Here is a 72,089-nt window from a genome sequence, read left to right as displayed (position 1 = left end):
AATTTATTACTAATATTGTTTGTATATGTTCTCTAATAAATATGTTCTTATTTTTATTAAATTGTCTTTGTGTACTTCAAGAATGTGGCCCAAAGTGCTACAAATTCTTCTATGGGGGATCCATTGATTTTAAATGCTTTAGTTGAAATGTTAAAAAATGGACAAGGGAAATAAATAATGATGATGGTGTAGGAGGTAAGCTTGAAAAAAAAAATTATTATATCAATTTTCAAATGTTACTTTTTATATAACATTATTTTACATTTGTGGATGCAGGCTATTTCAAAAGTTATTCCAACCCTTATTACATCAATTAGTACATCTAGTACTATACTAGTGGTAAAATATGATCAATATTATTATGTGTTTAATGACCACATTTTAGTTTATCTAGCTACTATTTTTTGTGCTTTTTTATATACAAGAAATTTAGAAACTAACTCAATTGAGCATGTATTTTGCTGGTATGTAGGATTCAACTATGGCCACCAATACATCTATGCAAGGAATTAAAGGACACCTTCATGATACAATGAATGCAACCAAAGCTCAGGTGTCAAGGATCAGATCTCATAAATTAGGATCTGGAGGATATAATAGCATTTGTGCTAGCATGGTAAGTGAATATTTAATCTATTATATTCACTATCTCAGTAATAATTTTTTAAGTTAATTCTATTGTGTTAGTCATTGCACCTTATAAGTTTGTTTCTCTTTATTAATATAGGTTCACCATTTTGAAAAGGAAGCAGTAGATGAGGACTTGAAGTATGCTCTCCTACATGGTTCACAAGGCCTTCGATAATATATGATTGATCGAGGGGACAAATTAATCAATAGTGATCAATTTGATGTATGTAATTAATATATTTTATGACATGGATTAATTTAACTAGATAAATTATGTTTTAATAGTTAAAATGTGTTGTGTATAGGAAGCCCAAAAGCCAAACTCATCAACTAAAGCATATGGTAGTGAGCATGAAGATGAGATGCATTCACACAATGTAATAAATGTTCCTGAAACTTAGAAGCCAACTATCATTGAATCTCAACAAATAGGATAGAAGAATAATGATGAAGATGTTCAATGCAATGAGCAATCTAAAATGACAATTTGTCTTGTGCATTGTAGAAAGAGAAAAAAAAGGAAACAAATGGATACACATATTTTGTAGAAGATAACATAAAAATAGATTAAATTTTATATGACTTTTCCTTTTAGTTATAAAAATAATGCATGCGTTATTTCCAGGCTTTGTTTCTGCTAGTATTATTTGTGCACATTGTGCTGCAGTTTGTTCTTGGATTTGAAAAAATATTAATAAATATCATCTAGTAGGTAATAATGCCTTTGCACTCTTTTCATATAACATATCTAATTTGATTATTTTATACACACATCTTCATTAAATTTTTGAGGTTAACACATAAGATCAAGAGATCAAGGTGATATTGTTATTCTTTTCTACTATACTTTTGGGTTATTATGTAGTGTTGGGTACCACTTGTAGTTTTCAGTATGGGAGGTAAGTTGAAAAGACTTGTAATTTTATTTGGCTTTGACACATTTTTATTTTTATTTATAGAACATTTGGTTTAGCTCTCAAATGACATTGTGTTGACTAATATATTTTGTATAATTTCATATTTTTATTGTGTTGATTGCACATTCATAGGAAACTTGAAATTCTACCTATACGAGGCACTAGATTGTATCCATTATTTACCTCTCTAGTTGAAAACACTTTCATACTTCAAAATTTTAGATAATATTTTGGAGATACTCAGACATGGCTAAGTGCTGTAGAGACTAACCAAGATATTAGTTGTGTGACAACCAATTAGAACAATGGCCCAACCCAAAGAGAAACAATATGTGGTAAAAACTCAATGGAGCTTTTGTTAGAGGCCAAGAATTAACTCATGCCATATATAAGCCCCATGCCTATCCACTAGCACATGGTTGGTTAGCCTCCTGTAAGTGTTTTATCAAGGTTCGGCAGTCCAATGTCACCAGAAAATGATTCCACAGACATGTCTTCTCAAGGGAGGTTGACAACTAAAGAATTTCTCTTATGAGAGAGTTGACCAATGTATCTGACTCAAATTTCTCTTAGTTAAGTTTTGACAAAATTATGAGACTTAAATCCATGATGGAGCTCAAGAAAGCACCAAAGGTAACTCTCTCAATATATATTTTCTTTATGTTTTAGGAATAGTATTTTTATTCAAATTCTGTTATTCTTTTGATCTTAAAATCTTTAACTCTCCTAATATATTTTCTTCTTATTTTAGGAATAGTATTTTTATTTAAATTATGTACTATTTTTTAATCCTTTTTCTATTTTGATCTTAAAATTTATGACATTTTGATTTGATTTAATGCTTTCATGCCAGCTTTCGGCTTCCTTGGATCTTTGTGTCCAAGGCTAAGGGAGTTGCAGAAACATATTTTCTCAAATAGAATTTTATGTGCTTGAAGACTGCCTGCAAAGTAGTAGGAAATGCGTGATATCAAAAGCTATAATTTTGATTGTACTTATTTTTTGAATCTAATTGCATAGTGCAGGTTGGTATGACTAAAACAGATGTTGCAATCGAGATGCTCACTAATATTAATCTAGATGTTTCACTTGAGGTAAGCTTCTATCAAGAATGGTGATTTAAGACCAATGTATAACATGTAAGTTTTCTTTTGTACATAGATAATTGTATCATCCAAGAATTTCATCGAAGAATTATTTATGATGAATGACTATGCAGTTATGACCATCCCTTCTTTCTACTACCAAATAGTTATTCAACAAAATGCCTCACCTCCCCAGATTTGATAGGCATCTTGGATGTCTTAGGCACAGAGACATGATTTTCCCAACATGCTATTCCTAAACTCCCCAACCCAAATGTGTAAGTTTCCTTGGGGGTAGCCTTTGTATCTTGGGATGTAAAAATGTCCCAAGATGTCAAGCAATATCACCATTGTTTTTCTTTTGTAGATGTCCTAATGATATCCTCATATAGAATTTTAGAAAGAGAAAGTTATATTATTCTTGAATTTGTGTGTTTTGTAACTATCTTGAAATTTGTATATAAAAAATATATAAATATTTGTATAATAAATTTTCCTCATCTCTTATTCATAAATTGGATTGAAGTAGTTGCATAGACATGCACCAAGGAGTCTTTATGTGACTAGTAAACACATGTTCCCCATTCCAAGCCGAAAGTCACAATTTTCCTGCATTGCACACAATAGTCTCCTCCAATCATTAATTGTAGCATCCCCATACCTAGACTTACAAGTCAACTGAGTCTCCAAAGTGTCCTAGCCAAATATAGGAGTCTCCATAGTACGCAAACACAATTTTTGGCATAGAGAAACTACATATTCTATGGAGTCATCAGCTAGGTGAGACTTGTCACCCACAAACTTAAAAAATGCAAGGACCAAGGTAAACTTGTATTACTCACATCAACATCTACATTTGTAGACTTAACTCCAAGGGCTGATTCACCAAGTGTATGCTTCATAACACCCTCTGGTTCCATGTAGTGAAAGTCCTGGTATGTCACCACTAGAAATGACACCAAATCCTTATAAAGCAAGTCATATGATCCCACAAAGAATGCTTAAGAAAACCTCAACCCTAATTGCATTACTAATTTGGCCAACAACTTGTGAGTGCTAGCAAGGTAAAAGATAATACTACTATTGTAATATGGCTACTCTAAATGTAGGTATAGGACAACTGTCATAAATTAGAGTAGTAGATATGTTGTTATTCTTATAATGCTCTCCTCAAGAAAATTGTCTTCAATAAAATCATGTGCTCTTGCAAGTGCAGCTCCAAAGGGTGGCATCTCTACTGTGTTTTCATGTAAATGGAAAGGTATGAGACTGTTGTAGTCAACCCATAAATTTAGAGAAGATCGCACCCTTTCTTTTGTTTCCTTGGTGATCCTCAATATCTTATGTGTTTTTCATTCCCATCCAACTCTAGGGTGTAATATGAGTATAACAGCTGCTCCAATTTAGTCTCCAAAAATTAGCAATAGTGTGGAGAATTGCAATGCACGAAGCTACCTTTGAAGTAGCTGGAAAAAACTTGATTTTGCTAGGGCTTCCTAAATCTCCTATCTCCACACTCTCCCACAATAAATTGGTGATTGAATCACCTTCCAATCAGCATCATAAACTGATCCAAAACATAAAATGTATATCCTATGTGGTCATATCATCCACTGCTACACTTGGCTCTTAACTTCATCATATTTTCCACTGTTCTGGACTATGACTGCCTCCACTCCTCACAACTCTACATATGCTTAGTTAATAACATATAATACATGTTAGAAAATAACCTTCCATGAACATTAGGCCTTTATATTCATGGAAGGGTCCCCGTTACTTTAAAAACCCAACTGCAACAATATAAAAAAATAATTAAAGAAAGGTTACAACAACCAATTGGTGCAACAACAACTTATTAGCAATATGAAACCTATCCACAAACACATGAATGATGAAGAAAACCTTGTCAAAGCATTTGGAGAACAACCCAGTTGATATGATAACCAAACAATGAAATTCGATTTACAAAAAGAAGATGTGTGTATTTGTTGTTTTCTTCACCAGTCTATACACCTGATTCTCTACTCTTCATAATAAAGACTCTTTCAAATTTATGACACTCCCTAAAATAACTCATTCAACCAACTTCATCATTGAGTTGAACAATTGAGTTTAAAACTATAATAACTACACTTCCCTCTCATTCTTAAACTAGTTGTTTACATATTCAAATATTTGAATTTTAAAAAACCTATAAAAGGCTTTATTTAAATATAAAACTCATCTCTTAAACACTTAAACTCCCACACTAGTCTATTGTAGATTTCTTAATTTAAGACTCTAAACTCAATTTATTGAATTTTGCTAAACCCACTAATTGGATTTCTTATCATTATTAAATTCTCTAAACTCCAAATATTCCTATTTAACCAAGGACTCTATTGGTCCCCCTTACAAAGAAAAATTTGATCCATTTAGGACTTTTAACCATTTCTAGGAATCCAAAGCCATTATAGGCTTTAGTACTTCCCAATTGATTTGAAAACCCTTTTTATGTATTTCATCCCTCTAATTTGCTTTGGATGACTTTGATGCCTTCTTTATCTCTGACTTTGAACCGAATAGTTGAGGTACTCCTGCACTACATAATCATCAGGGAAAAATTATTTCATTATCTCTATCATCATCCTCTTCGAAGTAGATATGGTTTTCTTCTCCTCTTCCATCCTTTTATTCATTGTTTGATCTCAAATGGATGAACTTTGACTTCTATTTACTACAAATCTTCTTGTGAGATGATGGGTAAAATGCAAATGGGTTATGTGAATTAGGTAGCATATTTAAATTAATAAAGACCCCAAAAAACCATTTGAAATAGTTATATTTTATTTTCAATTCATCAACTATGATGTATATGAGTTATTTATGAAGTTTTTTGAAGTCATAGTTAAGTACATTGCTATTGGGAATGATTCTGAAAGCTTATTTTTATGGACAGGAAATCTGCACTTTCCAATTACAAATTTTGAAAGAACTGTATAAGGTTTTCTCAAGTTGTATTTGTTGTCTTGTAGTTGGTGATCATATATTTTCATAATAGATCTATATTTGTTGACTTTGTTTCTTAATTTGAGTTTTGTTATTCTTCTTGGTTCTAATTCTCATAATCTTACTTCCTAATGTTTAGTATTTATGATAATACTTTATTTTCTATCATCAAATACTAATTGAGTATAATTTGTGCATTACTTCCAAGGGTATTTTTAAATTTGTATGATGTCTTAGTCAGAAAATCCATGTGTATTTGGCTTATAGGGAGAAGCAATATCAGGTGATGATGGGTGAGTGCATTGGTCTTTGAATATCAACATAGAAACTGGCTGCTTGTCTGCAAGAAATGATATGGTGTTATTGTTCAATTCTCAATTATAGCAATGCTTTTTACTATTTTAGAGTTTTCCATAGTTTTGGTTCAAAACATGGAATTCTAGATATATGATCCTTCTATATAGGTGTCTGCTCATTTCCAGCTCTCACAGTGCTACCCCTATGCCAAATTTGTAAATTCCAATAAATGAATGGGGATGTTGCAATGTATGCATATTTAGCTATGATTTCTAAAGGTGAGTAATCTTTATCTAATATATTGTACTCCTAACTACATGTCCTACCTAGATACCTTTGTGGCTAAGAACATGATAAGTGTTTGACATTAATCTCATTCCTAACTTTAATCTCTATTATCTCAAATATATATCAATGAAACATACAAGATTATAATATCTTGTTTGACAACATACCATATCACAAGTCTTGAAGGTGATATGTAACATAAAATTGTGAATTATTCAATGTTGAAGTTGACATAAATATAAATATTGGGCATAGTATAAATATAAATTGTTGAATCGTTCTCTAGATTTTTAAATATATTGAATGGTGCTCTCTCAGTCCATTTAACTATTTGTTGGTGACTAGGATCAATTTCGTTGATACCTATTTATGTTCAATCTATTGATTTACTAAGTTAGATTGTTTTCTTACTCTTTTCCTTGCTCAGATATGACTTTTGCATGCTTTCATACTATATATCCTTATTTTTTATTGTTTATGAATTATGTATGTAGTGTATTCTTGTAAATTCCTCTTGCAAGTAGTATATATCTGACTACAGAGAATTCCTTTGGTCTACAGAAAATGCAATAATATTTAACAAATTAATTCTCTTGTTTCAGCTTGAAAATTTCCCCTTCTAGATCCTTGATGGACATTGATTAAACTGAGATTTGTTCATTCATATTGCTTGTTTTTTAGGAGGGAAGTCTTTCCCCCTAGAAATTCTATTTTTCTACTTGCATCTCTAAGCCTCTCAGTTCTAGCTTGTATTTTTGCTTTTAATATATTTGGTTGTTCCTAGGACTGGCTTAAAGCCTCTTAGCAGCTTTTCAAGGCTCTATTTACCCTTTTGTTGTGGTTCACTTCATACATTGGCTTGCTATAAATTGAATATTTTAGACTGTATAGTTCAAAAGTTTCACACACTTACTCAACTTTCATTCTATCCAAACCAATATCTTCCATTGCCATGTACAAGTACATATTTAAAATTTAAACTTGAGAAGATAAATTTGATAAACTCCTCAATTATAGATGATGCTTCAATCTAAAATATTATAATTTCAAGAAATCTCTTACCTCATAATTTCAACTTCTACCACTCCTACAAAATAATCTAAAGTATCTTGTTATTCATAAATCATTTTATATTGTGCATGGCTTTGTAAATTATTAGTATGATATTTCTGTGAAAGTCAATGGATTGGAAAGTAAGAATGTCATCAACCTTTGTAAGCATCCCTAAAAACCTCAACTTCTATGGCATGTACTAATTGAAGTTCATAGAGATTAATTACAAAATAAATTACCTATTCAAGAAAGACGTATGTCTTTTATGTATAATGTTTCTATAATTATGTACTAACATTCACTTCAGATTTGAAAACTGTAAGTTCTACCAAATCTAATTATTGTCTTGGAATTGCTATTGTTTTGGCAAGAAATAAAACAAGAAGAAGAAGATGAGGCCCTTTATCAAGTCTTCATTTCTCTGGGTTAGAATCTTGAATAATCTACTTGATCTTTATGATAATGTTTCAATAGTCCCCCTTTTCTTTGAATCTCTCTATTAGCATTGCTCAAGAAAATGTTGGCATAGACACAAAATTAGATTTAATTATTTTTAATATGTCTGCAGAATATTGTGCTAATATTTCTGCTTGATAAAGAGCAAGAAATCTACCTAGTGTAAAGTCAAAGAAATGAGTCTAAATATTTTTGACTCGAGTAGCACTTGAGAAATAAATATGGTAAAGGTCAAGAGTTACTCTTAATACAATATTTTCTATTTTAAGTTTTATTCTTTCTTTTCTATCATCCATTGCCATATAAAAAGTAGTTTTTTTTAGAGTTAACTTTTAATTTAATCCCTCCTCTCTCAATTCTTCCTCTCCATTTCACAGTATGAAATAATTGAAATGCAACAAGGGAGAAGGGTTAGATCTAAGTGAATGTTGCATCAAATTTTCCCTAAGTTGCATCAACAATTCTACTTGAAAATCTTCAAGAGAATTTTAAATTTGCACCATTGCAAATAGGTAATAAATTTCTCATTTTGATTAGGGTCTTGGATTTATTTGTGGCTTTGTGTTCTTGGAATATTTCCATAGCTAGGGCTCCATCTCCTTGATTGAAATGAGGGTTATGAAACTATTTTTCCATTCTCAAGTTCTTCATTTTGAAATGTGGGTTTCAAATCTCAATCATAGCATCAGTCAACAACTTCATGTGAGTTTTATGTTTCTAGAATATCTCTATAAACACTTATCCATGCATGTTACATTGATATCATTGATGTCCTCCTTGATTGACTCATATTGGTTTCCTTGAATTTTTTACTTGTTATTATAGTCATGACCCCTATTTCAATTTTTAGCCACTTTACTATCTTCTACATTCATATATCTTCCACTCTGTATTACACAGCTTCTCAATTTTGCTTCTATGTGCTGCAGTAAGTGCTTGAAATATATGACAATATCATTTTGTCTATCCAAATTTGTAATGCTCTATTTTCAAACTTGTTCCTATTATACTTTTTACGGCTATTGTTGTCAATAGCATCAGAGTAACTATCCTTCTGATTGACAACATATGACTATGTATAGGTTTATTTCATCCCTAGCACAATTCCCTTTCTCATTGTCTTCCTTTTTTCAGATTGAAATGGATGATTCCTATTCATCAAACTTCACAGTATTTTTCTAATACTGGGACACCTCTGTTTCTTAACATTGAGTGTGCCATGGATCTCTTGATGCAACTAATGTCACATTTACCTCATTAATCTTAAAATATTTGATCAACATTTTTTGCCCCTACACTTTTTAATAATAGTAGCTTGATTCTTATCATTGATTGTCTTCTAGAAGACATTATGTACCACATGACATAATTGATATGTATTCTATTACTTAGTAAATGATCATGCATCTCTATTTTTAAGAAATCCACAACAACATGCCTCATTGATTGCTTTGGCCATTATTTTCACATATTATCTTTTCTTAGTGTTGATGGTTATATAATTCTTTTCTCATAGTACATGACTATATATGTATTTGAATTTCATGTTCAGTGTCATTATTTGGTGATGGTTCCACAATCACAACATCTTTTGTAGAATATCATTGATAGTCATATGCATAACTATACTCTATATATTATGAACTAACCTTGATGCCTTGTTACCATAATGATGAGCTCTTCTTCATTGTTTTATAGTTTCAAAGTCCACTATTTTGGTGAACTATGCTATGTCATCTTTGTGGCCTTGTAACCCTAGTATAGTAGCATGCCTTGTATGCTTCTTTCATAATCTATCTTGAACATATTCATATCACTGACAATGTTAGATCTTCTCTGACGCATTTGAACTAGCATTTTGATCATCTTTGAACACCTTCTTTTATATTTTCTCATATATCTTTATGGTTGAAACCCTACATAATCATCAAGAGAATTGCAAAGTCCACTATTTTGATGAACTATACTTTGTCACCTTTGTGGCCTTGTACCCCCTTGTATAATAGCATACATTTTCTTGTATGCTCCTTTCATAATCTATCTTCGACACATTCATATCACTAATAATGTTATATCTTCTCTAAAGCATGTATGCTAGCATTTCAATCATCTTTGAACACTTTGTTAATATTTTCTTAGATGTCTATATGGATGAAACCATGTAGAATCATCAAGAGAGTTAACATGCATCACTTATTGCTTGTCCTATTTATGACATTTTTTTCTCCACCTCTTACAATTTCTCTATGCATATGGTCTTGACATAATGTTCTAATTCTTTGCCATCCTAGTTGTCTCATAGCATAATAATTTTTCTGTAGCATCCTTAACACTCTTTGATGTTTGTAATGATTTGCTCTTGAATTAGCACTTTCAGATTATGACCACAAGGTATTAACTTGTAAGTGGCTATTGATAGAACTACCCTAAATGAGTGAAGCAATCAATAACATTGATTCTAAAAGGATTATATTACCCATTTCAGCCATGAATGTGCTCTAAACATGATATAGACATTGTGCTCTAAACTAGTAAAGAAATAAAATGTCATTAATCCACTAATTTACTAAAATCAATATTTTCTTTATTAAATTTTCTTTTTCCTTGTTTTGAATGAAGTTTCAAGTACAACCACAAGAGCTTTAAACCCCTTTTTCATATTGACCAAGTTAAAATAACAACATTCTTTTGGGAGACAAGCTTGAAAACTACATACTTTAAGCAATTCAAACTTCTTGGTGTTATTTCCTCCTATCAACATACTTTTGGTAACAAGCTTGAAAATTACATGTACTTTAATCAGTTCAAACTTCTTGGTGTTCTTTCCTCCATCATTTATGTCTAAAAGATAAGAGTTACAATTGCTTTCAATTACTTTAGATAACATCTATAAACTTTATAAAAAGACCTAATAGTTGTTATAAGAAAGCCTATTTTTACCACCCACAAAAGAAAATAGGTAATAGATTCATGCATACTTCAATTTGAGTGATATCTATGATTCACAACATTTTGTGCAAATTTTCTTTGTTGGTGAATTTTGCATATATGAGCATCATCATTTTATTAGTTCTCTTATATCCTTACATAAATTCTTTTCTCTTTCAGGCTACTAGAAAACCTTGAAGAATATGAGATGCTTCTTGTTTGGCTAAATGTTTCTGTCCTCTAGCTACAAAAGACACCAAGAAAATGAGATGCTTCTTGTTTGTTTCAAAACCATTTTTGGGCAATTGCACCCAGATGTGGGCATTCTAGATGTGGCATGTTGAAAGCATTGCAACTCTTCATAAGAATATATATTTAAATCAAAGATCTTTTGTACTACACCGTGTAGTATGCAAGTGTTAGGATCAGTTTAAGTACTTCATTATGAGGTTATACAATATTAAAAAATCAATGTTATTATTTAGTGCTGGCTATGCCATTTCCATGGTATACTTTATTGGTTGTAGTGGAGGAAATCCCACATAATTTTGTAAGAAACAAAGTATTGGAAATAAAATAATTAATATATTTTTTTGGGCCAAGTTTGTTGGTTATGCTACTTTATTGAGTGTTTTGTAAGAAACAAAATATTGCAAATAATTATAGTGAATATATTGTATTGTTGTGTTCACACATTAGATGTTAAAAATCATAAGAAAATAATAATATTAAATTAAATTTATTTTTTATTTTTTTAATAACATTGAAATAGATAGACAACAGTTGAATAATAGTTGAATTCAAACATGTATTGTCTCAATAGTTGGGATTAAAGAATATTGTCTCCAAAGAGACAAAAGTGAAATTGTCTCTAAAGAGACAAAATGACTTTTGTTTCATATTGTCTTATAGAGACAATATTTTAAGACATTTTTAAAGACACTCGATTAAAGATGATATTTGAAATGATAAACAACTTTTTTATTGTCTCAAATTAAGACAACTGATTAAGGATTTGTCTCAAAAAATGTCTTTAAACCCCTCTCCATGTAGATATTGGAACAGAACTAATCGTCTCCCACATCTCTGCTCATCATGTCTTCCGTGGGCTTTCCTCAATCTTTTCAAGCATTGGATATAATTAGAGGCGGTGCTTATGCTCCAGCAACTGCTACACTCTGTTCACTCATACTTTTCTTGTGGGTTTTGCAAAAATTTACCCTGAAAAGGAAAAGTGAATCAGGAAAGAGATTGCCCCCTAGTGGACCGTTTGCATGGCCCATTATTGGAAATCTGAACCAGCTGAGAAAGCTTCCTCATCGTGATCTTCACGAACTTGGAAAGAAATACGGGCCCATCATAATGTTGAAATTCGGCTCTGTTCCCGCTATTGTTGTCTCTTCTTCTGCCGCGGCAAAAGAGTTCTTGAAAACGTATGATCATGTTTTTGCAAGCCGACCTCGTTCTGCTGCAGGAAAACACCTGACTTATAACTACAATGATATGATCATGTTTTTGCAAGCCGGCCTCTTACTGCTGCAGGAAAACACCTCACTTATAATTACAAGGACATGGTATTGGCTCCTTACGGGCCTTATTGGAGGCACGTGAGGAAGCTGTGCGTGGTAGAATTACTGAGTGCGAAGAGGATTGAGTCATTCAGTTGTATTAGAGAGGAAGTTATGCTTTCAGCCGTTCGTTCAGTGTGGGAGATGTCTGAGCGGGGGAAGAAGGCAGTTAATCTCAGCAACCTATTTGCATCGTTTACGCAGGAAGTGATGTGGCGGATCCTTTCTGGTACTAAACTTTCTTCAAGTGGAGAAGAGATAAAGAAGCTTGCAGTAGAGGCGGCAGTTGCAGCAGGAGCTGTGAATATCGGGGACTTCATTCCATATTTAGACTGGATAGATTTGCAAGGCATCAACCAGCGGCTGATAAAGGTACACAATTCGATAGCCCCATTGATAAGAAAGATAATAGAGGAGCGCCAGCAGAGCAGAGTGAAGTTGAGGAAAGAGGGGGATGGGGAGAAAAACATGGGTGGTACTAAAGGCATCATTGACGTGCTCTTGGAAATGGATAGTCTCGATGGAAGATCGATCACACAACAAAACATTGAAGCCATTGTTTTTGTATGTATCTGTTGCAATCCCAAATACTCTCTTTTCAATTAGTTTGTTGGTAAATCTGAGTTTTTTATTTGATCTAACAAGGATGCATGATGTTTGCAGGATATGTTCATGGCTGGAGTTGAAACGACGTCTACAACACTAGAATGGCCAATGAGCGAGATTCTTAGAAACCCTAATGTGCCCAAGAAAATGCAAGATGAGATTGATTCAGTTGTGGGCAGAGAGGGAAATGTATGTGAGAATGATATAGGAAGGATGGACTATGTTCAGTGTGTGGCGAAGGAGACGTTGAGGGTCCGTTTGGCTTTGGGAATATAAAAATGGGAATAGGAATATCTATTCTGGAATACTTATTTTCGAATCGAAAATGGGGTTACGTATTCTTATTCTTGTTTGGTTTACCCAGAGTTTGATGTAGAATACACGGACTCAAAATTTATGTTTTCTAAAATTTTTTTTAAAATGGAATAGGAATACGTATTCCCATTCCACCTATTTAGGTGGAATAGAAAATCCTCATTTTTGGGCCAAAATTGGAATACGTATTCCAATTTTATTCCAATTCTGATTTGGTGCATCCAAACAGAGAATTCAAAATTTTAAGAATATACATATGCCTATTCCACTTGTATCCCTGTTTCCAAATGGGCCCTGAGATTATATCCGGCATTACCATTGCTCATTCCACATGAATCAATACAAGATTGTATAGTTGGTGGGTACTTCATTCCCAAGAAAAGCAGGCTTATTGTGAATGCTTGGTCCATTAGAAGAGACCCATCAATGTGGAAAGATCCTCTGGAATTCAAGCTAGAGAGATTTATGGGCCACAATGTTGATGTTGTGATGAGAAAGAGTATTTTTATATGATTTTGTTTGGGGTGGGAAAGAGAGGATGTCCAAGGGTAGCCATGGTTGATGTAAGTGTGAAACTTGTTTTGGCTCAATTGGTTCATTGCCTTGACTGGAGAATGGAAGGAGAAGGCGGCCTGGATATCAGTGAAGTCTCTAGAATTACCACACCAAGGAGTGTTCATCTTCTCACTCGTCCTGCCTTGAGGCTATCGACCTGCCCTTAGAATCTTAGTCAAAAGCCTAACTAGATAATTCATATTAGAGTACTACTTATGAAACTTTGTTAGTTATTTCAAGTTTTTGATATTTGTATTGTATTTCTTATTGGTATAATATAATGATTAAGCTATAATGTTGTTATTCTTTCTATTAGGATTCAAACATGTTAATGTGTTCTTGTGTTCTTGTTGATTATTTATTTTAGATATAGAGTCTAGTGTGGTATGTGATGGAAGTTGTTCCATAGAATAGAATTGGTCAAGGCAAGGTTATCTCTAGCCAATTAATCGTAATGACATGCTTTTAAAATCAATAGTCAAGAAGACTAGGTACAGACAATTCTTAGTCATCTATACTTTATATTATTCAATACTAAAATGGACTTATGAAATATTAGACCATTAAAAGAGTCTTCATATAAGTTTTTCCACCTAGATATTAGAGATTTCTTATGTTTCTAGATATTAGACCATTAAGAATCCCAACTAATCCTTTATTGACATGTTTTTAAAGTTAATAAAATAAAACAATATTCTTAGTCATCTATATTTTAATTATCCAATATAGCAATAGACTTATGAAATATTTTAAAGCCAATAATCAAGATGATTGTAGTTTTTCTCGAAAACAAAATATCATTCTTAGTCATCTATACTTTTACTGCAATGGACTTATGAAATATTTTTAAGTCAACAATCAAGATAAGTGTATTTTTTCTCCAAAACAAAACACCATTCTCAATCATCTACATTTTTTATTATCCAATACAATAATAGACTTGTAATATATTACACCATTTGAAATTCTAAGCATGTGCAATCGTTTTATAAAGCCAAAGTTTTGTCAATGAAAGCTCCTTTTTTTTCATGTTGTGGCTGCGAAGATCTATCATATATGCACTCTAAACTTTGTATTAGTGCTCACCAGATATTAAGTGGAATTTTTTAATTTTCATTTACCTCATGCATGTGTCAGTTTGGTGCAACCATAAGTAAACCCATTGCATTGTATCCATACATGGTCACAATAAAATCTCGTCACTACAGTAAAACACTTCACTTATCTTGCAAAGACACTTTCAAAATGTGCAAGCATTGGAATGAACTTTAATGCTTCATTCAAGTGCATGTAAATTAATTGTTTTATTTTATTTATTGCATCCATAATTGATTATTTTATGTGTATTTCATCTTTAAAGCCTATGCTATTTTATGAATCTCTCGCCTCTGTTGTTGTATATACACCAAAGTGATTCTATTACTAGTGGAGATGTTGTGTGGAATGTTCCCAAATGTTATTTGGTGGACAATAGTTTGTTCGTTCATTTATCCACAAGATGAGCTTGTTAATCCGCAATGTAAACTACTAGGAAGAACTCCTTATGGGATGATAGAAGGTGAGCCTCATTCAAACTTGATCAATCATTTCCTTTTCTTTTAACCCCATTGCTAATCATTGTAATAATAGCTATTAAAAATGTAATAAAAAATAGTGAGATTGTTTAGGTTGGGTTTGTCTAAAGACATCTAAATCTCCCTAAAATCAATTGTTTGCAATAATTTAAATGTTGAATTTACTATTTCCATATAATGTATTAAATTCAATACTTCATTTAGAAAGTATAAATATAAGTTATATAATATTTAATATATTAAAATTGCATACTTATCAAATACTTTATCTTGAACATATAAAGCTATTAAATGTTGATATTTAAGAATAAGTAAGGTACTAATACACACTACATATTAGTTATCACATGTCATATTAAATATAAATATTGTTGTGTGGGGAAGAGGCAAGGGAAGAGGGGAGAGAGGGGGAGAGATAAAATGGGATGGAGATGAGAGAGAAATATAAGGGGGTGGTCAAATACAAAGGAGAGATATAGGGATAGAAAGAGAAAGAGGAAGGAGAGAGAGGGGGTATGAAGATGGAGGTTGAGAGCAAGAGGATAAAGAGAGGTGAATGAGAGAAATGGAGAGAGGGAGATGAAAGATTTGGATATATAGACAATAGAAAATGCAAGAGGGAGAGATATAAAGATAAATACAAAGGAAAAAATTTATATACAAAGGAGGGAATATATAGGAAGAGAGATTTCAAAGAAGATGCGTACAGAGCGAGAGATGGGAAGGGATAGGGATATAAAGAGGGAGAGTTGTAAAGGGAAGAGCGAGCTCAAGAAAGTAATGAGAAAGAGAGAGGTATGGAGATAGAGATTGAGAAGAAGAGGGATATGGAGAGGTGACAAAGAGATAGATAGAGAGAGGGGACATGGAGGATATAAATATATAAAGAAGATAGAATGAGAAAGGGAGATAAATAAGACAAAGATAAGGGAAAAAAGTGATAAATATAGAGAGATGGAGAGGGGGTATATATAGAGAGATAGAGAGGGATGGATAGATAATGCAATAGAGATAAAGGGAGAGTTGGGGAAAGAAATATTGAGATGTAAAGATTTAAAGGTATAAGAAGGGGGTGTTGGAGATTGATGGATAGAGATAGAGAGAGGCACGTTTGTCTAGATATGGAGGATGAAGATAGATAGAGAGATGTAAAGATAAAATGAGATCTAGGAATATAAATAGGGAGGTAGAGAGAGGGGGGTGGGGGTATCTACAAAAAGGTATAGATGGCAAGGTAGATAAATTGAGAGATAAGGAAATATATAGAAGATGAGAGGGAACAGAAGACAAAAAGACAAATAGTGAGTTCACATTCCATTCATCTTCAACATACACATTGCATACTAAGAATTTGATTTGTTCATTTTTTGTTTTTTAACTTTACACATCGCAACCTAAATCATCTACATTATTTTTTTCCCACTAGTTTATTCCTTTACTACCACTTCCATTTTCTTGATCACAAACAAAAAGTATGTTGTACTTTTACTCTATATTTTCAAAGGTTATGCTTATTTTATTTTCACTAGCTATGCATGAATATAATTGTCCTTTTATTTGGTTCGTTAAATTAACCATGGCTTTTTGTCTCCTCCTAGTTTATTTTGCTCCTTGGTGATGTAGGTTAAGGAGTCGTGTCCCTTTTGCTAAAGAAATGGAGCTAACCTAAATTGATCAAGTTTAGTTTGATAACTAGGATTTTGAGAATTTCTTCATCGGATTTTTTTTGGGGGAAAGTACTCCCAAATTTATTTCTTTGTCCAAGCCCTACCTAAAGCTCACTATCAATGAGGTTATATCAAAAAATATATATTGTGATCTTAGGCACTTGATAAAATATAAAAGAGCAAATTTTAGGATATATATAATATAGGCAAGAGCCTACAACATAATGGTAAATTGGTAGGTTATGAGCCTCTCATCTTTGAAGCCATGGGTTTGAATCTATTTGAGCACTTAATAAATAATGATAACAAATAATCACAACACATAATAATTAATTCAATAAATGTCCTTATTTAAACCTATATTATTTTTTCATCAATTTTATATTCCAAATAGTTAGAATTTATCATGATAGTTGCAGGGTTTTCAATGGTAAAAAATACTTGGCAATATTACACATTCCACCAATGTAGCAAATTCAAACTCATACTTTGTCTTGTACTAGCAAAAATAATTTAAATGTGTCCATAGCTATATTCCAATTGCATTGAATAATGAATGCTCCTCTCTTAAAGTGTCAAGAGATTGATAATTGAATAAATATGCAAAGCTATCAATTTATGTGCATTCCATGTTAGCATTAACAAAAGCATCATGTTGATCTTTTCATCCTATTCATGTACTCTAATAATTGGTTTTATATTTTCTCATCATGTTCTAAAATAAAATCACTTTTTTACTTATATCATAGGACTAAGTAGATAAATGGATTAAAAAGAAAAAGTAGTCAATGAGTTGTGTTGATTGGAAAAAATAGAATGTAATATACAATTATTCTTATATGCTATATTTAATATAGTATAAGTTTTCAGATCTTTTGTTTCCATAACTATCTAAAAGATTAAGGATTGACCAATGGATTGACTAATGTACTCAGTTATGACTAATTTTTTATTAATGTCAAGGCGAAGAAGGAATGATGATCGATATGGAACCATGATTGGTGACGCACATTGAGCATATATGTGCAAATATCGTTCACAAGGGTGGTTGGAGAAAGGAGAATGGAAATCCAAATAGAGAAAATGATAAAAAAAACTTCCACTTAGACAAAGTTATGCTAAGTGAACAAGAACATGAAGAGAGATGCCAAGTAGGTAGGTGAGATTGTGTGATTGGTAGTCATGCAGAGTGGATAGGTTGACTCACTGAGAGGAAGCTAACACCAAGATACCCATGATTACAATGTCACAAAGAAGGTATACTACACTTATCATTGTATTTAATGGTGATGGTATTATCACGTTGAGGAATAGTCGAAAGAATTCAAATTTGAATTATTTTCAACAATGCAAGCTAGCGTCATCACATAATACATGTAAATTCTATTTGTAGATGCTATGACTAACAAGAAGGGTGCATGACAACTTTTTAAAATGACAAGATAGGAATAGGCTTGAGAATTTAATTTTTAAATTAATGGATTAGGGTTTCAAAGAAGAGCAAGAAAATACAATAAAAGAGAATAATGTTAGATTATAGAGTGAATAGCTAGAGAGCTAAAAAGATTATCTAAGTGTAATCTTAGAGTGAGAAGTGTGACATTGACAAGTTATGAATTGTGTAAAGAAGTTAGCATGTTGAGGAGAAGCCAATGTTCCTGAACAACACAAGTGAGGAAGTGTGCAAAAGCTAGTAGTGACAACCATGTAAGAAATTATGCTCGAGTTGTAGAGCTAAGGAAGAGTAGAGAAAAGTTTAAAATAGTTCTAATGCACGTGAAAGATATCTATATTCAAGCTAAGTTTAGTAATATTTTGATTAGATCATCCCCTCTATTATTTTCTAATCACTACAATAGGAAATCATAACGAGGGCAGACCCTAATAGGATCTTTTTATTAAATCCACTAATAGGGTGACACATTAGTTTGTGTTATGAATTCCATTGACTAGGATTCTCTTAACTAAGAAATAAATTGATAGGTCTTCTCAAAATACCTTAACCAAGTGGCACCTAATAGTCTCTTTCTAATCTTTTGGAAAAGATAAGTTCTTGATTGGGTGTGCTTGAAGAGAGTGCAAGATTTGAGAGGATCGACTCACACACCATGGATTTTACCCTAGCAAGGTTTCTATAAGACAAATATTATCTTATGTGATGTTATGATTTTCTTCATTTATTTTTTCTTAACCTTTATTGGTTAAGTTGTAGATAGCATTAACTTGTACATTGATGTAAAGATAGGCAAGTGAGAAAATTTGAAAATATCTACAATATATTTATTCACACCCCCAGCCCCCACTTCTTAGTATACTTACCTATGTGTGGAACAACAATTGGTATCAGAATATAGGTGTATGCCAAAAATGTGACACACTTCTCTAAGACATTCAATATATGAGAGATCTCATTGATTAGGAACCTTGAATGGTGACTTAGTGCTTCTTATCTATGACGTGCAAGAATATAAATAGTATGAATAGGGATCTCAAATGAAACTCAATGGGAGGCCCTTGAGAGGTGCACCATAGAATGGAAGATTCAAAGTTAGGAACAAGAATGCTAGTATCCAGGAGTCAAGAGAGTAAACCAATGAAATGAAGCTAGATGAGTATGCAAGCTACTATATAATGAAAATGCAATAAATAGAAATAAATTTAACAAGAACAAGCTTACTTTCCTCCTATTTAGACTAGGTGATGTAAGCTAATACAAAAGAAAACTAATCTATTATGCAAGATTTAAGCTATCATGAAAGTAAACTACTATGCAAGTATGTTTAATGTCCCCACTATTAGGGTTAGTTTGGGACAAGAAATTCCTATAAAATAAATGTGTAATCATAGTAATAATAAACATAAGGATATGTGCAGGATCATGGTCAACCAAACTATGGCCTTAAGTAGCAATGAAAAACTAGCAAATCAAGGTTATGTCAACTTGACACACAATTTTAAAGTGGTTTTGGACTTTATATCAAAAATTTGTAAGAAAATAATCTATAGAAAATTGAATGTAGTTTCTAAACTACTAGGCCTTATCTAGAAAAAAAATATTTGATTGGTCAAAAGTTTGGATTTTAATGCAGTACTATGAAAATTTCAAGGCGAAAATAAAAAGTAGGTGTATCTCTAACCACCTTAATCAAAATCAAATGATAATATTTTTTTAATATAATTATAGATATAAAAAGTAAACTCATGCCCAAATGTGATGCATATTTTTGAGAATTTTTATTCCAAATAAATAATTAAATATTAATTTTCTACTAAAACATTTTTAAAAAAAAACTCGTGTGTTTGACCACCTTAACTAATTGAAAACATAGGAAGTGTCTTGTCTTGTGGGTTCTGGATTCCTGCCAAAATCCATCTGTATGGGGTTTCAGGTCCTCTCAAAACTTGTTTTCCTAATCAAAAACTAATTAAAAACATAAAATGTGATACAGCTTTTAGATTTAAAAAATGTTATACCATTTGAAAGTTATAGCTTTTTTTCAATCAGTATGTCAATCAGCACTTTACAATCATCTTCATTAAAAATTAACTAATAAATACTTATCAAACTCAAAATTTGATAGCAATTATATCGATGGAATCTTGAGAGTGTTATAAAAAAACCCTTTTCGTTTCATTCAATTTCAATAAAAATAGCATTGTCAGATGGCTACCCCAAGTCTGAGTGTTAGTGAAACCCGAAACCCTTCTCAAACACATTTTTTGGGTTGACCAAATAGGCTTGGTAAATACCAAGCCTACTCGAATACTCAAAGTCAAATTGGGTATCCAATTTGAAATTAGATACCCGATATGAAATCGGGTATCCGATTACTGTGAATTTTCAATTGGGAATTTTGGAGGGAAATTTGAGAGGAAAGTTTTAGAGGGAAACTTTAAAGGGTTTTAGAGGAAATTTTATTTTCAGGAAGTGTAGGCATTAATATTATTATTACATATGATTATGATTATTATTATTAACTATTATTATTATATATGATTATAAATATTATTATATATAGTAATATGTATGATTATTATTATTAAATATAATATAATTATAAATATTATTATTATTATAACTAAATATAATATAGTAATATATATGATAAATATTATTATTAAATATGTATATAGTAATATTATATGATTATTAATATATATATAATAATATATATGGTTATTATTATTATTAAATATATAATCTAATAATATATATGATTATTATTTTATATAATCTAATAATATATTATTATTATATTATAATATACAGTATTATATTATTATTAAATATAATATTATCATAAAATGCAACGAAAGGGGTCATAGGTTAACCTATGACCCCTCTCGACGCATTTCATCACAACATATGTTCCTAGGGCCCCTAGTGACCCCTTTCAATGCATTCCTAATGGGTCCCTAGGGGTCATAGGGCCCCTAGGGACATATGTTGTCATGAAATGCATTGACAGCAATCATAGGTTAACCTATGACACCTCTTAACACATTGGAACAAACCAAATGGGTCCCTAGGGACATATGTTGTCATTAAATGCATTGAGAGGGATCATAAGTTAACCTATGACCCCTCTTGACGCATTGGAACCAACCAAATCCATCCTTAAGGGCCCTAGGACCCCTAAGGATATACGTTGCCATGAAATACATCGATAGGGGTCATAGGTTAACCTATGACCCCTCTCAACGCATTGGAACCAACCAAATGCATCCCTAGGGAGCATACATTTTCATGAAATACGTTGATAGCAGTCATAGGTTAACCTATGATCCCTCTCGATGCATTACAACCAACCAAATGTGTCCCTAGGGGTCTTAAGGCCCCTAGGGACATACGTTGTCATGAAAATGCATCGATATGGGTCATAGGTTAACCTATGACCCCTCTCGATGCATTGGAACCAACCAAATGTGTCCCTAGGGCCCCTAGGGACATATGTTGTCATTAAATGCATCAAGAGGGGTCATAGATTAACCTATGACCCCTCTCGATGCATTGGAACCAACTAAATATGTCCCTATGGGTCTTAGGGCCCCTAGGGACATACATTTTCATAAAATGCATCGATAGGGGTCATAGGTTAACCTATGACCCCTCTCGATGCATTTGAACTACCCAAATGTGTCCTTAAGGGGCTTAGGACCCCTAGGAACATACGTTGTCATGAAATACGTCAAAAGGGCTCATAGGTTAACCTATGACCCCTCTCAATGTATTAGAATCAACCAAATGTGTGCCTAGGGGTCTTAGGGCCCCTAGGGACATATGTTGTCATGAAATGCATCAATAGTGGTCATAGGTTAACATATGACCGTTGTTGATGCATTAGAACCAACCAAATGCATCCTTAGTGGTCCTAGGGTCCCTAGGGACATATGTTGTCATGAAATGCACCTATGACCCCTCTCAACACATTGGAACCAACCAAATACATCCCTAGGGGCCCCAAGACCTCTTGGGACATACATTATCATAAAATGCATTGATAGGCATCATAAGTTAACCTATAACCCCTCTTGATGCATTGGAACCAACCAAATGCATCTCTAGGGGCCCTAGGACCCCTAAGGACATACGTTGTCATGAAATGCATTGAGATGGGTCATAGGTTAACCTATGACCCCTCTCAATGCATTTGAACCAACCAAATGTGTCCCTAGGGGTCCCAGGGCCACTAGGGACATATGTGTTTATGAAATGTGTTGATAGGGGTCATAGGTTAACCTATCTCCCCTCTAGATGCATTTGAACCAACCAAATGCATCCCTAGGGGTCCTAGGACCCCTAGGGACATACATTGTCATCAAATGCACTGATAGGGATCATAGGTTAATTTATGACCCCTCTCAAAGCATTGGAACCAACCAAATGCATCCCTAGGGGTCCTAGGGACCCTAGGGACATATGTTGTCATGAAATGCATCGATATGGGTCATAGGTTAACCTATGACCCCTCTCGATGCATTGGAACCAACCAAATATGCTCCTAGGGGTCCTAGAGCCCCTAGCAACATATGTTGTCATAAAATGCATCGATAGGGGTCATAGGTTAACATATGACCCTTCTTGATGCATTGGAACCAACCAAATGCATCCCTAGGGGCCCTGGTAGGACCCCTAGGGACATACGTTGTCATGAAATGCATCGAGAGGGGTCATAGGTTAACCTATAACCCTTCTTGAACCATAGGAACCAACCAGATGTGTCCCTAAGGGTCCTAGAGTCCCTAGGGACATACGTTGTCATGAAATACATTGATAAGGATCATAGGTTAACCTATGACCCCTCTTGATGCATTAGAACCAACCAAATGCATCCCTAGGGGCCCTAGGACCCCTAGGGACATATGTTGTCATGAAATATGTTGACAAGGGTGATAGGTTAACTTATGACCCCTCTCGATGCATTAGAACCAACCAAATGCATCCCGAGGGGCCCTAGGGCCCCTAAGAACATACATTGTCATCAAATGTGTCGATTGGGGTCATAGGTTAGCCTATGACCCCTCTCGACGCATTGGAACCAAAAAAATGCGTCCCTAGGGGGCCTAGGACCCCTAGGGACATACATTGTCATGAAAACTCTCAATGCATTAGAACCAACTAAATATTTCCCTAGAGGCCCTAGGACTCCTAGGGACATACGTTGCCATGAAATGCATCTAAAGGGGTCATAGGTTAACCTCTGACCCCTCTCGACACATTAGAACCAACCAAATGCATCCCTTGGGATTCTAGGGCCCCTAGAGACATACGTTGTCATGAAATGCATCAATAGGGGTCATCGATTAATCTATGACTCCTCTCGACGCATTGGAACCATCCAAATACATCCCTAGGGGTCCTAGGGCATATGTTGTCATCAAATGCATCGACAGGGGTCATAGGTTAACCTATGACCTCTCTCAATGCATTGGAACCAACCAAATGCATCCCTAGGGGCCCTAGGACCCCTAGGGACATACATTGTCATTAAATGTGTCGATAGGGGTCATAGGTTAACCTATGACCCCTCTCAACGCATTCAAACCAACCAAACATGTCCCTAGGGGCCCTAGGACCCCTAGGGACATACATTGTTATGAAATGTGTGGATAGGGATCATAGGTTAACCTATGACCCCTCTCGATGCATTGGAACCAACCAAACGCATCCCTAGGGGCCCTAGGACCCCTAGGTATAGATGTTGTCATGAAATGGACTCACTGAAACCAACCAAATGCATCCCTATACGTTGTCATGAAATGCATCGATAGGGGTCATAGGTTAACCTATGACCCCTCTCGATGCATTAGAACCAACCAAATGCATCTCTAGGGATCCTAGGGCCCCTAGCGACATACATTGTCATGAAATGCATTGATAGGGGTCATGTACCTATGACCCCTACTAACACATTTCATCACAACATATGTCACATTTGGTTGGTTCCAATGCGTCGAGAGGGGTCATAGGTTAACCTATGACCCCTCGTGATGCATTGGACCAACCAAATGCATCCTAGGGCCACTAGGGTCTTGATGCATTTCATGAATGACCCCTCTCGATGCATTGGAACCAACCAAATGTGTCCCTAGGGGCCCTAGGACCCCTACGGACATACGTTGTCATGAAATGCATCGCCTCTCGATTCATTCAAACCAACCAAATGCATCTCTAGGTGTCCTAGGGCCCCTAGGGACATACGTTATCATGAAATGTGTCGATAGGGGTCATAGGCTAACCTATGACCCCTCTCGATGCATTGGAACCAATCAAATGCGTCCCTAGGGGCCCTTGGACATCTAGGGACATACGTTGTCATGAAATGTGTTGATAGGAATCATAGGTTAACCTATGACTCCTCTCGATGCATTGGAACAACCAAATGCATCCCTAGGGGCCCTAGGGCCCCTAGGAACATACATTGTCATGAAATGTGTCAATAGGGGTCATAGGTTAACCTATGACCCCTCTCGAGGCATTAGAACCAACCAAATGTGTCCTTAGGGGTCCTATGGCCCCTAGGGACATACATTGTCATGAAATGTGTCGATAGCCTATGAACCCTCTCAACACATTGGAACCAACCAAATGTGTCCCTAGGGGCCCTAGGAACCCTAGGGACATACGTTATCTTGAAATGCATTGAGAGGGGTCATAGGTTAACCTATGACCCCTCTCAACACATTCGAACCAAGGCCAAATGAAATAACTAAGAGCATGCCATCATCAACCTGTCTTAGCTCCTCCTCAGTCATCAGCTATACATGAATGAAGGTCACATACATGTATAAGTCAATATGGCTTAAAAATTAAAATTACTCTATTATAAAGATTAACTTTAAATTGCATATGTTGTAACAAAAAAACGTATACACATACTGACATAGAAGGAGTCCATGCCTTTGCATGCCCCTCCTCTCTCGCATCAAGGTCTGTAGCCTCTACACATGCATTTGGTGCATCCTTGTCAAATACAAATTGATACTCAGAATGATCACCTTTGGGACCCAGACAAATATTCTTACATGTTATGCAAGTATTGGGCACACAATCATGTGATGAGCTCACTAATGACGAACTCGCACCAACATCATCAACATGGGGAGGTAGCACTGACCTAGCTTGGGATATCAATAGGTTGCTCAATCTGTGGATGGCTCTAATAGTCTAAGAGCTAGCCTCTGCAATGATATCAGGATGTTGCACTTGAGGGGGGGAGATATCAGTACGGGGGACAAAAGTTCTAGCTTTCTTCTGCTAGGAAGACAGTTTATCCTAAGGAGCTCCTAATCCTACACCCATGTTGGGCTTCATGCTCCAATAGTTCACCTTGAGGCCCAACACAAATTCTACATACAATTTTATAAGGAAATAAAGTGGCATCTCTAAATTGCTATGTGGAGGGATCTCAAAACCATCCACCAATGATCCCAAAAGTTCACATGTAGGCATCATTTGTGCACCATTTAGTCAATAGTTTGGGCTTTTTGCAGTCGACTGGTAAACTGGTTTTTGAGTTCACAAAAAGGGCAACCAAATCATCTTTACTTATATTGAGGGTCGCAACCTCATCATAGTCCAACCCATCATCAAAAATCTCATGCATTTCGTCACACCAACGAAGAGCAACATTTTGTTCCTCGGTAAGTGTTTCAATGTTATCCACTATGGTGTTTAACGTGGATAACATATGAGCCAATGTGGATACAGTATTATATGTTGTTCACAAAGTCCTCAATTCAATGAGATTTTCAAATATCAAATCCTCAATTTGAGGAGGGTTTTGAGGGGGTAAAGGATCATTTGGTGGACGATTTTGAGGGGGCACTGGAGTTTTTGGTGAGGGGTTACGGGGAACAGTATTCTTTGCCTCGGTATCATCATTTTGGTCAGCCATACCTATTAATTTGCAAAACATAATTTATAATAAAAAAAACCTAAATTTTAACAATTTCTATCAAAAAAACCTAAATTTTAACAAATTCAATTAAAACTACCAAATTTATAATAAAATTATAATAAAATTGATTGAAAACATTAAAAAAAACCCTAAAGTCACTTACCTTATCGTGAATCCATTTTACAATCGGATATCTAAGCTAAAAATGTGAACACACTGTCAATACAACAACCCTCAGGTTTTGATTTTTTTTAAATAACAGCACACTTATTGGATATTTGATTTGATATCCGATACCCGATATTATCAGATATCCATTTTTATATTGGATATCCGATAATATCATGTATCCGATATCAAATCGGATACCTGATTAGGCTTGGGACCTACTTTTTTACCTTTGGTATCAAGATGGGTGGAAAAAAGTTAAAGTGGATTTTGAAACATTTTTAGACGTTTTCAAATACTATTTTTTTCACATCACCACTTTTTGGCACCCCATGATCTTGCACATACCCATAACTACACTATTCTACCCTCTATCTTAAACCCCAACCTTAAAGGCATCTCCAAACTGGGTTTCCTAACCCTTAGTTACTTCACCATCTTCAATGAAGTGCAACCCTTGAGATTCTTCTTGGATGGAACATCCTCTATCCAAAGCCAATCACATATGCATATGTTGACATTATCATAATATTCTGGCATGTTGAGGTTATCTAAACTAATCCTAGTCATGGTGGTCAGATGGAGACCTTAACATCTCACATACCCCATGATAGGGACATCTCACATACCCCATGATAGGGATCCCCTCAATCTACATGGTGTCAATCCCATGAATTGACACAAAATAATTCATTATAAAGCACTCATCATGTAAAGAATTATATTTACCTTGTCTCATAAAATAAATTATTATTATTCATTATAAATATAACTTTCCTCATTTGAATATGTGTAACAATAATACATTTATATTTAATTAACAATAATATTTACAAAAATAATAACATGTAATACCTTTATATATCATAATATTTTTAATATTAAATAGCATTAATACTAAATAATATTTGCATACCTTACCTTATCATATAACTCCCCTTATGTGGCTCCCTTTTTAGCTCTTCTTTTATTAAAAATTATTTGCCTTATGACTTGGCATTTTCCTTTACAAAGTAGAGAGATGCATCCATAAATGAGAATAATATTTGATTCTTAAATTGTTGTTTTTTTCTCCCTTTTTTAATATAATAATTTTCCTTTAGTTGTGAATGATTATGTGTACTTGTTCTGATGACCGAATGGTCTTTTTATTACTTGTCAATAGGCAAATACTATTGCAATCAATATTGTTTAACTAGTTATTAGTTAAATCTAGTTGAACCAAATATAAAGAAGGATTTTTCATTTGTTTAAACTACATCTTATTTTAATAAAGTCTACATAGATAATATTTAATTTTTAAAATTTTAAAATCATTTTTCTAACTGTTCATTGGATAATACATTTGGGGTCTTATACATGCTTTTCTCACATGATTCCTATAAAATAGGATAATAGATGCATGTGCCCCTTATTCTATGCTTTATGATATTTAATTGTGATACATTTTACTTCATTTAGAAATACAAAGTGATATTCATGTTTATTTTTCAAAAGAATTCTAATAGTTTAATATTGATATTAATTTTATATTTTTATTTAATAGTATATGATACATAATACATAAGTTAAATATAGGGCATTGTAGGATATATTATAATGCAAAATATTTATTCTATAATATTTATAATTATAATTAATATTATTATACAATATATAAATAACATTTCAATTAAGTTTAGTTCGTAATTGAAATAACTATTTTTAATCATTATAATTATAATTGTTATTACAATTAAACTTGGTCATATATGATGTTACTATTTGAATCAAATTTATTAGTGAAAATAAGCAAGAGTCTTTGGTCTAAGAGGTCTTCAGTTCAAGTCTACTCCAACATAATAAATAATAACAATAAATGATCACAGCAAATAATAATAATTAACCTTGACTATCCTATGCTATCCCTATAAAAAATCAGTGAAAATATATCTAATAGTAATAACAAATTTAATGAAATGAGAACTATTACTATAAAATTAATTATTATACTATAAAAAATGAAATAAATTATTAAAAATTATTACTGTACCTCTAACAAGGCAAGTATTGTGGCACTTGTTTAATTACCTTATGACTTTTTCCCAAGATGAGATACAAATGCATTCTTACATCTTGAATTCATAATGATTAGTCATGATGGTAAAAGGAACATGCATTTTGCTACAAACTACTTCTATACCGATTTCCCTTGAACTGTGTATAACTAAACATAATAGGGATCCATTTGAAATTATGGTGTAGGAATCAAAAAATAGTAGCAATAAGACATATATGGGATTTTTTATAATAGATTAATTTTTAAAGAAGAGTAGATGAAATTGTATTTTATTGAGGCTGAGTTGTTGTCTTGATATATATGTTAATCAACATTGGTTAATATTTTTAAAAAATTATTCATAATTAATTATTATTTAGGGAATTAATTTTATACTAATATTTAAAGTGATTATAGTGTCTTAAACTATATTCATTTATATCTTTCATATATATCTTTCTCATAATCAAGTGGGTATGTATATCTTGTATTTTGATAAATGTATTACTTATTTATTTATTATCTACCATAAGTGATGATAATATATGAATAAGTACTATATAAGAATATTTACTATTATATTTATATCTTATGTTAAGTTATATTTGAACTTCATTATTAAATTTTGTCTTAAAAGGTTCCACTCGATAAGATGAGGATAGAGTCAACACCTTCCGACAAAGGGACATGACAAAGTACAAACTAAATGAGAATGCAACAAGAGTGCTTAAGTGCTCCAATAGCTCTAGAATGAACCTTGCAACTTAACAATAGCACACGAGTCTAAGGTATCTAAGATGAGATAATAAGGAGAGAGCCTCCTTTTAAAGGGCACTGGACAATAGGAGATTAAGAGACAAAATAGATACAACAAAGATATATTCTCATTTTGACTTTGGTGCAAAAGATTTTAAAGAGGCAAAATCAAGGGATGCGGTTCAGAGTAAAAAGATATGTGGAGAATAATAAGAGGCCAAAAAGAGATTCCACTCGCCTTGGATAGTGTACATTCAATGTGTAGACAAAAAAGTATTTTCTTTTATTTTTAAATTAGGAAATTTATATTTTATGTGCACACATAGAATAAGGGGTATTTATTTAATTAAAAGGGAGCATGTTCTTCTAATTAAATAAAAACTTAGGATAAGGTGGTCAAACCATAGATTATAATTGAATAATGATAAAATAATAATTTTATCAAAGATTAATGATTGCAAAATTTAGCAAAATAGATTAAGCATGAGATTTGGTCTAGAATAGATATTAAAAATACTAAAAGGGGGTCTTATTACTAGACATTTTTTATTGATTGTATTTTTCCCTCTTTGACTAATGTGTGAATGATTGTGGAACACATTAAGTCAAAGAATGATATATAATTGATTGAGATAAAATAATACACCTTAATTAGATTTAAATGATATTATCTAATGATTAGAATATTTGAATATATCAACTACATATAACGAAAATTATCTATTATATAAACTCTTATAATATCTTGTACTAATTTATAATTCTCATATATATACTTCTGACATTCTAAAACCAAATTGCATTGCATATAAGTGACCTTGAAAGTAAGGAGTTTATAAATTCTAAAAAGAAACCCATTGACGTGAAAATTAAAGAAAGAAAGGTATTCATATAAAAATAAATTAAAATGAAGTAAAAGTGAGGGCGGCCTTTATTGGGTGGAACCCAATAACCATTCAACAATAATAATGTAATATTAAAATGGGGTCACAATCATTATTTAAAGGAGGTTGAATACCATTGGACCATCCAAGCAAGACATATCAATAGATAAATGTCAAACGTCTCTTAATAGGCTCGACCCAAAGAAAAGAAAATATAAAATGAAAACTAGATATAAGCAGTCCTACCACATAAGAATAAAATATAAAATGAAAATTGGATATACTAGAAGCATGGGAACCAAAAGGGCAAAAGAATTATAAAATCACTTAACTCACCCTATCATACCATTGAAAATTTTAAATCAGAACAAATGGCATTGCATGGGATAACATCTTCATATTATGTGCCGACTTATACATAGTGACGTCAACCTTTTTCTTGGAAAGGAAGGAAGAGATTTAGAAGAAGATTAGTAATGTAGAGGAACTACATTAATAAGAAATCTTTCCCAACTCATTGAGTCGAGTGGATCAAGTAAAGGTAAGGAAGGTATGATATTAATGATTTTTTTAATTATGAATATATTTTTATTTTTATTATGAAAATATTTTTTATGGATAATTTATGTTAATAAATTTATATGAAAGTATATATATGTTGATATGGAGCACTAAGAAAATGATATATATGATTTAATATGGTTAATTGTTAAGATCAAGAGAGTCCCTTAGCGAAGAGAGTGATCTTACTATGGTTAATAACCAAAGATCAAGAGAGTAGCTTATAGTTACACTAGTTGTGATTTGATCCAGCAGCGATAGGGGTGAGAAAGATGGTGAGCGGGAGCGGTGAGAGTTTGGGTGGGAATCGAAATTTGAATTCCTCTGTACCTGGTGAGCAGTCTGGGGATTCCCCTATCAAGTCTGGGGATGTTGAATCTGGGGATGCTGATGATGGCAGGTTCTTGGCGCATTCGGGAGGGGGGCCCAAGCAGAATAAAAAATGGTCAAGTTTGTTTGGGATTCGACCTACTGGAAAGTCTGCTTTCCTGCCGGTCAAAGACATCTCTACGAAGGACAAAGGTGAGTTCTCTATCGAAATTCATGATCAGATCATTGATAGAAATATCTCTTGTATGGACTCTACCTTGGTGGGGCGCTTCATTGGAGCGACACCCAATATTGAAGATGTGCAAGCTTTTGTGCAGAGAAATTGGTGTTTGAAGGGTCAAGTGGACATCTCTGCAATGGGCAAAGGTTGTCTCTCCTTTTTTTCTTCTTGTGATGAGGATAAGCACGATATCCTTTGTAGCAGCCTGAGGGTTATGGGGAAGCATACCTTGCTATTACAGAAATGGGCCCCCAATCTTTACTCTCTAGATGATTCAGCTATTCAAGCCCTTGTCTAGGTGAAACTACATGGTCTCCCTCTTGAGTTCTAGGTGGAAGATGTATTCAAGGGCATCGCCAATACTTTTGGGGAACTCCTCTCTTTAGATCCGGTGACTGTTTCAAGGAGGAGACTGAACTATGCCAGATTTTGTGTTGGGGTATCCCATGGTGTGGATCTTCCTGAATCTATTTCTCTGAAATCTAAACCTAGTGTTTGGGATCAAAGGATTGAGTATGACTCTATCCCTTTTTCTTGCTTCCATTGCAAGAAAGCAGGTCACTGGGTTAAGAAATGTCCCTCTCTAAAAGGAAAAGCTAAGAAAAGTGCTAAGAAGAATAAGAAATTTGGGGTAAAGAAAGATCTATCAAATGGGGTGGAGGTGGCAATTGAGGTGTCTGCTCCTCCAAAGGATCAATCTAAGTATCCTGATGAAAGCAGTATTCCTATGCAGGGAGCGATTGTTTCCCCCCACCAAGATCTTAACTCAATGAAGATAGATCCATTAAAGAGTGTTGGGGTGGATGCAAACTTGTCTGCTCCCCCAAAGGATCTTTCTATATGCTCTGTTGTGGTGAGCAGCGATCCTGTGGTGACGAAGGTGAATAATGTGATTATCTCTACCCAGGCACCTCTAGAGAATCCTAAGAATGTTTGCTTGCAGAGGAATCAGGAAGCCTTGGGGATTCTTTCAAAGGAAGATCAGGCTTCTATTGAAGATGGATCTCAAAAGGAGATAGATCTACTAGCCTGGGATCCTGGGTTGAAGGATGGTATCTTTGTCAGTGGAGTTGTCGAGGAAATCCTTACTGCTTCTCATATTGAGGAAGTAGTTTGGGAAGAGGATATTTCTAAGGCTAATTGGACAGTAGTAGGGAAACATTCTAGGGGTAGGAAGAAAAATAATGAAAAAGATGAGGACTCTGCCCTGGTGAAAAACAACAAGAAGGGATCCAAAGTTGATTCAAAATCGACTAAGGGTAAGTTTGGTTCTTCGTCTAAGAATGGTGGAGCTACTCTTAAGAATGTTGAAGCTGGGTCTTCTCCATCTTCAGTTGGAAGACCCTCAAATTTGCACAAAAGAACAGTTGAGGCTAACAGGAGCATTGTTGATGGCAGTCAGAGAACTATCCTTGAATTTAAAAATTTTGTTAAATTATGAAGATCATTTCATGGAATATTCAAGGCTTAAATAACCCTCACAAACATGACATTTTAAAAAGTATGATTAAGGATAATAGGCCTGATATTTTTGTTATTCAAGAAACTAAGATGCTCAAGGACAAGGTGGAATGCCTATCTATTTTTAAGGGAGGAAAGATTTTTGGAAGTGATTCTAATGGAGCTTCAAGTGGTTTGGTGGTTTTTATGGATTAATAAATGGATTCAAGGGGAACTCATTTATCAGAGCAAAAATATGATGAATGTGCATTTTGTTAATTCAAAAGACAATTTTAGTTGGTTCCTTACTAATGTTTATGCCCCCAACACCAAATGGGGGAGGAAGGCTCTGTGGGAAGAAATTTCTAATCAGAGAAAGCTTTTTGTTGAGGATAAGTGGTTGGTGATAGGGGACTTTAATACCCCCTTGAAGGAATCTAAAAAATGGGGAGGCAATCAGACCAATCTGGATAATAGATTAGATGTTATGAACTTTATTGACCTTCATCTGCTCCGTGATCTTGATTTACATGGGATTGAGTACACATGGATGAATAGAAGAGCTGGTAAGGATTTAATTCAGGTTAGGTTGGATCGTGCTCTTATCAGTAATGAGTAGATTTTGAATTATAAATGCTCACTCAATGCTCAGGTTCAGGTGGGTTCTGATCACTACCCTATCTTCTTTGTTGCTAACAAAATTAACTTGCATAAGGATTTTCCCTTCAGATTTGAAAAAAATTGGACTCTTCATCCTAATTTGGAGAGCCTTATTAAGGACTGGTGGAACATCAATGTTGAGGGTACAGCTATGTTTAGAGTGGCTGCTAAATAGAAAAATGTCAAGAAGAATATTAAAATCTGGAATAAAACTATCTTTGGTGATGTTTTTGAGAATAAAAAGAAGATTGTGGAGGAGCTTAAAGACATTCAAGATAGGATTCAGGCTGATGGATATGAGATGGTTTCTAGGGAAGAGGAGAGTAATACACTGGTTGAACTTCACGATCTTATTTCTAAGGAGGAAATGTTTTGGAGACAGTGCTCCCGAAAGGTCTTTCTTAAAGGAGACAGGAATACCAAGTTCTTTCATATGACTACCTTGAAGCATAGGATGGTTAATAGAATTTTCAAGCTTAAAAAGGATGAAGGTTTGACTGATAATGAAGAGATCATTAAAAGGAATGTTGTGGAGTTCTTTGGTAGCTTGTTGCAATGTGACCTAGATTTGAATTTACACAAGCAGCAAATGTTCCTAGAGAGTATTCCTTCTTGCATCTCTGAGGCACAGAACTCATCCCTTACTTCCATTCCTTCTTTGGATGAGATTTCTAAGGTTGTTTTTTCTTTCGAGGGCGATAAGGCCCCTGGTCCTTATGGGTTTCCTCTTTTGTTCTTTCATAAATATTGGCGCATCATTGGGGTTGATGTTAGTAATGGTGTCAAGGAGTTTTTTGGTTCTAGAAACCTGCTCAGAGAGTTAAATGGGACCTTTATTGCCCTTATCCCTAAGAAGCCAAGTGTTGATAGTATGGATCAGTTTAGGCCTATCAATTTGTGCAATTCTTTCTATAAGATTATTTCTAAGGTTCTTACTCTTAGAATTCTCTCCATTCTTCCATCTATCATTTCTAGACAGCAAAATGGTTTTGTTCTGGGCAGAAAAATCTTGGACTCCATCATCTTTGTTCATGAAAACATTCATTCTCTAGTGGTGTCTAAGAAGGAAGGGTTTCTACTAAGCTTGATCTCTCTAAATCTTATGATAGAGTTGACTGGAACTTCCTTCTTAGGGGGTTGGAAGCTTTTGGCTGTAACAAGAGATTCAAGGATCTTATCTTTATGTTAATCTCTTTGGCTTCTTTTTCAGTGGTTGTTAATGGTTCCCCTTCCTCCTTCTTTAAGGCTTCAAGGGGCCTTAGATAGGGAGACCCGATTTCTCCTATTCTTTTTATTATCTTGGCTGAATGCCTAGGAAGATTTGTGAATAATATGGTGCTGAAAGGAGATTTTGTGGGCCTCAGCCCTTCTTCCTCGACTCTCATGTATTTGCACCAACAATTTGTGGATGACTCTATCATCATGGGGGAGGCCTCAGTGAGAAATGCTAGGAACGCCAAGAAGGCTTTGACTAATTATGGGGATGCCACTGGTCAAACCATTAATTGGAGTAAAAGTGTGATTTATTTTATCAATTTTAGTGAGGCTAAACAATTAAAGATTAAAAGGATTATTGGTTGTGAGAGTGGCTCCTTGCTAGGAACTTATTTGGGGTTACCTTTGGGATTATCCCCTCCTAACAGCTTTTGGAATTCTCTAATTCATAAAATACACTTGAAACTTTTTGGTTGGAAGGGATCTCTCCTAAGTTAGGTTGGGAAGGTTATTATTTTGAAATCTATCCTTCAAAGTGTCCTGCTCTATGCTTTGAGTATCTTTAAAATCCTGAGAAAGTATGCACTTGGTATTAAGAAAATACAGAAGAGTTTCTTGTGCACTGGTATGGAGACTAAAAAGATACTTCCTCTTATTGCATGGGAGAATGTTTGTATTCCCAGGGGGAAGTGTGGGCTTGGGCTATGAAGGATTTCTACTATTGAATGAACTCTTACTGGCTAAACTTCTTTGGAGATGGCACAAGGAAGAGGGGGGATGGAGGGATGTCTGGACTGATAAATATAATAGGGATCACTTTGACTTTCAACATTTTCTTTTCTCTAATGTTGATCAAGGGGGTTCTCAAATTTGGAAGAATGCTCCGAAATTTAAATATATTTTAAGGAGAGGAGTAAAATGGAAGGCAGGAAATGGATTGAAAGTCCTTTTTTGGGAAGATATATATTTTTTCGATCACCCCCTTTGTGAAGACCCAAGGTGGAATGGGTACATGGAGCAGTGCAAGAATCAGTTTGGTACTCTGGTCAAAGATTACTGGAAGGATGATTTGTGGGTGAATCTTCTTAGGGTGGATCTAAATTTGGCGAAGCTTGCTAAATGCTTGAATTCTTTCTATCTGAACCATGAAGAGGATGTTCTAATTTGGAAAGCCGATCCTAGTGGTATATACTCTATTGCTTCAGCCTTTGCGAATTCTTTTGATGATCATGATGTACCTTGCTAGGCTATCGCATGGGCGAAAGGTATGACTCCTGAAGTTAATATCATCTTTTGGATTCTTTTACAAAATAAAATATTAACTCTTGACAATCTTAAGAAGAGAGGGTTCTTAATTGTTAATCAATGTGTTCTTTGCAAGAATGACAGGGAATCGGTGGATCATATTATGCTTCATTGTTCCTTTACTAAGAAGGTTTGGGATAAAATTTGGAGTTTAACGAACATGGATTGGGTCCCTCATGCTACCATCCAGTTGTTCTTTTCCTGTTGGAAAGCTCCCTCTAAGAATTCTTTGATTATTAAATTGTGAGATTTTATTCTTCCTTATCTATTCTAGGGCATTTGGAAGGATCGTAATGACAGGATCTTTAGAGGGGTGGAATCCAATCCAATTCATGTTTTCTATAAAATCAAGGTCCTTTTGCAGGAAAATATCAAAATTTGTGGTATTGGATAGCACCCTTGTAATGAGTGGGATGTTGGGGTGATTAATAATTGGAATATCAGGAGTTTGAATTTGAACACAAAGGATTCTAACCCAAGGGATAATGCAAGATGGGATTGTCCTTCAAAAAATTGGTTTAAGATTAACTTTGATGGGACCTCCAAAGGGAACTTGGGCACTACTGGATGTGGAGTGGTGATTATAAATTTTAATGGCGACTTTTTTGGTGGTATGGCCATACCATTAGGGTGTCAAACCAATCACGTTGATGAAGCCTCTGCTGCTTTTCATGGTCTTATTTATGCCAAAAGTTTGAATTTGAAGAATATTTGGATTTAAGGTGATTCCCTCAATATCATTCATTGCCTAAGTAAAATCAACCCACCTTCCTAGACTATCAGCAATATTATTTCTAAGGCTGTTAATATTATTAATTTGTTCCAAAATTGCATAATATCCCATAACTATAGGGAATCCAATGGTTTAGCCGATCGGGCTTCGAATGTGGCTTGTTGTAATGATCAAAAGATCATATGGAAGTCATTTAATACTTTACCTCCTAAGGGTCGTGATCATGTTAAGCATGACAAATGGAAATCTCAACAAAAATCCTTTAATAATGATGCTATCAGTGAATTATGATTTTAACTCCTTTGGAGTGAGGCAGGCTATAATTTTTAGGAATGTGGGCAATTCACATGGATTTTGGTTGTTTCTTCTTCTCCTCTCTTTGGTAGTGGTTTTCGCAAAGTGATCGAGGGTTTTTAGACCAAGCAAACTAGTGTATCAGACACAGAGATTATGGGAGGAAAGAGGAAATGGGTGGAACCGCCTAGTTGTGCGGAGTGGAAGAACAAACCAGAGGTGTGGGACATTCTCAGGTGCGAAAATTTCATTGGTTATATGGAGAGACTCAAAGGAAATAACCCTGCAATTACAAACTATTTTGTTAAATCATGGAAGGACGGCTCAGTGTTGATCGAGAACTAGAGGATGGATGTCACAAAAGAGATCATTGCGGAGGCTACTGGATTGGATTTGGACGGGATCAATTTTTATAGGGAGAGGAAGATCTTGGATAAGGCGATTGATGACTTTGTTGAGATAGATCAGGAGAGAAATCGTCTAGTTAAGATAGGTAACTCGTATTTTAACCTGGCCTCTATTTCTTGTCCTTGGTGTTTTGTGTTCTTTGTAATTATGGAATACTTGACTCTGGATGGAAGATATACAAAATTGTATGGCTACCACTTTGTGCTGGAAAATCATTTTTGGCATGATATTAGGGTTAATTTTCCTTCCTATCTTTTGCAATCTCTTACCAGTTCAACCCAGGCCATCCAACGAGACCTAACTGGCGAACATGTTTGTCATGAAGGTCCCATGGTCTTGATTATGAATATCCTAAAATCCAAAAAAAATTTGAAACCCAAAACCTTGAAAGGGGTTGATCAGGATACTGAAGGGAGTATTTCGGATAAGGGTTATGACTCTGAGATGCAAGATGAGGTTGAAGGGGGTCTAGTTAGCTCAAAAAAAGGCTCAGGTGGTAGTACTAAAAAGAAGAAAAAGAATGTTGAGAAGGAAGATTCTAATCAGGACTGGGAAAGTGATTTTGTCAAGGAAATTGTCAAAGAGCATATCAAAAAAAGGGGTGGTAGCAAAGGAAAGGGTAAGGGTTGTCAAGATGAACGGGTCTCTCCTCAGTCTGATGATGAGCCCCTGGCTCAAAATTTGAAGAGGAAAAGAAATTCCTTGCAGCAATAGAAGAATAAATATGGTACTAAGAAGAGTGAGGATTCTAATTATGAAGATGATGGTGAATAGGGGTCTAAGTCTGATTTGGGTGATGATGCCAAAGGAGGGCTAGGGTCTTCTAAGGGACTTTTCAACAACCTTGGCTCTATTCAGAAGGAGATTGGTATCCTCAAGCATAAAATGTTGCTACTGAACAAGGAAATGGGTCAATTGAGCAAAATGGCTAGAGGGGAAAGAACATTAGGACAGCACATTGATAGGCTTTTGGAGGTCATAGGGAATGCTGAAGAAGTGAAAAACCTAATGCACAAGATCCCTATGATGGAAGTTAAGCAAAGGATCATGGATAAGGATATCAGTAGCATTTAGGGAAAGGTGTCCAAACTTGAAACCAGGATGGGTAACATGGATAAACAACTTAAACAATTGGTGGATAATGTTACTATTTTCTTGAAGAAGAATGAGGCAAATAAGGGCTAGGATTCCCCTCCTGGGGTTGATTCTCAAGGACCAAGAAAATGTACCTGGGCCCATTCGAAGAAGATTGAGGAAACTAGTAAGAAAGATGAGGTGAAGGCTGCTACTGAAACCATGCATAATATGGTGGACTAGGTTGTGAACCTAATAAATACTCCTTAGTTGGTCAGTTGTTGTTCCTTTGCTAGACTTTTGATGTCTTTTCTAGCTCTATTTTGTGTGACCTCTTGTTTTTTTTTGAGGTATGTTTCATGTTGGTTTTTGTTTATTTTCTTTGTAGTTCTTCTCTCATTCTTTTCTCAAGAACTCTACTGATGTAGAGGTTTCAGGTCCTTTAACACATGTTTTTACTTAATCAAAACCAAAGATCAAGAGAAAACATATAAGGAAAGAGAGTTTTTATTATGGAACTTATAAGGCTGGAATATTCTATTGAAGGTAACATCTGCATATGTGATAAGGGCCCTAGATAGAGATTTCTCTTCCATGAAGGACCTTAAAGGGAGCACTTCATAGAAGACATGAAAGTAATTGAGGACCTAAAAATGTTCATTAGGGTTATCAATCTTGATATGGACATGTCTTTAAGGTTAGGGTTATGATAGATGATAGAATAATACAATTAGGTTTATTATTATTTAAATTCTAACATTTTTTATGCAGGTATTACTTGTCCCTAACTAACCCTAGTAGTGGGGACATTACACTTGTTGGTATGGTTCAGTGCGGTGGTAGTTATGTTTAGTTGCAAGTTTTGGTGTAACAGTTTGCTATTGTTTTGTGTTTTGGGAGTTTTGGTTGGTTGCGGCTTGGTCCATTTGTTATGCCTTTTTTTGTGGTGGATGGATTTTTCTTTACTCCTATCCTAGTTATAAGTTTTAGTTTTTTTTAAGCTTGGTTGTTGTTGTCTCATTCTAGTTTGAGTTTGGTCTAGTAGGTGCCACTTCTTGTGACCTTATTTTTATTGTCTAAGGACTTGGTGTTTCTTTTTCTATGATGGGTATGGGCCTTTCTCACTTCACTTAATCATAATATTTCGCCATCATTTAATATCTCATTCTTGATCATTTTGTTGGCCCTAATGGCATGTATATAAAATTGTCAAGTACATATTTTCTTTAAATTACGATCAACCAAGAATGTTGTGTCATGGGATAGACAACCATTGAAATAGTTAATAGTTTTTTGTTCATTTTTAATTTCATTTAAAATGGTTGTAATTCACCCTCAAACCAACAAAAAATTGAGTGAGAAATCACATGAATTCTAAGATTTAGAGTGTTTAGTACTATTCATTGCTATGGACATAAGAGTAAGAGTCACTCCTCTCCCATTTTAGCGTTGGCTGACAATTGTGCTTCTTTTGGTAAGGTTATCCTTTGCAATCATGTAGAATCTTTGCATCTACAAGTAGTTGCATTGGAATGAGGTTTATATCTTAAAATTTTGCAAGAGAAATGGTGGTTAGGATTGTAAACTGTATCCATCATTTAATACATTTTTAGTTCCCCTGTGATGATTGTTGGTGATGCCAAGTAAAAGCAACTTTAGACAAAAGACAAGACATTTCATGATTACAGGTTTTGTTAGTATTCGAAGTGTAGTGTTACCTTAAAATTTCTCAACCATATCTTTATTGACATGTGCCATTTAAATAGGGTCATATATTTTAACTTCTTAACTAATATTGTTTGTATGTCCCTATTGAGTAAAAATTATAAACAATGTCTTCAAATTTCAGCGCATTATAAAAGGACTTCATTCAATGGTGAACTCTCATACTATGAATTAGAAAATATTTTTTTAAATAATGTCTTCATAATTAAATATTCATTACAAAATTTCTTTAAAACTCAACTAAATTGCTTTGAATGGATTTTTTCATCTATTAATTATACTTATTAATTTTGACCAATCCTAAAATATAGTCATAATCAATAGTAATCAAAGGAATGTCATCAATTTTTTTCATCTTCATCTCCATCAATTGTAATAGTAAAAATAAGTGGTATTAAATTCTACGCACCTAAATGTCCACTTTCCTAAAATTGATGCATTCTAAATATGTTTCAGCAATGCAATGAGAACAAAAATATGAGTAACCCAAGTACACAAATTTGATTACAATAACTTTTACTCACAATTGAGTGCAAATTGTTGGCATTATGATTATTTTTGTCATTATTGACAACACTTACTCAATTCTGTATGCTTATCGAGCATCAAGTGGTTACCTTGTAAACTTAGCAGTTTAGCAGTTTACACCGAGCAGACAGTGGCTACTGAGAAAATATAGAATGTGAAGTCTAGCAGTGTCTACCGAGCTTCTCAGTATCTACCATGCTTCATAGTGTCTACCGAGCAGATAGTTTGTGTCATGAAGATTCAGTGCAAACTGAGCAATGAAAGATTCAGTGTTTACCGAGTGAAGCAAGGTAAACTCAGTGTATAGTATCTACTGAGTGACACTACATCTACCAAGTCACTAGTGGTTACTAAGTTCAAAACTACATCGAGTGATTAGTATGGTCTAAGCCTTCACTTCTACCGAGTGCATGAAAATGTCGAGTAGTGTAGTGGATGTCGAGCATCAGAAGGTCACTGAGTCAGTTCAGTGAACTCGAGTTATTTACTATTGAGCCGACTCTATAATGTATTTGTTTACTTGTATTTTGGCTAACCTTGTAATTTTGTAACTTTGAAAGGTATATATGTAAGATGTATTGTAAGATATCAAATATGTATGTGTGAATGAATGTATGATGCATGGAATGAGAAGGAATTGTGAACTAATGTGAAGTATATGCGAAAGATCATCAGCAGCAGTTTAAGGTACATAGCAAGGTCAATTCAAAGACTGAAAAGTTATATCCATCACATGAGGTGATCAGTGCATAAGGGATCTTATCAGCAATTAGTTGCAAGCAGATCCACTGCTTCATCCTAATAGTTGAATCATATTTTTCAAATCCTCTAACAAGGTAGACTTAACAGTCTTTGTATAAATATCCTAACAAAGTGCATACTTCATTGTATGTTTGCAAACCCTCTAACAAGGTGGACCTAGGAATCCTTTGTGCTCCTAACAGGGCAGATCACCAGAAGTGGTCAATGTAAGCCTTAATAGGACAACTTTATACTATAGTATTGAAGTTTTGTGGGTATCATCCACACCCCAATTTTACTTTCTATTTGGAAGGTTTCTAGGTCACCAAAACATTGTGTTCACTTGTGTAATGATTGTTTTATGTTTCAAAATTTATGCATGCAATAGCATAGATGGATGTATGGTAAATTAATAAAAAGTTTTAAGGTTACTAATTCACCCCTCCCCTCTTAGTAACCTGTCATATCCAAAATATTTCCAACACAAATATTGTGTCTTCTCTATCCTTCTGCAACCATGTATAGTTTTTCTATCCACACATGAACACATATATTTAGCATAAAAATGGGACAAATTACAAATTTCATTTTTAGAATTCGAAAATAGGATGTGTAAAATTTAAACAAGAATATGTATACATAAAATTTAAACACATACTTTCCTTCTATCTCCCAAAAGTTTCTATGTAGAATTGTGATGTAGGAGCATCCTAAACTTTCTCACAGTCCTGCATGTTGGAGGAATTCTAGTTTGTAGTTTTGGAGTTTGGCAGATACTAGTGGTAGACATGATCTAGGAACTCAGCATGGTCTAGGAACTCAGCATAGTCTAGAACTTGACATGGTCTCTAGAATTCAGCATGGTCTAGGAACTCGGTATGGTCTATGGAACTCAGCATGATCTCTAGAACTTGGCATGGTCTCTGGAGCTTAGCAATGCTTGGGGAATTTACTAGTGCTCAGCTTGGTTTTACTGACACTCGGTTTGCTCTTGGTTTATGTGGGTGCTCAGTTATCTATGAGCTAACTTTTGGCATTAATTTCTGTATGGGTATTTAAGTTTGTGTTGTAGCCGACTTGTGGCTCGACCAATATCTAATGTAAGGGATTTAATTTAGTATGTAATGAGTTGGGTTGACTTGTGGCTTAGTTGGGTATAAGAAGGGATCTTGTAGAGTATTTTTCCAATATGATGATGATTCATTCCATCTTGGAGAAGGTGATAAGGAGTAGATGCAAATTTTGAAGAGCTAGGGTTGTAGCTTGAGAACCAGAGGATTTCTTGGTGGACCTAACGGAACAAGTGTAGATTCTTTTTGGTGTTCTTATCTAGTTGTGGATCTGAACTAGCTAGAATTGGTGTGTGGTAATTGGATCTTGTGGGATCTTGCAAAATTGGTATTGTAATTTTTGTTTGTATTTGGCCCTAACTCGAAAGGCCTTACAACCTAGCATATTGCATGTAATCAATTATTTATGAATAAAGAGTTATGATTTGGTATTAGATCTTGTCTCGTTATTTATTTATTATTGTGTTTTCACTGTGTGATTATTTACTAGGGGTTTGGACATCTCCTTTGAGGATTATCCTGCTTTGCACTACATTAGGTGGTATCAAAGTGAAGGTTTTTCCTATGTGTATTGACAGATCACCGAAGTTGAGGTAGTTGGCATCAAGATCTTGGGTTGGAGAAAGTTGATCTTGTGTTGCCGATTGATCTTCTGGATTTGTGGATCAATTGCTTAGGGTTTACAAAAAAATTATAAGATTCCTCCAAGAAGATTAGACCCTAGGAAAATTAATGATCTTAGTAATGTTGTGGAAGAAAGGATCTCAGAAAAGAATAGAGTAGAGTTCAAATCTAAGATTACATTAATGAAGAGTAACATGATTGTTGAAATAATAAGTGCTTTAGGTGGTGTACCTAGGCATGTGGGTACTAAAGGTAGTTATGAGGAGATTATTGAAGACTTTGAAGTTACTGGATCTAGTGGTGAGGATAGAACTGATTGTGTGGCGAGACCTATTGGAATTAGGGCTAATTAGTTTACTCGGCCTAGATCTCAATTGAAGCTAAAGCATAAGGTGGAGGTTTTTAATTTGTAAGGTACTTTGACTCTTGAAGACCTGATTGATTGGATTGGTGAGTTGGAAGACTACTTTGACCTTGAGGATATTGAGGATCCACTCAGAGTTAGGTTGGCACAAACTAAGTTAAAAGGACATGTTGCTCTTTGGTGGAAAGAACTACAAAGAGATAGAGAGGAGGAAGGTGAAATGAAGATCTCTAGATAAATATTGATGGTGATTAAGTTGAAGGCTAAGTTCATTCCTATTGATTATGAACTTGAGTTGTTTAAAAGATTGCAAAATCTAAAGCAAAAAGATATGTCTGTGAAGGATTACGTTGAAGAATTCTACAAGTTGACTATTTGGTCTGGTCATAGAGAATTGTCAAAGGAAAAGATAGCTTGGTACACTAATGGTTTGTGATTCAATATTCAGGATGAGGTTGGTATGTTGAATATTTCTTTAGTTGAGGATGCTTATCAGTATGCTCTGAAGGCAAAAGATACTTGTTGAAAAGGAAAATTCAAGGTAATGCTAGAGGGAAGGAGAAGTAGGATAGCTCGGCACAAGTTAAACCAAGTGTAGAAGGTGAACCAAAACATGTTGATCAAAAGAAAAGGATAGGTAGAGGTGTGTTCAGAGGTAATTATTTCGAGTGTGGTAAAGAAGGACATAGATTTTTTGAATGTCTGATTGATGGGACAATTATTGTTGTGAATGAGGCTAGTACAAGACAATCAGCCTAAGTAAGGAGAGAGTTTGTTGGCTCAACGAGTACTGGTTGGTCAAATGACATTGGATTCTTGTCAGAGGGCTAGTTTTTTAGGACTTGTTGTGAGTTTGGTGGTAATGCCTGCAAGGTGATTGTGGATGGTGGTAGTACTGATAACCTTGTTGTTGAGGATATGGTTCCAAAACTTGGTTTAAAGAGACTAAGACATCCTTATTCTTATAAGATTAGCTGGTTGCAAGGTGAATGATCAAAATTGAATCAACATGTTATATTAAATCATATATTTTAATTAATTATTGTCTTTAATCAATTCTAATGACTTTTCAATTTGAAATTGTCCATTCAATTTCTAATGAAGATGTAGATAAAATGGCCTTTCAACTTCCATGAAGATGTATAAAGAGGCTCAAGTTGAATTCCAAAAGGCAGAATGATATGTAGAGACAGTTGATTTTCTGAGGTTGCCAAATTGTATCAATACAAAGTTCATGGGCAGACATCTCAACCACAAGATTGCCCAACTCCTATAGAGTTCATAGGCATACATCTCATTTATAGGATAGCCCAAATTTTATGAGCTCGGACACACAACTCCTCCATGAGTTTGTCCAAACTTGATTGATTTGCAAGCATACATCTCACTTATGTGATTGTCCATAATTGTATGAAATTTGAGTTTATGAATAAATTGGTTTCTTGGTATTGTTTATTATGTGTTCACAACACCATTATTTCTTCTTTTGGTATTGTCCTCTAAATTGGTAAAATGATTCAGATCAGTGGTATCAGAGCCAGGTTCAGGTTCCTCTTCTAGCTATATAGTTTTCAAATCCAATTTCCTCCTCCATCCCATAGGCTTCTTTGTGTATGGTCATAAAAAATTTCTAAAAGTATCAATATCGCTATCAATTCCAAAAGCATGGTGAACTATATTAGAGGTCACCTTTAGAAGAGTGCATATCCCTACAACAAGATCAATGATAGTGTCTCTAGGTCTAGTAAATTATGAAGAAAGGAATTGCCAAATACTAGCATCCCTTGTTGCTCCACCTCTTCATGACATTTGGTCTTCCTTTAAAACCAAATCATGGTGATCCACTTTCTCCTGAATTACATTTCTAGTTATTGCATCTAGTAGAAGATGAGGTGGTTAGAGATCATGGTGAAGCTTCTCTATTAATGAAAGCCCTTTGTGTTGGTTTCCTTCTCCACCAGCCTGTCATGCTACTCTACTACAATTCATTATTCATTTTTTCCTTTTCCTCTTTCCACAATTCTATATCCAAGATAGGATGATGCTTTCACTTCATATCCATCTTGCACTCAATGTTCAAAGTTTTCCTTTTGTTGTTCTCTTCAAGAACATATATTAAATTGATCTCAATTTCCAAGTTGGTAGGCACTCTAGAGGAAGAGTCAATAATAGGCACTTGTAGATTTGAAGCATCACTTGAAGGTAGAGGAAAATGTTGGGATTCACTATTCCCATTTCCATGTAATTGGGATTCACAATACATCAAGCTTAGATCAAAATTGGTGGCTAGAAATAGGGTCAATATAATACTTATCCCTTGTCCCTATTGTTGAGCTAGTTTCATGGCATTTCATTTCTATTGTCCATCCTTTTGGAAGACAATTAGGAGAATTAACTATAGTTGCATCAACCACTGTGTTTTATTGACCTTTGAGGGTCTTTATTAATTTAAATTTGAGGATAGATTTTGAATCCTTTCTAGGAACTAGATTCAGAGCCTTCTCTTCATGTGGACATCATTACTTCATTTGGAAGATGATGGGGCAATGGGGCCTATTGCCTCATAAGGAAGGAGAAATGATCAAAATTGAATTAGAATATTATATTAAATCATATATTTTAATTAATTTTTGTCTTTAATTAATTATAATGACTTTTCAATTTGAAATTGTCCATTCAATTTCTAATGAAGATGCAAATAAAGTGACCTTTCAACTTCCATGAAGATGTATAAAGAGGCTCAAGTCAAATTCAACAAGGCAGAATGATATGTAGAGACAACTCATTTGTTGACGTTTCCAATTTGTATCAATATAGAGTTCATGGGCAAACATCTCAACCATGGGATTGCCCAACTCCTTTAGAGTTCATGGGCATACATCTCATTCATGGGATAGCCCAACTTTTATGAGCTTGGACACACAACTCCTCCACAAGTTTGTCCAAACTTGATTGATTTGTAGGCATGCATCTCACTGATGAGATTGCCACAATTGTATGAAATTTTATTTTATGAATAAATTGGTTTCTTGATACTTTTTATTATGTGTTCACAATACCAATATTTCTTCCTTTGGTATTGTCCTCTGAATTGAAAAAATGATTCAGATTAGTGAACATGCTTTGCAAGTAAGACAACAATTCCTTGTTGATTTCTAGATTGGGCAGTATAAGGATCAAGTGTTGTGTGATATTGTTGACATGAATAGTTGTCATGTGTTGCTTGGTAGACCTTGGTAGTATGATTGTAGGGTTGTGCATGATTGTGCTAAGAATGTGTTTACTATAGAGAAAGGTGGCATGGAGTTTTGCCTAATTCCTTTGCAAAATGAAGAGCTCGATAGGAGGAACCTAAGTATTGGTCACTGAGTTGAGTTGGTAGATTCTGAGAAGGTTGGAGATCAACATGGAAGGTAGACTTGTAGCACACCAAAGATGGATCTGAAGAAGAAGAAGAAGAAAGGAAAGAATTTACAAGTTGAGGACTTGGAGGATATGTTTATGAAGAACCAATTTGGGATTTATGTGTTGAATCCTAGAAGATGTTCTTCCAACTACTAAGAACATCTTTTTGAACCTAGGTTGTCTGATGCAGAAGCATCCTAGGCTTTCTTGCATGTTGGAGGAATTCTAGTTTGTAGTTGTGGAGCTTAGTAAATACTAGTGGTTGGCATGATTTGGAAACTCAACATTGTCAGGGAACTCGACATTTTCTAGAACTCAGTATGGTCTCTGGAACTCGGCATGGTCTATACAACCTAGTATGGTTTGTGGAACTAGGCATGGTCTCTAGAACTCGACAATGCTTTGGAATTTACTAGCACACTCAGCTTGGTTTTGCAGACACTCGATTTGGTCTTGGTTTATGTGGGTGTTGAGTTGTATGTGAGCTAACTTTTGGCATTTAATTTATGTATGGGTATTTAAGTTAGTGTTGTAGCTGACTTGTGGCTTGACCTATATTTAATGTAAGGGATTTAATTTAGTTTTTAATGAGTTGGGTCGACTTGTGGCTTAGTTGGGTATAAGAAGGGGTCTTGTAGAGTATTTTGGAAATATGATGATGATGATTCATTCCAATTTGGAGAAGGGGGTGAGGAGTATATGCAAATTTTAAAGAGCTAAGGTTGTGGATTGAGAACCAGAGGATTGCTTGGTGGACCTAAGGGAACAAGTGTGGATTCTTTTTGGTGTTATTATCTAGTTGTGGATCTAGACTAGCTGGAATTGGTGTGTGGTAATTGGATCTTGTGTGATCTTGCAGAACTGGTTTTGTATTGTTGTTTGTATTTGGCCCTAACCTGGAAGGTCTTACAACTAGGCATATTGCATGTAATTAGTTATTTATGAATAAAGAGTTGTGATTTGGTATGAGGTCTTGTCTTGTTATTGCTTTATTGTTGTGTTTCCATTGTGTGGTTATTTGTTGGGGGTTTGGACATCTCCTTTGGGGATTCTTCTACCTTGCACTATGTCAAATTGCTTGAAGTACCCTTGATGATGTGTCATTCAAGAACTGTTAGATGTATAATGTCTTAAACCATTCAATAATGTCATGTGCAACTTTTATGTGAACTCCCTAAAAATTCATTTGATACTTTCATAAGGAATATTTGAATTAATTTCCAACACCATTATGTTAACCATTTCCATGTCAATTCTCAAAGAAACTCTAGACATGTGATCGTTTTTCATTAGAATAATATCTAAATAGTACATAAAATGTTCTAAATTATTTATATTGTTTTTCACATGCATTGATCAAACATGATGTTTATCAATTTTGATACTCCTTTCTTTCAAATATATATTATATTCCACATAATTAATATCATTCTCATTATCATCAACTATATAAAAGTTATATTCTTTATTTATTACTTGTGCTCCAAATGTGCTCTTAACACCATCCAAATCTAATGGTGGATGTTCATAACACACATGCACCATAATAGTAATCTACTATGAAAAATAATAATTTTATTGAATGGAATTTTGATGAACAAAGGAATAGTTTTTTGCAAAATCAGGAACTAATAGAATAGTTCCATGTGGGAAATTGTCTCTTAGTCTTTGGAATTTTTTTGCTTGTCACTTTGAAAAAAAAACATGATGAATTTAGAGATGAAAAAAAATTGAATTTCTTCATAAATACTCCAATAGTTATCTCATGTTCAACAAATTTTAACCTTTTGAATTCTTTCTCAAAAAAAATAACTCCTTAAATCCAAACTTATAAATTAAACTTAAATCCACACTTACAAATCTCAATTCTAATAATTAAAATAAAGATTCACAACAAGAAAATACCATATGTGCCATAACATGATGATTTCTTAGCTAGGGAAACCCTTGATCTAAGCAAAAACCTTAGTAGGGATGGCACCCACAACATAGTGTATTAAAATATTTGTCCCTTGTAAAGGTATGTGACCATGTTAGGATCCAATTATAATACAAAAGTCCTTGTTAGATAATAGATCTCTAATAGGAGACCTTGAACTCTTGTTAGAATGTTCTAACCATGTTAACTATTAATAAGGAAACAATTAGACCCACTATCTAAATTTCTTTAGTAACTGTGAAGATAAAACTTTAAGATAACATATCCAACTCAAATTAATTGAGTGGTTTACAACTTACTTGCCAAAATAGTTTCTTTGTAGACCAAACATAATCAACCAAGTTCATCTCTACTTTTCTTTGATCATCCAACCTTCTAAATCACATATTATGACCACATCCACATACATGATGTATGTGATATATTACAACTAAGGGAACCATCTATCTTATATACCCTCACAAATAACTAATTACGTCAACATGCTAAAGATTCCCCAATGTATAATCAATAAAATAGGACCTCACTAAGGCATACATGCCTTCATAAGATTCTCTAGAGATTACATATTAAGGTTCCCACATGTTACAATATAATTAATACACTTTCAAATAAAGACCAATGTGTTTCCTCAACCCAACTGCCTACCAGTCAAATTTATTGCAAGTATCACAATAGTGACCTTCCCAAAATGATCTCTAAGTCTTGATATCATGAACATAGGTGCACAAGCATGTATTCTACCACAAAATAATCTCAATTACATTAGTTCCACTTCACTAATAAGATATATCATGTATACCCATGTAAACTATCTCTATTAATTATATTATATGTAAATAGGTCTACTACTAGTCTTCACCAAATTATATGTAACTCATCCAAACTCCATATAAACTCTAGCAAACATAGATATGATATATATAGTCATCCTTATACAAGAATCTAATATTTCATAGCTTATTATGTTATATACCAACTTCTTTATGCCAATAATCACCTTGTGATATATAGGATTTTTGTTTTTCATGCTCTCATAAATATATGTTGTCATCAATTACAAAACCTATCATAAATACAACACATAAACAGTAGGTTCAAGTGCCAACCAAAACTTTATTTCTAATATCTATCAACCAAAAAAATTCTACTCTTAACTTATCTTGATATTGTATTCCTACTAAAACCAATTTTGAGATTAAATTAAATATGTTTTTTGTTTCAACACAAAATGTTACCTACAATGAATTTAAATATCACTCTTCTTGTAGTGGCATATATCTAGATATAGATCTCTTGGCTACACATCTCAAACCTTTCCTAATATTTTCAATAGTATCACTAAATGTATGTCATTTTTTTTAATCTTTTTTGATGTTGTGTCTACACTCTACAATTTTAATGGCTCTCGCAATTTCTTTTGTATAATTACAATTGAAAGTAATTGGGATCGTCAAGTGTTTCAAGATTATAAAACTTAGACATGATTTCCCTTTATATATTATTCATTGACCTCTTATTAGAGAGACTTTAGGGTTTAACTTCAGTATCTTATCTCAATTTCTTCACATCCATTCTAAAAAATAATCTAAGTTTTAATGAGTAATCTAAGTTGATTGCGAGCTAGATGCACAAAAATGAATCAAATTAGAACAAATTAGAGAAAAATATAATAAATACATATAAAACTTCTATATGTGAAATTACAAATGAATGTACCTTCTTTTGTGATATAATAATATGTCAATGAAGCTTTACAATTTTATTTTTCTCTACCAAGTGATCTTTTTCTTGTAGATTTAGTGTCTTGCCTTATTATTTCCCATCTACAATCTTCAAAAATTTACTAGATGCAAAAAACTTGTTTCCCTTGACTTTCCTGCATCTCTATTATAAAAATAGAAAATTAAATAAATATTTGGGTTTTAAAAATAAAAATAAAAAACTCTTATTATTAAAAAAAAATAGAAAATACAAAAAGAATATCAACTAAGTCGACAATGGTTCAAATGAACACCCCTTGCAAAAGAATATAGTCATGTGAATTCTATTGGGATTTTTCCTGGGGGTGTTTGAATGAGCCCCTAGACTATCTTTATTCAAAGCCGCCAAAAACGAATTTTTTGGCTAAGGATAGCTAATTTCTACAAAATTATTCCCTTAAAAGGTCTTGATCAAGGAAAAATAAAGAAAATCTTCTTAAACAAATAAACTTAGATTCTTCTACTTTGAGAAAGCTTTCCAATGGGTATAATTTTAATATATATTGATTTCATTATGACTTTATAGTTATAGTTCAAGTAAACATATTGTGTCTACCCATTTCACAAACTCTCTCTCTCTTCAAAGTGTCGACAAAAATAGTAAATTGAGAAAAAAAAATGAAAATTATGTATCCCATAGATGTGTTACCTTTCTATCCAAAAAATAATAATAATTTGAACATATAAGATCAACGGTATGTGCACACAGATGGGGGACCAAAAATAGGATATAACATGCAACTTTTTTAATGAAATCAACAAACTCTAAAATTTGACAAGAAATTGAAGATAGTTATACTCAAAGTTTTAGGATGTCACAAGATCAAGAGTTTTGGTATTCCAAATGTAGATTCTAAGCTAGTATTTTCTTTAATAGTTTATTTTAAGGCCCTCAAAAAGGAGGAGCACACAAAATGGTCATGTTTTTATGAAAAAAGATAACATAGTGTCTAGTGTGCTCCCTCTAAAACCTTAAAAGGGGAATTAAATTTTAAATCACTCAAGAGAGAATTTAACTAGTACCAAATATTCTCTCCATTTTTGCTAATTTTATACAAATTTTCTAAGTGCGTGCATCCCGAAAAATGTGAAATTTGTGTGTGCTTCCCCTATAAATCACTGACAATTAATAAAAAATAAAATCTTATTTATTTTCTAAAGTGTGTAGGATGGAGCCTACTTTCTAAACAAATATCACGTTTTTGAAAGTTCAGCTAATTCTACACCAAAATCTAAGCCAATAATTTAAAAATGGATATATATATATATATATATATATATATATATATATATATATATATATATATATATATATATATATATACACACACACACAAAAGAAATTAGAGATGAAAAGCTTAACATAATCAAAATTCAAAATAAATTATATAATCATATATCTAAAAGAGATATCTACAATATCATGTCATTTGATTCTATCATCTTTGAATCATGTGTAAACTTTATAGGGAGCACACAAGAAAAATGTAATTTCTTTTTATGTTTATTGGAATCCTCCAATACTTTGGGATGAGTCTCCAAGGAAATTCTAAGCCTTAGGCTTAGAAAATTATAATGCTATTCAAAGCACATATGCCAAAAATATCACACTATGCAAGTGAATGAATAAATTACAAAGAGATCAATCCTTGTAAAAGGAGATCAAAATATAATAGGAAACTAACTTAGGTTGCATGATAATAATTAATAAAAGAGTTAATTATTATATGCCCAAAGCTAGCTTAAGTAAACTAGAGATCACAAGTGACTTAATAATTAAATCAATATGATTTAATTAATAAGAAAATACTTTATTACTTTGACAAGAACCCTTAAGATCAACTTAGGGAGTAGCTAAAAACCTAGAAACTACTGTTGAAATAAAATTGGATCTTGGAAACAAAGCTTGATGAGTTACCCAAGCACAACCAAATCTAGAGAAAACCACATGGGAAAAACCCTACTCCAAAAAGAGATGGAAAGAATTTTCTAGAAGATAGGAACAAAAGGATGATCATGAAGAACACCACTGAAGCATGAAGCTGCAAACACTACCAAGCTATTGATCTAAAGAGTCTCCACTGTATAGAATATGACCAGGTAGAGAAGACCAAGTATGCAAAGTTGATCAATCAAAGATGGAAGGTATCTTCATGGTCTCCAAAAATAGGGATGAAAGAATCTCTATATGGTAAATGATCCATCTCATCAAAATGCATAGGTATCTAGCCACTGCAATCGCCTAGTACATATGATCAGATACTAAAACATAGCTCACTCCCTCGAACCAAGAAAGCAATGGAACCAACATAACCCCCTATAATGTTGAGAGGTAAGACATGAACACTAAAACTAAATGCAATATCTCATGCAGAAAGAAGAACTAGGAACATCGAGAGTTCAAAAGAAGTACAAACACCTATACTAGCACGTGTCATCGACACATCATGAGGCTAATGTCATGGAAGGAACACTCACTTGACAAAGGAAGATGTTAGATATGGCCAACATAAAAAACCCCAAGGAATTTTATCATGTAGTGCAAGTACAACAAAACATAAAGATGTCTAAGATCCCAAAATGCAATAGAGTGACATTACAAAAATACTATAAAAGGATGTCAAAAAAGATCAAAAGAGACATAAGGCTGATAGAAGAAATAGTACAACCCATGAAAAATCATCTTAAATAACAAAATTGATCCCTGGACCTGAAACAACCAAGATATCCATCAAAATGCAAAAAAGAAAAAAATTGAATGGGATGTGCCTGGAGTAGAATTTGGAAAACAAAATGTCTCAAAAATATGTCTCTTGGAGTGCAAAATAGAACCTCTGACTCTGACTTCATAAAATGGCAACCAAACAATATCAAAAGTCCAAATAAACTGCACCATCATGATAGGACTGAAATCATCTTGCGAGCACTTCCTTCGAATTAGAAAACAAAATCTAGATGAGTAAGTTATGGACAAATAACCACATCTAGGTCAAAAAAAGCACTAAAAAAGCAAAAAGTAATTTTTACCAAAATTGTGTCTATTTGCGTGCCCAAAAATCTCAATTTACGTGCCAAAAAAGTATCAATTTTGTGTCAAAAATAACAAAATCACTACCTTAGGAAATGTGCCAAAAATCTTGATTTTTGAAACAAAAATCTTGATTTTTGAAACAAAAATCTTGATTTGTGTGCCAAAATGTAGAAAATCAACACCTTAGGAAACATGCCAAAAATTTTGCATGAAAAATTAGAAAATTGTCGCCTCTAGAAACGTGCCCAAAAAATCATAAAATTGTCACCTTGGGAATGTGCCCCAATCTGGGAGCAATATTTTTTAGCCTCAAATTCCAACTATGTCCAAATTAGACAAATTCTATATGAAAATAGGGGTTTTTGGGCACTCTGAGCTTAATAGTGATGTCTGTTTGGGATCAAAGTGACCCAAAAATTAGTGATCCCCCCAGATTCAATACAAAATAACTCTAAAAAATGAAACCATCTAAAAGAAAAAAGTGCAAATATGAAAGCCAAGGGAAACTTCTCATAAACAGAATACGAGCATGAAGATTTGGAGCTCTAATACCATGCTAGATTTGAGCAATACATAATACAAATCCACAAAACCTGATGAATACCTTGCATGCAAACACCTGTCATAGAAAGATAGAAGCAAAAGCTATTGGGGCTGGAATTCCCAAATCCATAGTTGAGACATTCTTGATAAGCCAAAAAAGATTGCTATAATCAAAAGTGAATGAATAAATTACAAAGAGATCAATCCCTATAAAAGGAGATCAAAACCCTAACAGGAAACTAACCTAGGTTGCATGATAATAATTAATAAAAGAATTAATTATTATATGCCCAAAGTTTAACTTAAGTAAACTAGAGATAATAACTAACTTAATAATTAAATTAATATGATTTAATTAATAAGAAAATACTTTATTACTGTAACAGTTTTTTTATTGCATTTATTTTATAGTTTGACATGGTTAACTTAAAGTAAACTTCATGTTACTATGTTTAATTATTTGCTAGGCTATTGTGATCATGAGCTTTGTTCCCTCACTAATTGAATGTACTTGGAGATTTGAGACTCTATAAAAAAAATTTGGCATTCATGTCAATTACCTTGTACTCCAAACCATTCATAGGCTATTGTACTCATGAGGTTTATTCCCATGATAGGATAGTGTGATAATAATTTGAATAATTCACATTCATGATATGTGGTTATGTCAAGGATGAGGTCTCTTGTGTGTGGTCTCATGTGGTGCAAGTTACTCTAAAAAGAACTCATTTGTAACCCTTCAACTACGACTCACTTATCAAAAAGAAATTAAAATCCTTCAATTTTTATTTAATTACTTATCTTTCAAATCAAAGTTAATTTCCCAAAAATAGAATTTTTTTTATTTTACTTTAAATAAATAGAAATCAATGATGTATTTAATGCAAAATTAATAAAATAGTAATAATATCAAAGGTCAAGTTTCAATCTTCTTCACTTTCTTTTATTTCAAAATTAATAAACCTATTCCAATTCACATCATTAGTTTGAGGTTCATTTAAATATACTTGCATTCAAGTATCCAATGTGTCTAAATGTAGTATCCTCTTACAAGGAACTAATATGCAAGTGCAATTCTTTCGGTATTATCAGTGCAAATACATGGAAACTAGATGCAAAACAATGACTACAATTTTGATTCTGAATTATCACAGCAAAATCATATGTTGATGAAGTACAATGATAATAGTGATCCCTGAGAATGGAAATGAATCAAACACCGATACTACAGTGTGGGATTGTGCATGTGTAATGTAGCAGCAAAAATCTTTTCTCCAATTAAGTACAAATAGAACTCTTGAATTGAAGCTCTCCTAAATACCAAATTCAATGGATATTTCACCACCTCAAATGGTTGCAACACTAAAGAGTTGACATTCTCCAATGGCTAACTGAAATTGAAAACCTTAGTTTCTTCTCCCAACTTGATATCAAATGCAATTAACAAAATCGGATGATAAACAATGAAGCTCTCACCTCTATTTATATTTTTCCTTCACCCTCCTAGAAGGAAATAAAATTTAATAATTGCATTCTCTAGAAGTTTCTCCCTTTCCAATAATTAATGTGCTTTTAGGAAATTAAATTACTATAAGTTTCCCCCTTACAATAATTGATGCACTTGCTAGAAGCTTCTCTCTTGCAATACAATAATTAATTGTGCTTCTACAAAATTAAATTACTAGAAGCTTGCCCCTTCCAATAATGAATGCATTCTCTAAAAAATTAAATTAATTAAATATAAAGTGACTTTTTTTTGACTTTATAAGAAATTAATGTAATCAATTTCTCCATATTTCTCCACTTAGCCTTTAGAGAACGTAAAGGGTAAGAACTCTACTAATATGCTAAAAAGATGGGAACATTATAGTCCATCCTCCCTGAAATTGCTTGTCCTCAAGCAACTTCAAGTCTAAATGCTATAAAATCTCCTCATTCTCCCATGTCGCATCCTCTACTGGAAGTTCCTTCCATTTCACCAAATACTCCCTTATAGTGTGTTACCTCAAGTTCCTTTCCCTGAAATCAATGATAGCCTCTGGCACCAATATCAATTTTCCCTCATCATCCAAGGGTGGGAGCACTGTAGAAGGAACAATATGATGTCCTAGTGCCTTCTTAAGGTGTGACACATGAAAAATGTTGTGCACCTTGCTCTCAACTAGCAAATCTAACTCATAACCCACCTCTCCCACTTTCCTAATAATCTTGAATAGACCATAGTATCGTGGCTTAAGTTTCTCGGCACCACTCTTCTTGAGAGTGGATTGACTGTAAGGTTGCAACATAAGATACACCATGTCTCCAACCTTAAAAGTTTTCTCTATCCTCTTCTGGTCTGCATACTACTTCTACTGATTTTGTGCCTTGGTTATATTATCCTTGAGAGTCTTAACAATGTCTTGACTCTCCTCTAACAAATCACTTGCATTGGGAACTCTACTGTCACTCAAAAATAGATCAATAAAATTGGGTGCCTCATACCCATACAGGGCCATAAAGGGTGACATTTGAATAGACATGTGATAAGTGGTATTCTAGCAATACTCACAGAGATAAATCCACTTTACCCATGCCTTTTGTTTCCCTACTATATAATTTATGAGATATCCCTACACCCATTTATTCACTATCTCTACCTGACCATCTGTCTAAGGGTGATAGCTAGTACTCAAAGTAAGCTCTCTCACACACAACTTGAATAGATCCTACCAAAAATGACTCATAAACCTAATGTCTTTGTCACTCACAATGGTCTAAGGTAAGCCATGTAGTCTAAATATCTCCTTGAAGAATAACTCTGCCACCTATGTAGCTGTGTATGTAGCAGTGATTGGAAAGAAGTGTGAAAACTTCGTAAGCTGATCCACAACCACATATATGCAGTCCTTGCCATGGGCTCTAGGTAGTCCTGTGATGAAGTCCATAGATAAACACTCCCACTTTCTATCAGGAATCAGAAGTGGCTGAAGTAAACCACCTAGATAGGAATGTTCTTGCTTATTCTACTGGCAGGTGGGACACTCCCTAATATACTGAAGTACTTTTACATTGAGCCCTTTCCATGTGAAGAGCTCTCTAATCTATCAGTATGTCTTGTAGAAACCAGGATGTCCTACCATAGGTGAATCATGAAAAGATTTCAGAACTATCCTCCTCACTTTTGAGCTTGGAACCAAAAATATCTACCCTTTGTAAATGATGAGCTCATTCACAAGGGTGTATCTGTTGTCTTGAATAGTTCCATCTATGAATCCAGCAGTCCACACATCCTTTGCATACTCTGCAAGGATCAAGTGTCTCCAATCCTCTGATGTATCTATTAATAATCTCAAATGGGGTCTATGTGATAAAGCATCAGAAACCACATTCTATGTCCCTTTAAAATATTTAATATCAAAGTCATAGGACTGTAACTTGCTCACCTACTTTTGTTGCCTATCATTGAAATCTCGCTGCCCCAGAAAGTGTTTTAGGCTATTATGGTCAATTTTGATACAAATTTTTATACCTACCAAATTTTTCCTAAATTTTTCCAAAGCATGCATAATGGCTAACATCTCCTTATCATATATGTTGAAGCTCCACTCTGGCCCTCTTAATTTCTTGCTTTCATAAGCAATAGGGTGCTTCTCCTGCATAAGCACCACTCCAAAGCCCATTGACTTCCTCTACACTACTCTGACCTCAACTTCACCATGCCAAAAGTGGTGAAGCAAACCAATGAGACCCATCCAATACATCGTGTCGAACCTATCACCACCTGGATGCCAAAACAATCGAACTCCACATCCATTCGCCATATAGCAATAAAAATAATTGGAAGTGTCTATAACATAACATCTCTATATAGCTCCTGCTAAACTCCCATGGATGTGATAACTAACCAAACCATCATGCCAACCGACACCATAGTTGTCCTATAACCATGTACCTATAAGAAAACTTTGTGACATGGAAGTAGCAAACCCTATTGGATAAATATCAGCATGAGGTATAACTGATTGTTGTCCCTGCAAGAAATCCCCCACAAACAACTGAGTCAAACGCTTGCAGTCACTAATCCCATCTTCCAAAGATGGTGAATACCCATCCCACAAAGGATGGTATAATTCTAGAACCAATCCATAATGATGCATCATCAAGTCCTCCATGTGTGGATCAAAAGAAAATTGATGGGCACTCCTCACTATAAATTCGCTATAAAATGCACCAACCCCTATCAATGGCTCATCACTAAAAACACTTGAATCAAGTAGTTGATCCCTCTAACTCTAAAAAAAAACAAGATGGCATCCATAATCAGTTGCATGGAATGAAGTGATAGATTTGCTTCCAAGAGATGGAAACAAATCAACATGAGAACCATACTCCCAACCAAATGACACTCTGTGAATGCCCTGTATGGATGACGGAGTAGCGTCATGTACTACTACACAAATTTTAGGAGAATTCACCATTGTGACACAAGAGCTACTAGTAAATTGTCCTATCATGGTGCTAATCTTAGGAGAACTCGATATAACCAAGGTACTTGTCCCAGCTAAAATGTTTGTACCTATATCTATGATAAGTGTAACCATGTCCTCACTACAACCTATGGATATAAGATCCTTATCAACTGCCTCTATATGTAATGGTACTAGATCTACAGTTGGTGGAGACTATGCCAAACTTAACTCCTCTGTAAGCTTCTTAATCTGTAATTGTGACTCTTGAAGGGCCAACTATGCACTCTACAATGAGTCCATAGTCACCTCAAGCTCATGAATAAGCTTATCAACCTACTCCTCCTTTCCCTGCAATGCAACACAACAAATGCAATCCTGCTTGAGAAGGAAACCTCTATCTGCAAGTAGTTATAGGTAATTTTTTTTCATCATTCCAATCGCTTCTCGAAGTGCATGTACCTCTGTAAGGGAAAAAACACTATCATTGTGCCCATCTGTCAAAGGAGTACTCCAACCATAGGTGGCCAACATTTGACAAGCAACATCAAAATGCTCAATGGTTCTGGCAACCATCCTGTAATTGACCTTCAATTGGCTTGCTAAATGATGATCCCCTTGTGACAAAACATTTCCACACAAATCTTCCAATTTGTCATCCACACTGTGATATGAGGTTGAATCAATGCCACTCACCATATGATAAGCAACATTGTGTATGCTATCATCTATGCACACCTCAATATCTTGGGTTTTGTTGTTATGCACCTCATAGGATGGCTCAATTGATGAGGTAGAAGCTGCTAATATAAAAGTATCTTCGATCACTTCCACTTCTAAGGCGATTGCATGTCCATCCACATCATGATCTTGGGATTCATTGTCATCTAATGAATTTTTTGATTCATTTTCTAAGGTCTAATTTTTTCTCTCCATAAGGTCAGCTATATGATGGTCACTAACTGTTGGGAATTCATCATAGAGGCTTCTAGATACAATAGAGACCTCTTGTTCCTCTTTCTCTTTGTTTTGTGATGCAGTCCTCTTAAAAATGGAAACCATACATGGTGCTACTTTGTCTAGTTTTGTAGGGTCTAAAATCAACTCATTCATCCTTTTCTGATTTTCATCCAACCTTTTTAAACTTTCTTTAAGTTTCTCCATATTCTTGTCCCATTGCTTCTGGGTATTTGAAGTAAACATGATTAACTAATTGATTCAATGTCCAATCTACCCAACAAGATGGCAGGTCAATAGCTCTGATACCAATGTAGTATCCTCTTACAAGAAACTAACATGCAAGTGCAATTCTTTTAGTATTATCAGTGCAAATACATGGAAACTAGATGCAAAACAATGACTAAAATTTTGATTCTGAATTATCATAGCAAAATCATATGCTGATGAAGTACAATGATAATAGTGATGCTCGATAATGGAAATGAATCAAATACCGATACTGCAGCATGGCATCATGCATGTGTACTATAGCAGCCAAAAAAAATTCTCTAATTAAGCACAAATAGAACTCCTAAATTGAAGCTCTCCTAAATACCAAATTCAATGGATATTTCACCACCTCAAATGGTTGCAACACTGAAGAGTTGAGATTCTCCAATGGCTGACTAAAATCGGAAACCTTAGTTTCTTCTCCCAACTTGATATCAAATGCAATTCACAAAATCAGATGATAAACAATGAAGCTCTCACCTCTATTTATATTTTCCCTTCACCCTCCTAGAAGGAAATAAAATTTAATAATTGCATTCTCTAGAAGTTTCTCCCTTTCCAATAATTAATGTGCTTTTAGGAAATTAAATTACTAGAAGTTTCCCCCTTCCAATAATTAATGCACTTACTAGAAGCTTCTCTCTTGCAATACAATAATTAATTGCGCTTCTAGAAAATTAAATTACTAGAAGCTTCCCCCTTCCAATAATTAATGCATTCTCTAAAAAATTAAATTAATTAAACATAAAGTCAACTTTTTTTTTTGACTTTATAAGAAATTAATTTAATCAATTTCTCCTTATTTCTCCACTTAACCTTCGGAGAATGTAAAGGCTAAGAACTCTACTGATATGCTAAAAAGATGAGACATTACACTAAACCCAAATTTCACTTTCCAACATATATTAAATGACATTTTAGTTTGAGAATTCATTTACACAATCAAAAATAATTGCAAGAATAATCAACATGACTTAATATACTTGCAAGAATAGTAAGCAAGACTTCTCATAACTCCATCGATGAGGATAGATTATGTACTAATATTTTGAATTATGAAAGAGTCTTTATGCATATTTCATGTTGAAACCTTCAAAAATTGAATACAATTAATCAAAAAAGATTTAAACTTCTTTTTACAACTATTAACATCAAATATATAAAGATACAAATCCATTGACATTATTTAAAATGTGTTGTAAAAGTTGGAGATCTTATTGAGTAAATGATTTAATATATTATGAAAACTTTGGTTTATTCCTTCAATTCAAGGTTTGATAATAAACTTCCCTATAACCTCATGCTCGAGTACCTCAACTAGAATAGCTATATGTTTTAATATATGTTTATTAATGACAACAATATTTTCTTTGATTTCAACATATCCAAAAGAACTGCACCTTCACTTCAAATGTATTTTTTTGAGAAAAAGGCCATCTAAATAAAACTCTTAATAGTTTGAAGAATCAGATCAGAAATTGTGATGTCTATATTTTACTCTTGGAAAATCCTTTTCAACTTTTTTTTTTGATCGGTAAGAGGCCAAAGCCAAGATTCATTATTATTATGTGATGTGATTAATTATTATTAATATTAAGCTTGTGTAGAGTCGAACCCAAGACCTCATGGATAAGAGGCTCATAATTTACCATTGTGTTGTAGGCTCTTGCCTGAAAATCCTTTTCAACTTATTTGTAGATCAAATAAAAAATAACAAGCATATATAACAAGATTTGAACATATTAAATCTTTGTCCCTTTTTACTATGAACACTTTTGTAGTTTTTTGATAATGTTGAGATATTTTGCATATGTTTCACAAGTCTTATTATTAGTTATTCTCTATAAAGAAATCTAATGGGGTGGATTTAGAAAATATTTAAAACATTAATTCACATAACTATTAGAAAAATTAAGATCATTCTTTCTTTTTGTCAGTTTCAAATCCAAGAATGTATTTTTAATTTTTTTAATAAAAAGGTAATAATGCATATTTCCTTTTAGAAGAATCTATGGCTACTAATGACTCATGATGAGTTATACAAAAAATATATATATCTTCACACCCAACAATTATAAAAGCCCCATATATTGAGATGGATATTGATTTTTTGAGTGTAAATGAACTCAATCATTTTTTAGCATATCAATAATATCATTATAGTCTCCTTTTTTAGCTAGAATTTTCATGATATTCACAAACATATAAATATATGCAATGTGACCTTCAAAAGTTAAATTTGTTACATAAATACCAAGTTATTGTTCTAAACTTTCATCAATACTTTCATCAACCATTAGTATGACCAACAAGGTTTGAAGAAGCTCAAGCAAAAGAATTACCAAAAAATCATTCCTAAAGTAGACTATAAACTTATAATTGTTTATCTCCTAAATGAAAGAATCAAGTGCCCTTGGGAAATGAAAAGCTTAATGAAGGAGAAAACACCTACTTAGGAGTTTCCTTTGGTCCAAAATACAACATGTCTTTAGGAAATGAAACAAGGAGGCATGTGAGATTGCCTACATAGGCCTAATATGTGAATATTGGACCATCTTAAACTACATTCAATGCCCCCTAGACTTAATGAGACTCTTACTCTTGAAGAGAATAGTTGACAGCATGAGGTGATGGTAACTCAACCACAATTATATGGTAAAGAAAAAAAGATGAAGAATATTGCTAGGATCAGAGCGGTTTTAATATTTTCCATGTCTTTTAAATTAATGAACCATTTGAAGCTCATTGTGATGATATTGTTTATGGATTTAAAAGACCTAGTGCATTTTTTTATATGGTATAAGTAATTCTAATATGGGTATGGATGATTGCAAGTTGCATAAACATCACAATCTCATCATTTTCAATAATTTCTCTATTGTTTGACGTGATAATGCTAGTGCAAGTAAATATATTTTTTGAAAGGATTTGCATTTATGGAAATTCATTTCACATACAAAAAATTGATCTATTGAGCTAATATTAAATCATTTTAATGAATATAGACTTCACCTTAGAGATCACCATAGAATGAATAGCTTCTAAAGCCTTAGTGCTCGTTTGGCAACGAGAATACAAGTGGAATAGGCATATGTAAATTTTTAAAATTTTGAATTGTTTGTTTGGATGTACCAAATCGGAATTGGAATACGAAGTAAAACAGGAATACGTATTCCAATTTTGGCCCAAAAATAAGGTTTTACAATTCCACCCAAATAGGTGTAAGTGGAATACGTATTCCTATATCAGTTTATTTATTTTAGAAAACATAAATTTTTGGGTCTATGAATTCCCCATCAAATTCTGGCTAAACCAAATAGAGAATAGGAATACGTACCCCCATTTTCTATTCCAAAATAGCTATTTCTATTCCCCTATTCCTATGCCCGTAGCCAAACGGGCCCTTATTGATCCTGTATTAAATTTATATTTCAACCACAAAATCACCTTGTTTTTCATAAATAATTTATTCAACCATGTCTTGAGTCTTTCAACAATCAATTTTGTAATTATATTACAAACCACATTGCATAAAGCTATCGAATAAAATGAATTAAGGGAAATCACATCCTTCCTTTTTAGGTATGAGAGAAAGGAATGTAATATTCATAGTTCCTTGAGCATCTACTTATTTCTATATATAAGACTCCTACACCACTTTTAGCAGATCCAATTTAATTATTTATCAAATTTATTGATAAAATTTTAAGAGGAACTCATTTAGGCTAGGATCTTTACCCCTCCTCATGCCAAATACCATTGTTTCAATATTTCTTTTTTGTCAATGTTGTAACAATGCAAGTTTTGAACTTAAGACTTCCAAGAAGAAGGCTTCCCCAATTCACTACTAGGCTATGAGAAAAGAGATAGTTCTAAGAATATTTTCACTCACTTGATTACTAGAACAATGGAAAGAATATTTTTTAGCACATTTTTCCTTTCTCTAGACTCGCAGGTGTAGAATCCTCAATAAACAAGTCTACAAAGAATCCAGAAACTTCTCAAGAAATATCCTTGTATGAAGATAGAAGAAACTCTTATGAGGACTAAAGGGAATTAATTGTACTCCCACATGTCTTCTATGCTTGGAAGCTTGTGAATAGATGTCTATGTTATGATCCTCTTCCTTGACGATGGTATCCTCTAATTGACTTTCAATGAGGGAAAGAGAGTTGCTACCATGGAGAAAATTACCCTTGAAAGATACCTCAAATACTTGAAATATGCCTTAGGATACTTGAGATAAGAGTTAGTGGGAGAGAGCATAAACATGTATTTCTTATATCTAAATGAGGTTAGGTAGATAACATATATACCCTTCACAAATATTTTGGAACTCAAAGTTCGAAGAAGACTAATGAGGATTTAGATTTCCTACTCAACTTTGAGACAACCTTTAGTTTAAATATCAATACAAACATTCATGTTGAATTACTACTCATGAAATATGGATCAATGAGTTTGACTCAAAACTACACAGTTAAATCCTGATAGTAATATCACAATTGTAAAATAAACTAACTCTACTCCCCCAAAATATCTTATAACCCAAGGTCATAAATATATCATTTTTTAGTTTAGTTCGTAGACAATGATTTGTTTAAAGTCTACTGCAAATATGTCATAATTCAAAGGCTATAGATATCTTATCATTGTTTTTTCATAATTTGTAGACAATTATTTGTGTAAAGCCAAAAATAAGTTTTTTCGTGTCCAAAGAGATAAAGACAATAGATAACATACGACCCACTTAATAATCTTATTTCAAACAGATAATCCATTTATAGGAAAACTGTCAGTCAACCCTGAAGGGAAACGCATCTTAAAGTCAAAGAGTCTCCAAGAACGTGCCTGCGACTTGAGCTGTTCAAAGAGGCAACGGCTATCCAGGCAGGAGGATCAACTGCTCGGATTGTCAAGTTCCTCAAACGCCGTGAGGATTCCTACCACTCCCTGACCTCCACTGACAGTCCTTTTGAAAAAAATAAACACCCCACATAACGGATCGCTATGAATGCTCCTTTATTGGACATGGTGGGCCCTTGATCCAATTCCATTCCCTTTTGCGCTTACTTTGTCTTGCGCCCACATGAAGAAGGAAGTGGGATAAGTTAGGTCAGTAGGATAAGGGGAAAGGTAGTGAGTTTAATTTGTTTAGTTTTTTTTAATTTCTATTTTTTTGTTGGTTGTTTTGATTAAGTTAGATGTTAGAAATTTGTTAATTTTATTTTAAGTAATTTAATTAGTATGTTTTTAAATATTAGTAAATATAAAGGAAATTAGTTAAATAAAGTTTAGTTAGTTTTATTGTTTGTAATATATATGTTAGATTTTAGTTAATTTTAGATAGTAAGTTATTAAGGTTAAATTAAAACAGTTAAAGTTAGTTGATTTGACGCTAGAAGAGAAGTAAAGTAACTTGTGTTTTTATGTTTGAATACATGTATATGTATATGGTAAGAGATTAATTTTATTTATTTTTCATTATAGTATTCTTACTAAATATTCAATTGATTTAGTAGATAGTAAAGTGGAGTTATTAAATATATTTAATATGAGTCATAATACTATGACCTATTTTTCCTCCTACTAAGGTGGAGACAAATTCTATTATTGGGAACATTATTTCTATTTTCCCTCCCAAATAAGAGGAGGGGTAAATCTATTTAAAGGGAGAGTTGAAAGTAGAAAAGTATAAATAGTATTATTATTATTTTTGAATAAGCTTACTTATAAGTTAAATGAAGGTAAATATATTTCAATAATGAGATCTCTAAATTAAAAATATAAATAAATTAACTAATTACTTTTGAATTTAATAAGGTATATTAAAATTCAATTCAATTGCTAATTATATTGAAGTGACTATAATTAAATTCAATAAATTAAATTATACTAAGCTTACTCATTTAGTTTAAATTTCTTGAATTGTGTTTTATCAAATTAAAAATAAACCTTTATTTATTTAATTTTTGACTATAGACTTGTTCTTTCCTTACTCTAGTAATTCAAATAAAGGGTTAAAACCATGCAAGATATTTATTCAAGTAAATATTAATAAGAAGGATTATACTAGTATAATGAATTAAGTGTAAAAGTATCTAATCAAACCTAATGTAACTTATGCTACTAATCAAATGTTCCTGAAACAATGGTGTCATGTCTTCCTAAACATGAAACTATGGTTTAATCAATCAACTTAATCAACCCGATAAAAGTGTTCCTATAGCACTAGGACTTAGGGTTTTTAACCCGTGCATTTTTTTGGAATATCGACTCTATATCTTTATTATGTGTATTCAGAACTCTCTTTAACCCTAGGTCATCCTTCCTTAACTTAATCAATGTAGCATGTATCAACATAGTGGATTATTATTCTTTAAAAAAAAATGTTGGTGTGTTTTTGCCTTGAATTTTGGGCATGACATTGAGAAATGCCCTCAAATTCTATTCATGGAAATTTGATTCTTTTTGGGCTGTGGAAAATAAAGTTGTGTTACTGTGTATGAACGAAGTTTGATTTCATTTTTCTAAATATTTAAAATTTCATATTTTTATCATAATAAATCCAATTGATATCTAATATCTAAATTTGGTAGGAAAATAATAATATATCTTATTAAAAAGTTAAAACATTTTAATCCATTTTCATGTTTGGGTATGTGTAGGATCATGGTCAACCAAACTATACCCTTAAGTGGCAATGAAAAATTAGAAAATCAGGCTTATGTCAACTTGACGTGCAATTTTCAACTTGTTATGAACTTTCTATAAAAGAAATTGATAGAAAAGAATCTCTAGGAAATTGAATTTGATTTCTAAAATACTAGGCCTTATCTGAAAAAAATAAAAAATAATTGGTCAATTTTTTTGATTTTAATGTAATAGTATAAAATGTTTAGAACAAAAATAAGAAGTAGACGTATGTCTAACCACCTAAATCAAAATCAAATGATAATACTTTTTAATAAGATTCAAGTATTTTTGAACTAGATTCAGATGCTACTCATCATCATACATTAGATTCGAAACATATTTTACTAGTGCCGAGTTTAACTATTTGAATTTTTGCAAACCCTAGTTAATTGAAATCATGTCTAGCTATTCTTCAAGTGTTAGGAAGGAAGGAAAAGAATTTTTCAATGTTCAATTAATAAGTAATTATGTTAGACAACCACCGTTCCAAGCTATTCCTGAGATAGCATATAAAGGAGACCTATATAGTGCGTTATCAATGATACCACCGAAGATTTTGATGATTCAAGATGTTAGATGTTGTTATACTGGAAAGATAGGAGAAGTTGGATATGTGGAGATTAGGGATGCATACAACAGACTATGTGATAATGATGTTTTGAGGGATGAATATAAAATTGTTGAACAGAAAGGGCTAAATCATGCCCTAGATTTTTCTCAAGTTTTTAAGACAGAATGGATACACATTATCCTAAGACGAATACATGAAAATTACATTTGGTTGGAGAATGGACCTATTAAGATCACTAAGAAGATAGTCAACTGAGCATCAGGGTATCCTACCCTTGATAGACCTAAGACAAAATGAAGTGATGCAAAGGAGTAAATTGAGAAGAATACATGTGTAGTATGGAATAAAAGAGGGATGTCTACCAACACAATTTTAGACCCCCTAATTGCCTTTGCAGTAAGAGTAATTGCTCATAAATTCTTTCAATCTAGCAGATTGAACAGTGTATCTTGCATGGTAGTGGATTTAGGATATAAGATAATAAAGAAAGATCATACCTATGACCTTGCTAAGTTACAACTTCAGCATCTATCTAAAAACTTGGAGGCCATAAGGAAAATGAAGAGTGCATCATGCAAGTTTGGTTCTCTACTGGTATGCATGTTCTTCTATGTGCAAAATACTTTTCCAACATTTGGCAAAGTAGTGTGGAAAACAAATAGGCCTGTTACACTTCAAATTATGGAGCTTATAGATTAGCTTGGAGAAAATTTTGAATCTGTCATGACAAGCTACTTTGAAGATTTCAAGAATTCTATGAAACAAAGACTAAGAATACTTGTATCACTAGTAGAACAATACTACAATGATGTTTTCTTTCTAGTTGATGAAGATCATACATATGTGCAGAAAGCCATACGTAGGGTCAAATGGGTGAAGCCCTTTCCATATGAAGCCAATGTAGATGAAGCATCTATAGCTATCACAACTCTACTTGCAAGGGAAATTGATAAAAGTGCCACCTCATTTGGGACTTATGAGGAAGCCAAGTCAAGAATCACAATAGACTTGAAAACAACTATTGTTCTTAGGAAGAAGAACAAACTAGTGAAGAAGCTAAAGGATATATTTGGTGAAGGGGGAGAAGAGGAACAAGAAGAAGATGAAGAAGAGGAAATTTATTTTTAATTTGATAAAACACAATTCAAGAAATTTAAACTAAATGAGTAAGCTTAGTATAATTTAATTTATTGAATTTAATTATAGTCACTTCAATATAATTAGCAATTGAATTTAATTCTAATATACCTTATTAAATTCAAAATTAATTAGTTAAGTTTATTTATATTTTTAATTTAGAGATCTCATTATTGAAATATATTTACCTTCATTTAACTTATAAGTAAGCTTATTCAAAAATAATAATAATACTATTTATACTTTTCTACTTTCAACTCTCACTTTAAATAGATTTACCCCTCCTCTTATTTGGGAGGGAAAATAGAAATAATGTTCCCAATAATAGAATTTGTCTCCACCTTAGTAGGAGGAAAAATAGGTCATAGTATTATGACTCATATTAAGTATATTTAATAACTCCACTTTACTATCTACTAAATCAATTGAATATTTAGTAAGAATACTATAATGAAAAATAAATAAAATTAATCTCTTACCATATACATATACACGTATTCAAACATAAAAACACAAGTTACTTTACTTCTCTTCTAGCATCAAATCAACTAACTTTAAGTGTTTTAATTTAACCTTAATAACTTACTATCTAAAATTAACTAAAATCTAACATATATATTACAAACAATAAAACTAACTAAACTTTATTTAACTAATTTCTTTTATATTTACTAATATTTAAAAACATACTAATTAAATTACTTAAAATAAAATTAACAAATTTCTAACATCTAACTTAATTAAAACAACCAACAAAAAAATAAAAATTAAAAAAAACTAAACAAATTAAACTCACTACCTTTCCCCTTATCCTACCGACCGAACTTATCCCACTTCTTCACGTGGGCGCAAGACAAAGTAAGCGCAAAAGGGAATGGAATTGGATCAAGGGCCCACCATGTCCAATAAAGGAGCATTCATAGCGATCCGTTATGTGGGGTGTTTATTTTTTTCAAAAGGACTGTCAGTGGAGGTCAGGGAGTGGCAGGAATCCTCACGGCGTTTGAGGAACTCGGCAATCCAGGCAGTCGATCCTCCTGCCTGGATAGCCGTTGCCGTTCAAAGAATGTGTTATTGACAATATTTTGTTTACCTCTTCTATAAATTGGAATGGAGCTAAACGGTCTCTCCATCTCTGCTCAGCATGGCTTCCGTGGGCTTTCCTCAATCTTTTGAAGCATTAGATATAATCATAAGCGGCTGTTGTGCACCAGCAACTGCTACACTCTTTTCACTCATAGTTTTCTTGTGGGTTTTGCATAGATTTACCCTGAAAAGGAAAAATGAATTAGAAAAGATATTGCCCCCCGGACCGTTCGCATGGCCCATTATAGGAAATCTGAACCAGTTGAAAAGGCTTCCTCATCGTGATCTTCACGAACTTGGTAAGAAATATGGGCCCATCATGATGTTGAAATTCGGCTCTGTTCCCACCGTTATTGTCTCTTCTTCTGCCATGGCAAAGGAGTTCTTGAAAACCTATGATCATGTTTTTGCAAGCCGACCTCGTTCTGCTGCAGGGAAACACCTTACTTATAATTACCAGGATATGATACTGGCTCCTTATGGGCCTTATTGGAGGCACATGAGGAAGCTGTGCGTTGTAGAATTACTGAGTGCGAAGAGGATCGAGTCATTCAGTTGTATTAGAGGGGAAGTCATGCTTTCTGCTGTTCGCTCAGTGTGGGAGATGTCTGAGCAGGGGAAGAAGGCTGTTAATCTCAGCAACATCATTGCATCGTTTACGCAGGAAGTGATGTGGCGGATCCTTTCTGGCACTAAATCATCTTCAAGTGGAGAAGAGGTAAAGAAGCTTGCAGTAGAGTCGGGAGTTGCAGCAGGAGCTATCAATATTGGGGACTTCATTCCATACTTGGACTGGATGGACTTGCAAGGCGTCAAGCGGAGGCTGATAAAGGTACACAACTCGATAGCCCAATTGATAAGAAAGATAATAGAGGAGCAGCAGCAGAGCAGGATGAAGTTGGGGGAGGAGGAGAAAAAGATGGGTGTTGCTAAGGGCATCATTGATGTGCTCTTAGAAATGGATAGCCTCGATGGAAGGCCAATCACACAGCAAAACATTGAAGCTATTGTTTTCGTATGTATCGATTATAATCTCAAATAATTTTATCTGTTATGGATCATTTTTAAACATCACACACTAAGAAAGAAATTAAATTTGCAAAAATAAATTAACTACCAAACACTTTTAATATAAGAATCAATCCTCTGTGATATTTAAGCCGTCGGACAGTTATTTGATCTAACAAGGATGTATGATATTTGCAGGATATGTTCATGGCTGGAGTTGAAACGACGGCTACAACGCTAGAATGGGCAATGAGCGAGATTCTTAGAAACCCTCGTGTGGCCAAGAAAATGCAAGAGGAGATTGATTCAGTTGTAGGAAGAGAGGGGAATGTAAGTGAGCATGATATAGGAAGCATGGAGTACGTGCAGTGTGTGGTGAAGGAGACTCTGAGGTTATATCCGGCGTTACCCTTGTTGCTTCCACACGAATCAATACAAGATTGTACAGTTGGAGGGTACTTCATTCCGGAGAAAAGTAGGCTTATGGTTAACGCTTGGTCTATTGGAAGAGACCCATCAGTGTGGAAAGATCCTCTGGAATTCAGGCCGGAGAGATTTATGGGTACAAAAATTGATGTTATGAAAGACAAAGAGTATTTTGATATGATTCCATTTGGGGCAGGAAGGAGAGGATGTCCAGGGGCAGCCATGGCTGATGTAAGTGTTAACCTTGTTTTGGCTCAGCTGGTTCATTGCTTTGAGTGGAGCATGGATGGGGAAGGCGATCTGGATATGAATGAAGTCTTTGGAGTCACCACGCCGAGGAGTGTTCATCTTCTTGCTCGTCCTGCCTTGAGGCTATCTACCTGCCCTTAAAACTAGTGCCTTACTTTATAATTCATGTTACAATCCTATCTACATAAATGCCCTCTTTAGGGCTCTCAATAGTAAGATTTCATCTTCATACTCTTGTGATTTAATTTCTGAAACTTTGTTATTTAGTTTAAGGTTTTATGGAATTATTCATTCTATAAACTTGGTATTAGTATTGTGTTTCTTATCCATATAATGTGATAATTAAGTTGTGTTGTTGTTATTCTTTTCTTCAAGATTATAGATTTAATGTTTACTTATAATTTTTAAAATTATTAATTCAAATACACTTATATGATCTCATAACCTCACTTTTAATATAATACAACGTTTCGAATTTTCAATTGTTCTTTACAACTAAAACATCTTTAAAACACCATTACACTATTAAATTGAGGTTCTCATAACGATCATCATGAAAGAAAACTGGTTTTCACTAAAATGATTCTCACAGTCGACTTTCATAATACATGAAACCATATGTATTGTGCAGATTTTATTTTTACTATTACACCATTTTATGTAGAAAATAAACATTCCAAAACCGTCATCAATTTTGTTTTCCCAATTGCACGTCTCTGATGGAAACCATATTTTTCAGTATTTACGAGGGGCATATTTCATGGAGTAGATACATATCAATGCATGCGAAGATATTGTTACCTACCTGGACATGAAGTGCATGTACCGAAGGAAAAAAACAAGAAATAAAGGCACCAACTATCCGAGCCAAGTCACTAGGGTTGGGCGGTCAAACAAGCATAGACATTGACGTAGATTGCAGGTATATGTGGACCCTGTGTAAGGTATTGTCAAAATGAAGGGGATCAAGGATAGTGCGTGGGACCGAATGCATAATAAAGAAGAAACGACTAAAACCTAAATTTAAAAAGTTAACAGTGTCATGAATGTTACGTACCACCATTCCATTATCCATTGTACCTATGCTT

The 72,089-nt window shown here is 33.7% G+C and overlaps 2 protein-coding genes and 1 pseudogene across 2 annotated transcripts; all 3 read left to right on the top strand.

Moving 5' to 3' along the window:
- The first annotated feature begins 11,740 nt into the window (after nt 1-11,740).
- On the top strand, nt 11,741-13,095 carry LOC149563091 (cytochrome P450 750A1 pseudogene; annotated as a pseudogene).
- Nucleotides 13,096-32,906: 19,811 nt separating this feature from the next.
- Nucleotides 32,907-64,785, top strand: LOC149563090 (uncharacterized). The gene is made up of 3 exons (XM_089828066.1): nt 32,907-33,311; nt 33,564-34,257; nt 64,601-64,785. The coding sequence occupies exons 1-3, from the start codon at nt 32,907-32,909 to the stop codon at nt 64,783-64,785; spliced, it is 1,284 nt and encodes a 427-aa protein (XP_089684192.1).
- Nucleotides 64,786-69,168: 4,383 nt separating this feature from the next.
- Nucleotides 69,169-71,301, top strand: LOC149563089 (cytochrome P450 750A1-like). Its single transcript, XM_089826525.1, has 2 exons — nt 69,169-70,333; nt 70,525-71,301. Exons 1-2 carry the CDS (start codon nt 69,377-69,379, stop codon nt 71,140-71,142), a joined length of 1,575 nt encoding a protein of 524 aa, XP_089682651.1. The 5' UTR covers nt 69,169-69,376; the 3' UTR covers nt 71,143-71,301.
- The last annotated feature ends 788 nt before the right edge of the window (nt 71,302-72,089 follow it).

Source organism: Cupressus sempervirens, chromosome 4 (assembly GCF_028749045.1).
Source record: "Cupressus sempervirens isolate cs-2001-9-10 chromosome 4, ASM2874904v1, whole genome shotgun sequence".
NCBI classification, from domain to species: domain Eukaryota; kingdom Viridiplantae; phylum Streptophyta; class Pinopsida; order Cupressales; family Cupressaceae; genus Cupressus; species Cupressus sempervirens.
The sequence above is the reverse complement of the archived record's forward strand: the minus strand, read 5'-3'. Positions and strand labels throughout refer to the sequence as shown.

Excerpts from the sequence above, each read along its gene's own strand:
- LOC149563090 (XM_089828066.1), top strand. The coding sequence starts at position 32,907 with ATGGAGCTTCAAGTGGTTTGGTGGTTTTTATGGATTAATAAATGGATT. Across the intron at positions 33,312-33,563 it reads CTGGTAAGGATTTAATTCAG|AAAAATGTCAAGAAGAATAT; the intron begins GTTAGGTTGGAT and ends GCTGCTAAATAG. Across the intron at positions 34,258-64,600 it reads TAAGAAGCCAAGTGTTGATA|ATAATCCATTTATAGGAAAA; the intron begins GTATGGATCAGT and ends TATTTCAAACAG.
- LOC149563089 (XM_089826525.1), top strand. The coding sequence starts at position 69,377 with ATGGCTTCCGTGGGCTTTCCTCAATCTTTTGAAGCATTAGATATAATC. Across the intron at positions 70,334-70,524 it reads ACATTGAAGCTATTGTTTTC|GATATGTTCATGGCTGGAGT; the intron begins GTATGTATCGAT and ends TGATATTTGCAG.